At 38.5% G+C, this 60,948-nt stretch overlaps 2 protein-coding genes across 2 annotated transcripts in view; one reads left to right on the forward strand and one right to left on the reverse strand.

The window, feature by feature from the left end:
- Positions 1-921, reverse strand: part of spred2a (sprouty related EVH1 domain containing 2a) — a 21,424-nt gene extending 20,503 nt beyond the window's left edge. Inside the window, exon 1 of the mRNA XM_054605033.1 lies at positions 844-921. Within this exon, the coding sequence (XP_054461008.1) occupies positions 844-869 (26 nt within the window). The 5' untranslated portion in view covers positions 870-921. The remainder of the gene's footprint in view (positions 1-843) is intronic.
- An 11,708-nt stretch (positions 922-12,629) lies between these two features.
- On the forward strand, positions 12,630-59,771 carry meis1a (Meis homeobox 1 a). The gene is made up of 13 exons (XM_054605035.1): positions 12,630-12,946; positions 16,034-16,278; positions 19,432-19,573; positions 20,618-20,668; positions 20,778-20,828; positions 21,630-21,776; positions 25,430-25,541; positions 33,983-34,128; positions 45,771-45,847; positions 52,525-52,583; positions 56,130-56,219; positions 56,504-56,612; positions 58,870-59,771. Exons 1-12 carry the CDS (start codon positions 12,935-12,937, stop codon positions 56,554-56,556), a joined length of 1,185 nt encoding a protein of 394 aa, XP_054461010.1. The 5' UTR covers positions 12,630-12,934; the 3' UTR covers positions 56,557-56,612; positions 58,870-59,771.
- Positions 59,772-60,948: the final 1,177 nt, after the last annotated feature.

Consider the following 60,948-nt stretch of genomic DNA (forward strand, 5'->3'; position numbering starts at 1 on the left):
CAGAAAATCCTTCCTCCTTAAAATATGAAATTGCTATTAAATGTCAAACTGATGAATCTGTTGCTCCAGCTTTTTATAGTACAAGCCTACATATCTTTACTGCTGCATCAAACTCCTACTTTGCAATAAACCTGATTCCGATTCTCGAACTGGAATCGTGAATCGTATTTTATCGTCTCATCTGTACCTGGAACATTTTTCTTTTGGATAATTAATAACAACAAATAATCCCCCTTTAGTTGCACTGGTCACATGTAGCCATATGCAGCCTGATGATGAGTCACAACACACCGTGGCCTCATTTCAAGGGGTCATGAGCCAGACAGGCTGCTCCACACTGGTGGAGGAACCAGACCCCCTGGTTTTCTATCAATGAAGGACATGCTGTTCATAATAAAGACACCTCCTCTGTCTGCTCTGTCAGGTCGCCTCCTCTCTCTCTGTTATGACTGAACCACATCTGCAGGAGGCTGCGCACGTTTCTCCTTCCTGAGAAATCTCACCGACCTCAACCAACCTCTCTCCACGAGGAGGAGGAGGAGGAAGATGAGGAGGAAGATGAGGAGGAAGATGAGGAAGATGAGGAGGAGGAGGAGGAGGAGGCCCCCAGCACCCCCCTCCCTCAACACTTGAGCCCATAACAACATATCAGCACCAATCTGTATCCATGTGATCAATGCACAAGCAGCCTATCATAATCATTATATGATAATAATAATAATAATAATAATAATAATAATAATAATAATAATAATAATAATAATAATAATAATAACTCAATGTGCTGCTGTTATTATTATTATTTTTTTTAGTATTTTTTAAAATTATTTTTATTATACTCACTCGTCTGGTCGCGTCTCCTCGCTCATTTTCTTCCGTTTCACCTCCTGTAATAAGAAGCTCCCTTCATGGCTCCTCGCCCTTCAGCGGCGGCGCGCGCGGCGGCGGCGGCGGCGGCGGCGGGGCGGCGCGGCGGGAGCGGCGGCAGGAGCGGCGCGGCGCGGCGGCGCGCGCGGCGGCGGATCCGGTTCTCTGCCGCTCTCCTCTCGGTTCTTTAAATCCCGATGTGCGTTGTGTATTCTCGGATCTCCTCCTCCCCCCTCCTCCTCCTCCTCTTCCTCCTCCAACACCTCCTCCTCCTCCTCCTCCTCTTCTTCTCCTTTCACTCCTCAATTACTGGAGCGCATCCACAGAGGCGCATCAGATCTCCTCTCCCACCTCCTCCTGCTCCTACGCCTTTTCTTCTTCTTCTTCTTCGTCTTCTTCCTCCTCCTCCTCCTCCTCCTCCTCCTCCTCCTCCCCCGCCGGACCGGGCTGGAATACGGTGACCGAAAATGGTGCGCTGGTATCGGTGAGGATGGCCCCGGACGAGCCCCATCTCCTCCTTACTCCATGTTGGATTCAGTGAGCGAGGAAGAGGAGGAGGAGGAGGAGGAGGAGGAGGAGACACTGACGTCAGACCCGAAGGACTGCAGAATCACGTGCTTTTAACATATAATAATAATAATAACAATAATATTATTGATAATAATAATAATAATAATAATTGACAAATGCTACACTGTATTTGTCATATGTCAATAATAGATCTAGCAGGAACCAATACACCTTCTTCCAATGTTTGAATATATGTTTTCGCTGCACTTATTGTATTCGTATTAGTTTGTTGCACTTATTGTATTCATATTAGTTTGTTGCACTTATTGTATTCGTATTAGTTTGTTGCACTTATTGTATTCATATTAGTTTGTTGCACTTATTGTATTCATATTAGTTTGTTGCACTTATTGTATTCATATTAGTTTGTTGCACTTATTGTATTCATATTAGTTTGTTGCACTTATTGTATTCATATTAGTTTGTTACACTTATTGTATTGGTATTAGTTTGTTGCACTTATTGTATTCATATTAGTTTGTTGCACTTATTGTATTCGTATTAGTTTGTTGCACTTATTGTATTCATATTAGTTTGTTGCACTTATTGTATTCATATTAGTTTGTTGCACTTATTGTATTCATATTAGTTTGTTGCACTTATTGTATTCATATTAGTTTGTTGCACTTATTGTATTGGTATTAGTTTGTTGCACTTATTGTATTCATATTAGTTTGTTGCACTTATTGTATTCGTATTAGTCTGTTGCACTTATTGTATTCATATTAGTTTGTTGCACTTATTGTATTCGTATTAGTTTGTTACACTTATTGTATTCGTATTAGTTTGTTTATTGTATTCGTACTTATTGTATTGGTATTAGTTTGTTACACTTATTGTATTCATATTAGTTTGTTGCACTTATTGTATTCGTATTAGTTTGTTGCACTTATTGTATTCATATTAGTTTGTTGCACTTATTGTATTCATATTAGTATTAGTCTGTTGCACTTATTGTATTGGTATTAGTTTATTACACTTATTGTATTCATATTAGTTTGTTGCACTTATTGTATTCATATTAGTTTGTTGCACTTATTGTATTCATATTAGTTTGTTGCACTTATTGTATTCGTATTAGTTTGTTGCACTTATTGTATTCATATTAGTTTGTTACACTTATTGTATTGTATTAGTTTGTTACACTTATTGTATTGTTTGTTACACTTATTGTATTGTTAGTTTGTTGCACTTATTGTATTCAGGTTAGTTTGTTGCACTTATTGTATTCGCATTAGTTTGTTGCACTTATTGTATTCGTATTTGTTTGTTGCACTTATTGCATTCGTTAGTTTGTTACACTTATTGTATTCGTATTAGTTTGTTGCACTTATTGTATTCATATTAGTTTGTTACACTTATTGTATTCATATTAGTTTGTTGCACTTATTGTATTCATATTAGTTTGTTACACTTATTGTATTCGTATTAGTTTGTTGCACTTATTGTATTCATATTAGTTTGTTGCACTTATTGTATTCGTATTAGTTTGTTGCACTTATTGTATTGGTATTAGTTTATTACACTTATTGTATTCATATCAGTTTGTTACACTTATTGTATTCATTTTGTTAGTTTGTTTGTTGCACTTATTGTATTGGTATTAGTTTGTTACACTTATTGTATTCGTATTAGTTTGTTGCACTTATTGTATTCGTATTAGTTTGTTGCACTTATTGTATTCATATTAGTTTGTTGCACTTATTGTATTCAGTTTGTTACACTTATTGTATTCATTTTGTTGCACTTATTGTATTCATATTAGTTTGTTGCACTTATTGTATTCATATTAGTTTGTTACACTTATTGTATTCGTATTAGTTTGTTACACTTATTGTATTCATATTAGTTTGTTGCACTTATTGTATTCATATTAGTTTGTTGCACTTATTGTACTTATTTGTTACACTTATTGTATTTGTATTAGTTTGTTACACTTATTGTATTAGTATTAGTGTATTAGTTTGTTGCACTTATTGTATTCGTATTAGTTTGTTACACTTATTGTATTCGTATTAGTTTGTTACACTTATTGTATTCATATTAGTTTGTTGCACTTATTGTATTCATATTAGTTTGTTGCACTTATTGTATTGTATTAGTTTGTTGCACTTATTGTATTCATAGTTTGTTACACTTATTGTATTCGTATTAGTTTGTTACACTTATTGTATTCATATTAGTTTGTTGCACTTATTGTATTCATATTAGTTTGTTGCACTTATTGTATTCGTATTAGTTTGTTACACTGTATTCACACTTATTGTATTCATTATTAGTTATGTATTCTATTAGTTTGTTACACTTATTGTATTCGTATTAGTTTGTTGCACTTATTGTATTCGTATTAGTTTGTTGCACTTATTGTATTGGTATTAGTTTGTTTCTGTACTTTTGCTCTGGTTTATGCTCTTAGATGCTTGTTTAAGAAAGGAGATGCACTTATGACTTCTGGTGACTAGTAGTTCTCTTGAATACCTATGTTGTACACTTATGTAAGTCGCTTTGGATAAAAGCGTCTGCTAAATGACTGTAATGTAAATGTAATGTAATGTTTTAATTTTAATATTCTATTTTTAATAAATAGCATGTTAGCAAATATTAGTATTAAATATGAGCAATAGAAAAAAATACTAGTGGCTATGGTAGTAGCGTAGTATTATTAGCAGGCCTAGTATAGTAAACTAGTAGTACTAATAGCAAATAAGAGTCGTGGCAAAGTGGTGAAATAGAAAAAAAGTATTTTTGCCTAATTGTAATGTGAACGGTGACTGTAGCAGCAATATTAGCAGTAGTCATATGGAGTTGTGGTAGCAGCTGTAGTAGTACTGGGAGTAGTGGAGGTGGTATGAGTACCATAACATTGATAGAAGTAGTTGCAGTCATAGAGGTGGCTCTAAAAGTTGTAATAGAGGGACCAAGTGTGTACATGATAACATCCTTCTCAGGAGAAAAACATTTGGCACACTGTCTCTGAAAGGTTTTGAAAAAGTGAAATGTAATTAATGGCAAAGGAAAAATGAGATTAAAACGTTATGCAAAAGGTACTTTTTCCTTATAATATACATTGTCCCTTAGAGATGTATATTGTATTTCTTGGTTTTTGGGCCTTTAACTCATCATTAGAGATGTTCATAAAACATTTTTTACACAATATATACACTTCTTTATATATAAACTTTCTATATAAGATTGTGTCTTTACTTGTTGGGGTGTGATATATATTTACCCCCTCATAGTAAGATTTGTTTGCATAGGTCATTGGTATGGTATGTTTAGATCTATTCCCTACCACACAGACCGTTGTTTTATGATGTATAAATGAGCACAATGTGTTTTTCAGGTAATGTCATATTTATTTACAAGCCCCTGTGCAAACTATTCTCCAAAACAAGAGCCCCAGTTTCTATTCCCTTCAGTTTATCAGCTGACCATCAGTTAAACATGCCACTGCTTGTCTTCTGTGTTTAAGTGACACCTAGTGGCAGAGTCATGCTACTGCAGCTGCTCCTCACATCTGCTCAACAGCTGTTTTCTCCACAATAATCTACAGTGTTTGATGTTTATTTGGTAAAGTCATGGTAGGGGTGACTCTGTGTGTGTTTAATATTTGTTAGACCTCATTTAACTGTGTTTTTATTTATTTTTTAGTCTGACTTTATTTGTACAGTCCAGTGCAGATGCTCAACGCCCTGTCCAGTGATTCAAATGTGTCACTAATAAAATCTACTGAACTTCGGTTTATATTCAAAACTACATGTCTGCAGATTTAGAAACAGGGTCAGGGTCGAGGTCATTTCAGAAATCCTGGTGATGGCCATGTTCATGTTTATTTAGATATATTTTAAGTTTTGCACTGTGAAACTTTATATTTTCACTTTCAGCTTTCTGTGTGTGTTTTCAGGGCAGAGATTAAATTTAAAACATACATCTAAAACCTCTCATTTAATTCACATTCATAATGTCAGTTCATATCTATTAATATCTTTGTCAAAATGTAATTAAACACACAGCTCTCTGTCTCAACGTTGACTCCGGAACTTACCTAGAAAACAAGACAAGGCCTCTATTGTTGTCCTGCTGCCTCCAGATGTTAAACTGATGTGTATGTTACTTAATGCATGTCCTCAGGAACTTCACCACAATGTCTGTCTCATCATTATTAATTACTAAATCATTACTAACAATACGTTTGCATCTGTCTATGTTTAGATATATGGGATAATTTTGCTTTTTAATGAAATAAATAAATATTCCAAGAATGTAACATGATGCAATGTAAACTATCAGAAATTTAAGTCGTTGATTCTTTCAATACGGTATTAAAAAATTACCCTCAGTTACAAGTGAAACTATACATTTTATGATTATTTAATAAAAGAGAATATTGTTGTTGTTTTATGCACTATAAGCTTTATAAAAAAATATCATGTAGATCTTGAATCCTTTCTTTGTTTTGTGACGGTGAAGTTATTTTTATTTTGTATTTATGTAAAATGTTATTGTGTACTTTTATTTTGAAGTTCTGTGTAGGAGGTGCTGCATCCTTTAGAGGCGGGACTTCTGTGTGTCTACTTCTCATTGGATAATTGATAAAAAGTGGCCATCTGGTGGTCTATATAAAGACTGTGCTTCTACCTGAGCTGTAAAACCCCCGGATGTAGATCATGATGGAGAACGTGTGCTGAAAGCTGTCGGTAGAAAGAAAAGATGACAACTTAAAGCTGCCATGTTTTTCTTTCCCCGTTTGTTTTTCTTTTACTTGTTTAAGTTTTTCTGGAACTTGACTTTGTGGAGCGTCTACGAGGACGGACACGGAGGCTGAACACGCTCTGAGGAGCTGAACACCTGAGCAGGTGAGCGACCATCCATCTGCTACGAGTTCTTTATATGAAACGGTATCAAGTTGTTGTTCATCTGTTTCTATCAGACGCTCCAAAGCTTGTTCCATTCCTCTGAATCGTCTCAGGTGTATCTGCCAAGTGAAGAAAACGTTGTCACTGTTGGCTTCTTAAGAGTTTAATTTAGTTTGACAAGTTTTCTAACTTTACTTTGAAAAGTTTTTGAGAAGTTTTGTTTTGTACTTTCTCAACTCCTCTCCGTCAGAAGTCCACAAATGTAATGAAGCTAACATAGCCAATGTTAGCTGCCAGGTTTATAGCTAACATTAACTTGTAGCTAGCTATGACTAACCTTAGTGTTAGACTGCTAGCTAGCTACCTAAAGGCCACCTATTTAGGAAATAAATGTAGGTCTACTTAAACCATTTATTTTAAAGCATAATAAAGTTGATCCGCTGTTGTAATATGTTACTTATTCTGTATACAAATAGAGAATACATTTTTTGATAGTATTAAAAAAGGCCATCCTCATTTCTTTTCTTTCTCTAGATCTTTGGCACAAACCTGGTGGAAACCCTGTAACAGATAGAGGTGTAAGGGTCATACCCATACCTCGTATAACAAACGTAAGATAAAAGTCATTGAATTTGTTTTTAGAACTCTTTGTGTTGTTTATAATAAAAGTATTTATGATTTGCTTATTGGATTCTAGTCTACACATCTATCTCATTATATGTAGAGTGCATTCAGATAACACTTGTACAGGATTTATTGTAAGGAAAATTAAATGAGATACAATTAAGTGAACCGAATACAAAATAATAATGAAATCAAAGAAAAAGTCTTATTTATTAATTATTCGAAAAAATAGTACAAAATAAAATACTTTGTCGGCATTTTGGACGATGCATTTAATAATTGTTTAAATGTAACATCAGTATTAGAAACAGTTTTATTGCCAAGCAGGTTTGGACATGCAGATAATTAGTCTTGGTGATTTGGTGCATTAATAACAGTACAAATAAAATAGAAAAATATGAGTGTTTTTAAAGTTGAAGAGCTGTACAGGAATGTGTAAAAACATTGACACCGAAATGTGCAGAAGTTCACAATGTAACTTGTAGAGAATGTATGCCCTTGGTTGAAATGGTAAAGATGTGTGTTAATGTTACACATGATGTCTGTTGTGAATTATAATGATGATGAACAATAACATCTACCTTAAATGCATCACTTCTGAACTAAAGCAGTACAGATTTAATAACACTCAGACTTCTTTTACTGCACACATGAGGCTGAAACTAATAAAATCAGAGCGGCCTTTTAGTGCTTCAGTTAGTTTCACAAACCACCAGATGTCACTGTTTTCTGCATTTGAAGCCAGAAAGCAAATACTATTGAAGGAGTATTGCACATTCATAAAGTTTGGGGACATTAAAAAAATGTATTGTCAATAGAGGCAAAGATATACTGACTCTTAGTTTGATGCATGAAGCAACAAACTGAAATTGCTGAATGTTGGTTCTACAAAACTTGTCTATACTGTAATTTTACTATTTTATATTTACTTCAAAACCGTCCGATCCCTCCTCTTGCTCTTCTTCCTGAGGTTTCTTTCATTTTATTGCCTGTTAAAGGTGTTTTTGGAGGGATTTTAATTATCTGAATGGACTGGAATGAATGGTTTGAGGACAGAGGATGTCGTATGTTGTACAGATTGAAAAGCTTCTTGTGGTAAAGTTGTGATATCTGGCTTTATAAATGAAATAAACTTGACTAGAGGACACTAAGACAACAATAGATTTGCAGGTTTCTTCAGGCTGTTTTCTTTTTGTTTTGCGTAAGGATAAACCTGCACGTTACAGGATGTAAACAACCGTCCAGATACTGTTGATTATAGATTTTGTACAACAAGGGAACTCAGAGGAGAAAATGATACAGGGGTTAAAATAAGAAACTTTTATAATTAAAAGTCTGCAAGTCTTTAGCTGGCTCTTTAGATCATCAGAGAAACCCTATCAATGCACCGGTTGACTTTCTGCAACCCACAGCTTTAATAAAACATTATTCAATGATTTATAAAGTCTTAATTGAGTCATTAGTTAAAACATATTAAACCTTTTATTAAAGGGAGCCCTGTTAGAAAGTGGTACCAACCATGTTTTAAAATAATGTCTATAACAAATCACTCAACCTTATAAATAAAACAGCAGACGTCTTTACTGTTGTGTGTTTATGGTTCAAAAATCGTCTTTACAATAACTTTAACGCGCTCTTATGTTTTGAAATCGTACCTTTATACTTTAAAATCATAAAAAAAAGAAAAGGAAAACTATTCCTTTGGGACTTAAAGGGTCGTTTCACCAAAATTACAAAACAAAAAAACACTTTAAGGGTGTTGCATGTAAATAAGGTTTTATTTGAGATTATGTCTTTAAGGTTTTACATTTAATTTCTTTAACATTATTATTTTAACTTTAAGTTTCACTGTGATATTTGTAGATTTATCTGGTTACAGCTCATGTTTGGTTAATGTTTAAATTGATTTCTTGCTCAGGATCTTTTGAATTGGTTGTAGTTTTTAGCTGTTGGACGTTTCAACTCCCCTCTGATCAGACCAGCGTGTTCGTGAAACATCTTTTAATAGGATTAATAATAATAAGAGAGTTTGCTCTGGCTGGTGTTGACACGTTACAAACACTAGATGGCAGATGAGCCCAAGAGTTCAGCCGTCTGCAAACAAAGTGAATATCAGGCTTTATTTTCTTTCCCTCATTTGAACTTTGACTTTATTTCTGTGCAGTCGACACTTAATGACAGTAACAAGTTGATACATCATCATACAAGAGTAGAGAAGAAAGCCAAGTTATATTATTGTAAAACTAGAAAGAAAAGGAATAACTTATTCTAGACTTTAGGCCGTATCTCTCTACATTAATATTCCAGGGTTATTTTATCAAAAACATATCTGCCTCAATAACAACATTCTGCTGTCTATCATATAAAAAGCGTTTCAGTTCTGTAAATAATACGTGTGTTTCGTGTTTAGAGGGAGATCAAAAGTGCAAAAAGACATTTGTCGAATATGATATTATTGTTATTATTATGCATTTTGATATGTATATCATTTATTGCAGGCAGTTTATTCTACACTTTCACTCCGGGCCACATGAACCCACACACATGGGCGTTCCCTGTGTGTGGGTCCCTGTTCACCCCCATTTCTCTCCCTCATTGTTTATGCATCATGTAAAAAATATTATAAACTAAAGTTACAGAGGCCCAAAAACTAGAGTCTAACTCGTGGGGGCCCCCTTTTGCAAAACGGGGTCCTGAATGTTATGTAACACTGCAGGTGTCTCCTCTGGGCCCCTCTCATTTCAGACAGATTTAATAACACATTTGCAGTTAATCAAATAACCACAAAAACACTGCCACGTTGTAAACCAGGAGTAGTGGAGGCCCCTGAGGGTTTTTAACTTTAAAGGGGTTTTATTCTGTTGTGTTTAAACCTTGTTGCATTTTTAGGACTTTAGAAGTTCCACCTTACAAATAAAAACGACAAAACCCCAAAAATACATATTATTTTAATATACATTCCTGTAGTTTGCAATGAATTCCTGTTCTATCTTTATCTTGTTGTATAGTATGTGTATTTATTGTCTGTGTAGTTGTATAGTATGTGTATTTATTGTCTGTCTGTGTAGTTGTATAGTATGTGTATTTATTGTCTGTGTAGTTGTATAGTATGTGTATTTATTGTCTGTGTAGTTGTATAGTATGTGTATTTATTGTCTGTGTAGTTGTATAGTATGTGTATTTATTGTCTGTGTAGTTGTATAGTATGTGTATTTATTGTCTGTGTAGTTGTATAGTATGTGTATTTATTGTCTGTGTAGTTGTATAGTATGTGTATTTATTGTCTGTGTAGTTGTATAGTATGTGTATTTATTGTCTGTGTCTGTGTAGTTGAGCTATGCAGTAATTCCCCCATTGGGATCAATAAAGTGTATAATAATAATAATAATTCCTAGTTTATAAAATGTTTGTCTCCATAACAGCAACACATAGAGACACATTTGTCCTCCTCATATTTGTCCTCCTCACATTTGTCCTCACATTTGTCCTCCTCACATTTGTCCTCACATTTGTCCTCCTCACATTTGTCCTCCTCATATTTGTCTTCCTCACATTTGTCTTTTGTCTCCTCATATTTGTCCTCCTCACATTTGTCCTCATATTTGTCCTCCTCATATTTGTCCTCCTCATATTTGTCCTCACATTTGTCCTCCTCACATTTGTCCTCACATTTGTCTTCCTCACATTTGTCCCTCACATTTGTCCTCCTCACATTTGTCCTCCTCACATTTGTCCTCCTCATCCTCCTCATATTTGTCCTCCTCATATTTGTCCTCCTCATCCTCATTTGTCCTCCTCATATTTGTCCTCCTCATATTTGTCCTTATTGTCCTCACATTTGTCCTCCTCACATTTGTCCTCCTCATCCTCATTTGTCCTCCTCACATTTGTCCTCCTCATATTTGTCCTCCTCACATTTGTCCTCCTCATCCTCCTCACATTTGTCCTCCTCACATTTGTCCTCCTCATATTTGTCCTCCTCACATTTGTCTCCTCACATTTGTCCCTCACATTTGTCTTCCTCACATTTGTCCTCACATTTGTCCTCCTCATTTGTCCTCCTCATTTGTCCTCCTCACATTTGTCTTCCTCACATTTGTCCTCCTCACATTTGTCCTCACATTTGTCCTCCTCACATTTGTCCTCCTCACATTTGTCCTCCTCATATTTGTCCTCCTCACATTTGTCCTCCTCACATTTGTCCTCCTCACATTTGTCCTCCTCATTTGTCCTCCTCACATTTGTCCTCCTCACATTTGTCCTCCTCACATTTGTCCTCCTCACATTTGTCCTCATATTTGTCCTCCTCACATTTGTCCTCCTCACATTTGTCCTCCTCACATTTGTCCTCCTCACATTTTGTCCTCCTCACATTTGTCCTCCTCACATTTGTCCTCCTCACATTTGTCCTCCTCACATTTGTCCCTCATTTGTCCTCCTCATTTGTCTTCCTCACATTTGTCCCTCACATTTGTCCTCCTCACATTTGTCCTCCTCCTCCTCACATTTGTCCTCCTCACATTTGTCCTCCTCATATTTGTCCTCCTCACATTTGTCCTCCTCATATTTGTCCTCCTCATATTTGTCCTCCTCATTTTGTCCTCCTCACATTTGTCCTCACATTTGTCCTCATATTTGTCCTCCTCATATTTGTCCTCCTCACATTTGTCCTCCTCATATTTGTCCTCCTCACATTTGTCCTCCTCACATTTGTCCTCCTCACATTTGTCCTCCTCATACATTTGTCCTCCTCACATTTGTCTTCCTCACATTTGTCCCTCACATTTGTCCTCCTCATTTTGTCCTCCTCACATTTGTCCTCCTCACATTTGTCCTCCTCACATTTGTCCTCCTCACATTTGTCCTCCTCCTCCTCATATTTGTCCTCCTCATATTTGTCCTCCTCACATTTGTCCTCCTCACATTTGTCCTCCTCACATTTGTCCTCCTCACATTTGTCCTCCTCACATTTGTCCTCCTCACATTTGTCCTCCTCACATTTGTCCTCATATTTGTCCTCCTCATATTTGTCCTCCTCATATTTGTCCTCCTCACATTTGTCCTCCTCACATTTGTCCTCCTCACATTTGTCCTCCTCACATTTGTCCTCCTCATTTTGTCCTCCTCACATTTGTCCTCCTCATTTGTCCTCCTCACATTTGTCCTCCTCACATTTGTCCTCCTCACATTTGTCCTCCTCACATTTGTCCTCCTCATATTTGTCCTCCTCACATTTGTCTTCCTCACATTTGTCTTCCTCACATTTGTCCTCACATTTGTCCTCCTCATTTTGTCTTCCTCATTTGTCCTCCTCACATTTGTCCTCACATTTGTCCTCCTCACATTTGTCCTCCTCATATTTGTCCTCCTCACATTTGTCCTCCTCATATTTGTCCTCATATTTGTCCTCCTCATATTTGTCCTCCTCACATTTGTCCTCATATTTGTCCTCCTCACATTTGTCCTCCTCACATTTGTCCTCCTCACATTTGTCCTCCATCCAGTCCACTTCGCGGTGGCGCGCCTTGGCACGTCTGGTTGTATCTGCGGGGACGCGCAGGGAGTCTCTGCTCCTTTAAGTGGGGAGAAAAAAGAAACTATTCACTCCTCCATCTCTCCTCTCTCCTCCTCTCCTCACACCTCCTCCTGGCCTGCTCTGAGGGAAGAGGAAGCCTCTGCACCGGAGCTGCGATGGGGATTTGAACGCACCAGCTCAGCACGGCCCGGCTCACTTTGCCTCCCCTCCTCCTCCCACCTCCTCTCCCCAGTTTGGGATGTAACCTGATAGTCCGGCCTGCTGACTGAGCTCCTTGTGTCGGTGGTCGGTTGCTGCTCTGGAGGCCGGGAGCAGGAGAGAGTCTGCCCGGACCTGTGCGTCTGGAGACGGGTGTGTGTGTGTCTCGGTCTGCTCCTCCGGTCCACTCGGGACTAACCGGGTAACGCTCCGGTACCGGGGAGGTGGATGTGTGTTCTGACCCGCAGGAGGCACCTGGAGTCCGGGAGGGGAGACGGGGACGATGGCGCAACGGGTGCGTAAAAATAAAGTTTTATTGGAGAGATGAGGAGTGAGACAAGAGTGAGACAAGAGTGAGAGAAGAGGAGTGAGACAGGAGTGAGACAGGAGAGAGAGGAGAGAATTCGATTATCAATAAAATGAGTTTGGATTTGTGCAAAACATTGAAGCACTTTTCTTTCAAATTGACTTAAAACAACATTTAAACTATTTAATTCGTTAATAAATAACTTCTTAATTCGAAAATCTAATTGTTTTAATGAATATTAATATTGTTTATTGAAGCTAGTTTTATATTTACTGTTTTTAATTGTACAAACTAGTAGTTATTCAGACTTTAACTCGTGCGTAAAGATAATACATTTCACTTTTATTAAGTAAGACAGTTTAAAAGTGTTTGTTTCAACAGTGAGGACTGATAGAAAGAACACATTGTGTATTTGTATTAACACGTTTATTTAAAAAAAAAAAAGAAATAATAGACACTTTAATTAAATTGAAACTTTTTTTTTTAAAACAATAATAAAAGTGAAACGATAACTGAGATTTAATTAAATTAAAATCACTTTGCAGTCAGTGGAGGAGATCATTTAAACTATTAAACACTACAACATATTTTAGGGATCCGTAAGATTTTATTCCTGAGAGTTAAAGTTGAAATGATTTGTAGAAATTTTGGATTTTATGTCTCAGTTTTGATTTATGTGAAAAGTTTTCAGTTTAAGAGAAATTAACGAATAATTCTATTTCACCAACTTATAAACATTGCAAACTTTTTTTTATCATTAAACTAATATGAATGTTCTACCACATGTTGGAGGAAACATTTGACACTATATAAAGTCATATAAACACACGTTTCGTTCCTCGGTGTGTGTGTGTGTGTGTGTGTGTGTGTGTGTGTGTGTGTGTGTGTGTGTGTGTGTGTGTGTGTGTGTCGGCCGATAATTAATAAAGAAAAATAACTTTTAATTCATTTGTTTCATAGCTGATTAAATCTATTTAACTGGAGCTGATGAAGCTAAAAAAACCAGTTAAATAATAAATATTTTTTGCATGAAAACATTTCTTTTGTTCACACAGGCCGCTGTTTGTGGAGGTCAAAGTTTAAACTGTGTTTTATTGATCAGTGATCAGCTCTGATCTGATCACACAGACATGAAGACACAGTTTACTGAGCTTATGATCAACTTTTTACACGTAAAACGCTCTAAAGTGAAGTAAATATCTGAGTCATTGTGTGTCCTAACTAGTTTATGTCTCAGTGGAAACCTGTTGCTGCTCCTGTTAAACCAGGAGAATAAACTAAACTAAACTAAAGGAAACAAACTGCACCTCTAGACATGTTGTAAGCAAAGAAGATAAAATAGAAATGATGAATTCTAAATGATTTATAATAATAATATATAATATAATAATTGATTTTTGCCCTTTTGTCCTTGGACGTTAAAAGATAATAATCATGCAGTGATTTTATAAATATATCAGGTTCTTTTCAGGACTCAAACTAAAATCATGTTTTATGTTATTTATTTTTAATTAAAACACGTTTTTCTTAATATGGCTCTTTTTTTTCTTGTTGCTTTGGAGATTAATAATTTTACGTTTTTTTTTAAACTAGTGTCAATTTGCCTTTTTAAAGCATACATTTACCTTAAAAACATATAAAGACCAACTAAACTTCCTTTTTATAAGACAAAACAAAATGAGAAACTTCAGTTGCTTCTATTAAAAAGCAAACGAATTTCTGCTGTAATAAGTTTAGTTTTTTTTTTAAAGCATCTGTTAATATGTAGATTGTAGCATTAAAAAGTTTAAACTTGTTTTGATTTACTGCAAAACTAAAAAAATGTGTACATTTGTATATATACTTAATATGCATATACTGTGTTGTGGGTATAAACATTTTAGAACAAATCCTGTTTTCCTTCTGAAAGTAAAATAGATTTTTGTCCGCAAAGTCTGAGTTTATAAAGTTTTGAGAAAATCTACAAGAGGATAAACAATATGACTATAATTCAAAATGAATAACACCGGCACAGTGCAGTCTGATATTTATACGCTTTCTCATGTTTCTGTCAGAGACGTCTTGTTTTAAACTTGATGGTGTTTTTACATTCGACTGCATCATGTTTTAGTGTTCGTGTTATTTTGTCCACCCCCCTTTATAGAGAATTCCCCAGTGGAGAGAAACTGTCCTTTCAAGTGTTTTAAAGCAGAAGTTAACAGAATTTTTATGATTTTTATCTGAAAAAGTAATTTGTGTTTAAAAGTTTAAAAAACTCTTTCATAGTAAATGAACTGGAAGTGGACAAAATAATAGGAACACCTGCACAGTCCCAACTAATACAACATTCATGCATCGAATATTTCAGTTTTGCATTTCAGAGACTATTTAATTCAATTGTGCTTTTAGACGTTAATATGAATTTATCTGTATTAAATATGTGGCGATAAGTAGGATAATTCTTCAGCTTTAAGAGGTTTCAGGGTGTTTTTATTTAGAAAAGTCAACCTACTTTATTACTTACTTTTTAATTTTTATAAGGAAATAATAATCTATGAATTTAAGATTGTTACTGAATGTTTAAAAGTTCTTTATGCTTATTTTATTATTCCGAAGCATCAAACTATTTGTCACATTAGAGGAAATAAACAAGAGGGTGGACAAAATAACAGGAACACTTGGACACGTTTTGTTAGAGTGCTAGACTCTTCTCTCTGGTCTTTTTGGGGGGTTTTGTTCTACTTAATTGCATTATATTGTTCTGTTAGAAGTATTTATTCTTTTAAATACATGGAAAAAACAGTCTTAGTCTTTATTATTTTAAGGAACAAAATTGGTCAAACTAGCTTTTCTTTTTCTGAAATTAACATAGATTTTTGTGTCGGTTGATGTCAGTTTGTGACATTTTATTGTTTATTGAGATACAGATGTAAATCACACATGTTCACCCTGCATTTAAACCCTGCACACAGTTTGTTTCACCACATTGTTTGTTCAAATCTATCATGCGTTTCGACCTCTGAGGTCAGCGAACGGCTCCTACGTGACTACTCAGGAGGTCAAAGGTCACCCATCTCTTATCTCTGTGTGTTTCAGTATGAAGACCTGGCCCACTACGGGCTGGAGGGCGTGGGTGGGGTGTACGGAGACCCGCACCACCATCACCACCACCACCACGCCGCCCGCTCACTGCAGGCCGTGCACCTGGCCGCTGCCGCCGCCGCCGCTGCAGCCAGTCCATACCCTCCACACCAGTACGGCCAGTCCACCCACACCAGCAGCAGCGGCATGGGTGCCACAGCTGGGGACGCCGTCAAGAGGGACAAAGACGCCATTTATGGGTGAGATGAGTTTACTCACACTGTGGGGGGGTGATGAGGACAAAAACCAGCTCTATCAGAACAGTTTCCTTTTTTAAAAACTGTTTCTTGGTGTCGTTTCCTGTTTGATTTATCTGTTTAACTTCTCAATGTTTGGGGCCGAGCTAAACGCTGTTCCATTCCAGGCCGAGCTGAGCCAGACAAGCATTATCTGTGTGTGTGTGTGTGTGTGTGTGTGTGTGTGTGTGTGTGTGTGTGTGTGTGTGTGTGTGTGTGTGTGTGTGTGTGTGTGTGTGTTAGTGTGATGGAGTGAGGCCTGCTGCTTGTTTGAGGTCAACACAGAAACAGACGAGTGGAAAAAGTTTACTTGAGTAAAAGTAGCAGCACATTAATGTTCAGAAAACTCCACCTAAAGTAAAAGTCCTGCATTCAAAATGTTACTACGGTAAAAATACAAGTATGAGAAGCAGGAATCAAAAAGTAAAAGTTCTCATTATGCAGAAAAATGACTCCTGTCTGTAAACGAGGTGGAGCTATTTCAAATGTACGTAGACAAATCAATATGTAGAAGTGCATTTTATTATTTATGCTCATAGCAGGGCAGCCAAGGAAGCTTTATTTATAGAGCACGTTTCATTACACGTGCTTTACATTTAATAAAAGCATAAAAAACATCAGACATAGAAAAAGCAGTAGTATAACAATTAAGATAATAATGCAAAAATAAAAACACATCCAAAACCTACACACACACACACACACCCTGAGAAAACAGGGTGGTTTTGAGCTTCATTTCTAAATGGAGTTACAGTTTGTATAGATCACTGCTCATCCGAGAAATCATTCCAGAGTGCAGCACCCAGCTCCTGGTCTTATTCTGCCTTATGAACCTATTGGAGGATTTTAAAATGAATTCTTTGTTTCATGGGAAGTAAATGGAGTCATTTTAAGTAATTGAGTAATGTGTTGCTGCTTTCTTGCACCGGTAGGAACTGATTTCTATATGAGTTGAAGTCTTCCTATTGACTTTTTATGATAATCAAATTGTAGTTTTTGTAAACAATAACTTTATCTGAAAAGTTTCTCTAACCACAGTTGTTAAAGTAATGTGAGGAAGTGTGGTTAAAAAGTATATTTCCCTAAGAAATGTAGTAGAATAGAAGTACAAAGTGGCTCATGATTGAAAATGAAAGATACAAGTGCTTAAAATTGTACATAAGAGCAGTACTTGAGTAATTACTTCCTGCTGCTCAGACATCTTTCTTTGTCTTTCGAGTGCAGTAACAACAACATGCAACTCCTTTTCTGCAAACAAAATTAAACAAAAAGCCACAGCTGCTTTCTTTCTTTCCTTCATTCTTTCTGTTTAGTAACATGTATTATGTCCAACCACCTTTAAAAAGGCTGCTTAACCTTTTGAACTTTGACCCGTTCGCAATCTTTAAAATATTTGAACGGTCGATTTTGTAATTTGTGTTCTGTTGGAGCAACAGGATCCTTTCTGCTTCATCAGCAGCTACAGATGCTTCTTCTTGTTGCTGCTGGTATACAACTGCAGTGTATAAACTTTTTGAATTGACTCACCTTTAATCCGCGGATTCATTCCTCTATTAATGCATTATTGTTTTATCGATAAAATGACCGAAAATGCAGAAAAATGCTCATTTCGCATAATTCAGCATAATGTGGCATTATAAAGTTGCTCGTTGTTCTGCAAACAGTCCGTAAACCTGAAGATATTCAGTTTATTTATAATTTGAGACATTTAAGACATTTTGGTTTAAAAAATTTATGAAACACCGATAAATATTTGGTTTCATCTTTACTGGGTGTGTTTACATGGTTGCAATAATCAGTTACAAGATTAAGTCTACTCTTGCTCCCTCCATGTTTTTATTGTAGCTTGACCTCAAACCCAAACACTTTTTGGAGTTCCTCAGGGTTCGATTCTGGGGTCCTTTCATCTTGAAATATTATTAACAGTGTCATGACATCTACTTTTATTTTGATGCTAATGACAATCAACTATTCTTTTTGGATAAAATATCTTGACCTCTGCATCAACACAAGACAGGATTCATAAATCTGAATTTCAAATAACTTTATTCAGTTAAATTGAAACTGAAGTTGTAACTGCACATTTGTGAATGGGTTCCTTGTTATTTAAGGCTTAAATGAAAGAAAGTAAAATAACAAGCTTGAATTAGTTTTGACACTAAACTGCGGAAGAATTGTTTTTACCAACTCCAAAGATGTGTTTAACTAGTCTTATTTGAAAAAAAAAACAGTGAGAGTAATACATGCTTTTATTTTCCTGTTTAGATTACGCAATGGTTTTAGCTTTTAGTTTCTGCACAGACTCATATCCTATTAAACAAATGAGATTGACTTACTGGAGCCAGCGTCACGTTCTAAATGTCGAAACATACTTTTCACAGAAATATAACTAAGTCTGGTTCTTTTTAACTAATAATTGAGTTTCCTTTTTCCTGGTATTAATAAGGTAGCCACAGTAAATAATCTTTTTTTGTTTTTTACCCAAGGCGGTGTGTCTTGAGTTTTTCGGGGAATGCATTCCCTTTCTCATGGAATGTATTAAACCTGTGCATCAGCTGCACCTGCTTTTTGTTTCATTATAGATCCAAGATGTGCTTCCTCCCTGTTATAAAATATAAAAGAAAAAAATTCTCGCTTCCTGCTGGTGGTACCATGCAGATAGTTTTAGTCTAGCTGTCAAGGTTTTGAGATTTCTGCATCCACCCCAAAACAGTGTTTGTTTTCCACTGATTGGAATTACACTTTACTGAAGAAATGGTCCTCATAATGAAAAGTATGGACCTTGTGTTTTGTGGATGATGCAGAGTAAGCAAGGACACTTAAAAGAAGTACAATCAGTTTTTATGTTTTATACAAACAAAGTTCAATTCACCTCAATTGTATAGGGGTGAAGACAGAAATTGAAGGGATGGATAGCTCCAAACCTACAAACTTTCTGTACTTTAATTTTCTTTGTAATTTGCAAATCAACACACTTTAAACATCTTTAAAGATTATGATTCTGAATCTTGGTGCCGCTTGAACGTTTCTAAAAAGCTTGAGGCAGCAGGAATCTTGTGTTACAGTCTGAGCTGATCCTCCCCCTTTCTCTCTCTCTCGCTCTCTCTCTCTTTTCAGACATCCTTTATTCCCTCTGCTCGCACTGATTTTTGAAAAATGTGAATTGGCGACCTGCACGCCGAGAGAGAGCGGCGTGGCCGGAGGAGACGTCTGCTCCTCGGACTCCTTCAACGAGGACATCGCCGTCTTCTCCAAACAGGTACAGAGACACACATTTGAATCCGCGTGTCTGAGTTAATACAGAACAGATCTGCAGGATCAGGATCAGAATGAGGGGCCCAGGGCCAGATTAATCCTTGAGGGGGGCCCCGGGTCCTCAATGAGCTGTGGGCCCCCAATGACACCACTATTATTCCACTTTCTGTGCATTGTGTGTTTATTAGTCCATGATGTAAGTATTCCTTTTGGTTCACCAAACAAAAGTAGAAATATAACGGTGTCTAAATACTGCACTACAAATAAATAAACCGTCCTTTCAACTGTAAAATTCAGCAAACACTGGACAGAAATGAGAAGCAGCTTCTGTCCGAAATCAGAGACGTATTGTTTTAAAAACTGCTAAGAATTTCAAAGATAAATTTGCCACAGTTATCTCTGCTGGTTTGGGCTTAATTGACCAATTTGCAGAAAGAGTCATGGGCCCCCTAAATTGCTGCGATGCTTTGCCGTGCACCTTTTGGATTTTTGTAACCAAGTGACCTCTGAAGAAAGAAAATAACTTGTATTAAGAAGTAAAATAATGAAATATTTTCTACTGTTAATATAGCTGAGGATTTTAGAAAAATGGCTAATTTGTTTTAAAATCATTTAAAAACAAGAGATCTTAAAATAAATCAACATTTGGTTAAATATGTTGTCCAAATCAAATTGATGACAGAATGTTCAACATTTGTTTCTTTAAGATACATTTTGTGTATAAAATAGTTGACTCCTTTCTTGACGGGGTAGTAACGAGGCGATAAAGTATTACCATGGATATTTGATTTGAGTTTACAGTTGATAACAATTTCTCCTCTGCATTTAGACGTTTCATGTTTGGTCTTTGGAGTTTTTCAGATTTGACTTCTTGCTTTTTAACCGAATCTTTTTTTCGTACACCCCTTGGCGTTTCGGAGAATAGTGTGTTGAGTATAAACACCTCCGTGCTCGTAACTCGCATGAGAATAAACTGGGCTCAAGGGTCCGGGGCCACAGGGCAGTTGGCCATGTTGTAAAATTATTACAATACTTTTTCTGTGTCTAGATCCGATCAGAGAGGCCTTTATTTTCATCAAATCCAGAGCTGGATAATTTGGTGAGTTCATTTTTATTATTAAACTGTTATGAATGTTAATACTATTATGTTATAAAAGTGTGTATTTTCTATCTCCCTTGTACATTATTATCTTTGTTTTGTATGGTAGATGGTACAGTCGATACAAGTGCTGCGATTCCACCTCCTGGAGCTGGAGAAGGTCAGAATTTTCTCAGTGGCCTTTGACCTTTTATTTATCAGGCTCCAACTTTACCAACGTCTGTTGTCAAATATAAAGTTTATTCCTGAACAAAAAACACTCGTATTATAATGTTCCGATATTGTCATTTCTACCTACATGTAGTACTCAGATACTTTACTTAGGTAGAAGCAGAAATACCACCGTTCTATAATACTCTATTTGAAGTAAAAGTCCTGAATTAAGAATGTTTCTTAAGTAAAAGTACAAGTATCATCAGCAAAATATACTTCATGTATCAAAAGTAAAAGTATTCATTATGCAGAATGGCTTCTCTCAAATTGTTATGTTATTTTAAAATATTATGTTATTCTGTTTTTATTACTTATGAGTACATTTAAGAACATTGTAATCTTGTAGTTTGTCAATGTAGAGCCAATTTAAGATACTGTGTGTACAGGTAACTAAGTTTAGAATAAATGTAGTTGAGTAAAAAGTACAAATTTCGCTTTGTAATGTACTTAAGTAGAAGTATAAAGTAGCATAAATGGAAACATTAGAGTACAAGTATTTAAAAATTGTACTTAGGTACAGTACTTGTCTAAATGTACTGTCTGTTTGTGTATATTTAACATTAATTACACTATTATTATATATTATCTATACAATTTTTTTACTAATTTGGTCTCTTATGGAACTATATTTACTGATACTCCTGTAATGACGGAAAAGTGTTACTTGTCAAAATTTTACACCTATCTTTTTGAAATATACTGACTGTGTTAAGATGTTTATTCTTAGTATATGCTTTTCTTTTTCCAGGTTCATGAGCTTTGTGATAACTTCTGTCATCGATACATCAGCTGTCTGAAAGGCAAAATGCCGATCGATCTGGTTATGGACGACAAAGACGGAAACAAGTCGGACAGTGAGGACTTCATCAGGTCCTCGGGGAACAACATTGATCAGGTGAGCTCACCGTCACTTCCTGGAAACTGATCCGGTTCCTGGAATCTGATGTTTATTCCCACAGTGTTGTGTCATGATGGTATTAGATGGTAGTAAATATACACAGATGAGCAGCGGACTGCACTGTGAGCTCTAAATCAGCTCTTTATGTGTCATAGTTCAAAAGAAGTTAAAGATCACATAGATACAGATGATTTATTGTCTGGGAAAAAAAATCTACGTCAATATTTTTTTGCATTAACTTAATTGAATTCAGGATAATTAATGTTGAACATCCAGGTAAATCTAAAGCACAGTTTTTATTATTGATGTGCAGCCTTAAAAAGTTAAACAATGTAAATGTTACTATTTTATCATTACTTAAGTTTACAGAGTTTCACACATGGGTACCATAAATTCCCTGATTTTCTTTGAGGCACATGTTGAGTTCTCAAATATCACCAATAAGAACACTAAACGCTAATTTATTTTCTTCAGAAGAATAAGGATTACAAGTTGTTAGGACAGAAATATAAAGTGTGCAGCGGTGTGATCCGGTTCTGAAGAGTGAAGCCAATACAATGAAGTCTATGAGAAAATGAAACTTCCCTCTTGATTTATTCCCTCAGTAAACATTGTAAACACGAGTTCATGGTCTCAATCTCTAGTTTCAAGTCTTCTTCAATACAGCATGATGTCATTTAGTAAATGATGGATCCTTTGAGAGTAAAATAGACCACAAAGCAGGGTATGCTTTAGTGCGGGGGTACTTTGTGATTGACAGGTCGGTCCCGCGGCGTTGTCCGGCCTGGGTGTTGTTCATGTATCGTCTTACAACTTTTTCAATTCATGAGTGAAGTTAACTGTAACGTTTCTGGTCACCTAAAAAAAAGTCTTATTCAGCGTGCGGTTGTACTTAGCTCCACCCTCTCTTGTCACTTCTGGTTGCAAAAAAATAAGATGGCGACTGCCAAAAATGCCAAACTCGCTGCCTCAAAACGGTAGTCCTCAAACCAAGAGGTGACGTCACCAAGACTACGTCCACTTCTCCTATGAAGTCTATGCTGGAGCCCTGATAATTTGAGCACAACCTCCAGCCCCCTTTTTTAGATGATGGGAACCACGACCCCACTCTGTCAGGCACTGTTCCCAACCTCAACGAGACATTGAAGAGTTGTGTCAGCTAAGACGGCCCAACAATGTCCAGAACCTTCAGCATCTCAGGCCGAACCTCGTCCACCTTTTGGCATCTCGCTGCTAACGAGCTTCTTAACTTCCCCAGAGACCTCTGGGATATGGATGCCTCCTCCACGGAGGACGAGTTTGTCAGCTTTAGAGGTTCATCAAAGTCCTCTTCCTACCTCTTGATGATACCCTCAGTCCAGATCAGCGTTACTTGTCCCCGGCTGTAAACGGCCGGAGCCAAGTCCTGCTTTCCCTTCTGACTGTTTGCCAGAACTTCCTTGAATCCAAACAAAAGCCTTTCTCCGTAGTCTCCCCAAACACCTCCCACGTCCAGATTTTTGCTCTGGCGACCACCGACGCTGCAGCTCTCCTTCCATAACTAACACAGGAGTTTAATTACTCAGGTTCAGATCGGGCAGACCGTTCCCTCAAGTCAACCCCCCCTCCAGTCTTCTCCATCTTTGAGTGTTTGATGAGGAAAACTTGAGGTCAATCCTAACTTGGATGAATAAAGAATAACTCGATCAGCCTCAGTGGTCCTAAATCAAATGCATAATTAAACAACACAAATCCGTTTTGGAGACGCTGATACAATGAATACCGATTTGAAACATTTCCCAACTAAAAACACATGTCAGTGGGTGTAAGTGGGTTTGTGTCCAGTTAAAAAGGGGCATAAGAAGGCCTGTCAATCCCAGCTGCTGTTCAGTGAATACGCACAAACGAAAGTCAGAGTCTCAGCAACTAGAAGTTCTTGTTCTCCAGGAAGAACCCTAACAGCCGAGGGGCTTACACCCGCCTAGCTCCTCTCACCCTGGACCACTCAGACAGTAGAAGAGACTCCAGCACCTCTACAGGAGTTTGGTTCCAGGCCCGTTATGTATAAAAGCAAAACCCAAATAAATCTAGCTGGTACTGATCCACATTTTGCACAAGCTCTGGTTACTCTGAGAGGTGACGTTCTACACCTGTTGAGTTGAGACAATTTTGTCAAACTATATTATTACATTTTTTTGGCTGCAATCTAAGCAGCTCTGCAGGGCTTATTAAACAAAATTGAAATGTTGAAACCCCCCCCAAAAAAGGAAAATGGAATATGAGCAGTGTGTGTTCCTTTTGTCTGACCACAGATAACACACACACACATACACACACGCACATACACACACACACACACACACACACACACACACACACACACACACACACACACACACACACACATACACACACTGATATTTCTTTTTTCTTTTCTTCACGGACTCGTCAAGACTTCCACGAGAAGCGGGAATAATAGCGGTGAAAAGTCAGGTTGTGTCTGTTTTTCCGATCCAGCAGAGCAGGTTTTAAATCAGCGCCCAGCGGCCACTTGTCAGGCCTTTTAACCCTTTAATCACCCAGAAGTGTGAACTCCAGCAGCTTAGTGTCGGATGACCAGCAGCTCCCAAAGCTCTGGTTTCATTTTCAAGTGCCTCTTTTTTTTTTTATTGGTGGAATGATACACTGATCATCCTCCTGCTCTGTCTTGGTTTTGTCTTTTTAGTTTCTGTCTTTGTTACTGCAGAGAACTCATAGATGAGGTGTTTCTACATAGATCACCTGTCAATCAAACAGAGTGGGTGGGACAAAGATGCTCTTAAGTTTGTTCAGGTTAGATTTTTTTGTAGGTGGCACTGCTCTGAGTCTGAGCCCTAAAGAGATAAACAATGAGTGTTAAATATCTATTCTTCATGGTTTTGACTTACAAACTAGTTACTCGTTTTCCCTTGTTGTAATTTACCATTTTAAGTCCTGCTGTAAATGTTTCATGTTACCATCCTGCAAAACAACAAAGCTTGAAGTTTGTTCTTTTTTCCACTTTTGTCCAACAGTTTACAATCTGAAAGAGATGATAAATAATCAAACAACACAAAATTCAAATTACTGACACACTACTAATTGTATTGGGTTCGGGAGTATGGAAACCTGAGATCTGGACTTTTTGTATTTCATCCAACTTTAGGGCTTTTTGTTGATCTTATAAGTAATTATAAAAAACGAAAACCTTAAATGCTGAAAAAACACAAATTATTACTTTGTATGCTTCAAAAATGTTCTGTTAAACTGACATAAATTTGCATGCAGAAAAGGGTCATGTGACACATTTATTTTACATCTGATGTACTCATTACTTTCATGTTACTGTTCTGCACTGAACTAAAACTTTTGTGTGCAAGTCGTTTCCACAAAATGTTAAAGTTTATTGAGCAAATTGGGATTTACAGTGTTCATCCAACTTTGGGGCTTTTGGTTGATCTTATTAGTAATTATATAAACTGAAATCAAAAGGCAGTTTGTCCATAAAGAAAGCCTGTTTGTGTCCCCCGAATGGAGAAGAGTTTTTGAGTGTGTCATGCACTGGATTTATTACATGAACGGTTTGTTTTATGACATTTGAGGTCACGTATCTGATCTGTGTCTCATTGCTTGTGTCTTTTTCCTCCCTGCAGATTTCATGGAGCAGAGATCATGACGACGTGGCATCGATCCGGTCGGCCGGGACGCCGGGACCGTCCAGCGGTGGACACACGTCGTACAGCGGAGACAACAGCAGTGAACACGGTGAGATTACTGAAGCAGCTACACCTCTATGATCCATGTTTGTACATCTTTTGTACGTTTCTACAAATTTATATGAACTCTATAATGAACAGAAGTGGGAAAAATATTCACATCCTTTACTGAAGAAAAAGTACAAATACCACACTGTTAAGCTACTCCACTAAAAGTAAAAGCAGCATTTAAAACCTTACTTTAGTAAAAGTATGTAAGTATTATCAGTAAAATATACTTAAAGTATAAAAAGTAAAAGTACTCATAGTGCAGTAAAATGTTCCCTGTCAGTGTTTTACTTATATATCTATATATATATATATATATATATATATATATAGATGTTTCTGGATTAATATTACTGCTGAATTAATGTGTGTGTTACATTTTACTGCTGTAGATGTATTTATACACTGTTGGTTAGTTAATCTACATCAATGCATCATAATCTATAAAATCATCATATGTTTGTAGTGTTTCTTCCTGTGAGAACCTCGTATCTCTAAAAAGAAATACGATGCATTTTCCAAGTTTATTTATCTTTAGAAGTAGGAGGATTTATTTCTCAACACATAAAGTAACATTTCAACTTTCAGTTTATCACAAACATTCAACATCAACACATCTGGAGATGCAAAGTTTTACCCGGACAGGTGGATGAAAAACTGAAATATATATAAAGTAACTAAAGCTGTCAGAAAAATGTAGTGTAGTAAAAAGTACAATATTTACCTCTGAGATGTAGTAGAGGAGAAGTATAAAGTCCCCAAAAATAGAACCCCTAATTTGTACAGTACTTGTGTGTGTGTGTGTGTGTGTGTGTGTGTGTGTGTGTGTGTGTGTGTGTGTGTGTGTGTGTGTGTGTGTGTGTGTGTGTGTGTGTGTGTGGGGTTTATGAAGGGTGGCAGAGGTTTTCCAACATGTTGGACTTGAGTTTGAAAATAAAGGGAGACGGTAGAGAGAAAAAGGGAGTGAGAGAGTGATGAAGGCTGACAGACGATGTGAGCAACGAGCCGAGCTGGAAGAAAGAGAGCTTTATGTCCCAGAACACACACACACACACACACACACACACACACACACACACACACACACACACACACACACACACACACACACACACACACACACACACACGGGAGGAAATAGAAATAACACAGCATGCAGTGAACACACTCACACTGAAACGGGTATTAACAGAATTCATATACGTTCATATTTTACAGTGTAAATACACAGAAAGTATATTTAAACAAACAGACTCTAAAACACAAATATGCAGTACATAAAGTACACAGTGCAGTATATGAAGACATGGACACAAGACTTTCACAAAGTATGTTTTCATCTACTTTTAATTTAATTTGGTTCTTTGAAAAAATCTATATAGAAACTCAGAGATGAGAGAAAAATGCCTGAATATTCCCCAAATATCGTTATGCTCAGAAAAGAAAGTAACAGGTTTTGAAAATAACTTCTGCTGTCTTCAAAATATTCACATATATAAAGCCCACAAAGTCCTGAATGCTGGGCACACAAGATCATATCTGGGTTCTAATATTGACAATAACTGTTATGTTGTTTGTACAAGATCCACAAGTAAAAAAAAAAACCTGTATATATTCTTTCACTTTGGGTACAAAAACAAACTCATTCACATTATTTCGTCGAGTTTTCGAAAATTTGCCTAAAATTTTCACAAAATAAAGATGAAAAAATGTCTCTGTTTACATTAAAATCCAAGTGTTTGGTGGCTTGATGTGTGTGTTCATGTTAGCATGAAGCTAATGTGGTCTGTTGTTCTGTAGCTGCTGTCTGGTGTGATCGTCTGCTTAATGCTGGCAGGGAGATGTTACTGCTTTATGCTAATATGATTTAAAATGGAGCGATTTGATTGGCTGTTTGTTTGAAGTTGAGTCCATCTTTGTAGAAGGAGAACAATTTACAGACTAAATAGTGTAAAAAATAAGGACCACCATCATGTAACAAAATTATATATACAATATATATTTCTCCCTTTTGGTTCTGGATTTAGGATAAAGCTATTTAAGTTTAAATTAGAAGTGAAAAGAGTAATTGGCTCATGTGATTATTAACTGATTAGTCTGTCAAATGTAAATATTTTCTGTTTTTAAAGTCTTGGTTGGACAAAATGAGCAATTTTTAGATCTCACTTTGGCATTTCTTTTGAACTTGTTATTGTAATTTATTACTATTTTCCTGATTTTTTTTTTTTTAGAGTCCAAACAATTATTTTCTTCATTAAGCAGATTGATTAATGACAATAATAACTAGCGGCAGCCATACTTCTAATTACACGTAAACGCATACATGTACAGATAATGACATAATAACAGAAACTTACATACGTATACTTATGATAGAAATGAAGTTCCACTTAAAAACACACACACACACACACACACACACACACACACACACACACACACACACACACACACACACATATCTCTGGCTGCTGGTCTCAGTCCAGCCGGTTCTGTTAGCATGCATCTGTTAGCGGGCCAACTGAAACAGGCCCTGTGGTTTCTCTATCTGCTGCCCACATTCACAGGTTTACACCACCGTGGGGGGGCGGGGGTTCACCGGCGAGTCTGACCTTCAACAAAAAGCCTGCGTTTGATTCAATAAGAGATTTGTTAATCAAGCATTTACAATCCCAACATACATCAGCCTTCAAAGTCTAATGGACCCTGGCTCTTTTTAAGTTTTTTTTTTTTTTTTTTTTTTTTCCGGCTGGTTTCTGTTTCACAAGCTCCCTAATGTTTTTTCTCATTAAGGATTTCTTTCATCTGTCTTTCTGGAGAAATGTTCCTGTGGTTTTTCTGCTTGTTCTTTGATTAATGAGAATCTGCTGCTGTACTGGACAATAACATCTGAACGCTATTTCAAATCAAGGACTGCTGTTATTTTGTGAACTTTCAACAACTCTGTTGGGGCTTTGACCAAAAAAAAAAGCCTACGGTGCTAATGGGAGTTGTAGTTGTTAAATGATGATGTAATCATTGTTTTTTTGCCATGATGGCGGCATGGGTCCAGAGATGGAAAACTCAGTCAGTCGGTTGGTTGGTTGTTTGTCCATTTTGGTCTAGACTGGAATTTCTTGACATTCATGACCCCCAGAGGATAAATCACACTGACTTTGGTGATCCCCTCACTCTTTATTTAGCGCCACAGTAGAGTTATTTGTTTTTGTTTTGTTTTTTGGAATAGTCTTAATAACTGTTTGAAGGATTGTCAAAACATTTTGTCCAGTTATTCATGGTGCCCAGAATAAATCCTACCGACTTTGACATTTCCACTGACTTTTGTTGTTGTGCCCCCAAACTTGCCCCACCATCAGGTTGATTGATGTGTTTTTTAGGGGAATATCTCAACAACTATTGGATGGATTGCAATGAAATGTTGTTGACACGTTTATGTCAACGTGACATAAACGTGCACGTTACCGCAGTCTTGAAAAGGAAGTGGCGAGGAGAGGGGTATTCAGCTGGTTGCAAATTGCAACCACACCACTAGATCCAACTTTATCCCACACTCTGGTCTTTTAACTACATTTGAATCAATTTGAAAGTGCAAATGTTGGCCACAGAAAAGTTTTGACCAACCTATTCATTCATTCCATTTTTCCAGAGCAAATCAAGTGATTGTGTTTTTTTTTTTGGTCTGTAATGTAAGATAAGCGGGGAAATTGTAGTGCATTGTAGTTTTCAGCAGATTTTGCAGAATAACTGTATAGTAAACTGTTTACGAGTGCACAAATTTGATTTTAAAAGGCATCTGTAACAGATATCATAGTACATTAACTTTTGTGGGTTAAATAGTTTATTTCTGAGGTTTTATTCAAACCTGAATGTCTTAATGTCTTGTTGCTTGTTGGATATGAAGCTGTGGATACATGTTTTGGGGATAATCAAAACAACAGTTTGACCCAATCTGTAAAAGAACAGATTTTTCCTTTGTGTTCACTTGTCACTTATCTCCAACTGTGGGATGTTTTTTGAGTACAGACTTTAAAACTAAAGACAAACTGTGTCACAGCTCCATTTGGAAACAAATCTGCTTCATCCGACTGTTCACTCTGACGGGATGTATATCAGCATCCAGACCTCAAGCTGCTTCGGTTCTCTTTCTGTTGGCTGCTAGATATTTAAGCATCACTTACTCACAGCCAGCTCCCCGGTTGACCTCCGCGATGGAGCCAAATGTGGTTAATAAGAGATTTCTTTGACGTTGCTGCAAAAACCTCAGTTCGGCAGGACTTCAAATGACATCTGCTAACTGTAGGCTAACTCAGAAGCCCCGGCCAAACTCTCCAGCATATTTGGCCACTGCGCGGTGTTAATTTGCCATCCTGGAGAACATAAACAGAGACCCATGTCCTCAGCATTTAGGGCCATAATACTGTCACTGTGAGTCGGCGTTCTCTGTCGTTGAAGAGAGAGAGAGAAATGCACTTGGTTGCTTTCCATACATAAGATGAGAGGATTTCAATCGCATGTCTGTGTGTTAAGGAGTTAGGAAGTGGTTAGCTTAGCTTAGCATAAAAGCAGGGAGTAAACCGTTAACCAGACCAACATTCAAAGATGCACCTCTAAAGCATGTTTTTGTACTTTGGACTGAGCCAAGCTAGCTTTTTATGCTAAGCCATGCTAATCACCTTTTGGCTTCCAGCCCGATGCTTAGTGTTATGCAAATACACGACACTGATATTGTTATAACTGTACCACTTTCGTAAAGAAAATAAACTTTCCCTATCTAACGTTAGCAGTTAGCAGTCGATGGTCAGCACTGGCCTGCTTGGCTCAATAACGGAGCTAACAGCTAACGTTAACGGAGGTTGCATTCAGTTACATTAGGATGCATTTAGGCTCTATTCAGTAAAAAATTGTATTGGGTGAGGGTAAATTATAACGTTTTCATGATGTGTTCAAGTGTAATCTTGTAACGTAATATTTTTTGGCAAACTTCTTTAGGGATTAATATTAAATTTGCAAATGAAAGAATGCTAATTTATATAAAATGTACGTTGAAGTGCCTTAGGTTAATTATCATTATTTAAAACAATTTAACGTGGTATTGAATTAAGCATTGACAATCATGTAATTTCACTTGTATTGATTCAACTACTACATTTCTGGTAACGTGACATCCCTTAATTCTGTTGCCGTGCAGTTAATGGCAGGTTGATAAATTCAGCATTTTTTGATTTTAGACAAACTAAACAACTGGTGTTTTGGTCATACAATGATAAAGTGTTTTTCGTAACGGTATATATAATTTATTGTATATAATGATTACTTCTGCAGCCGCATAGGTTTCTGGATGGGTGTTATAGTGCAGTATATGATATAAAGGAGACGGTTGGCCACTAACTTAAGTGCACTTTTGGTTTGGTTCGGCTTTTCCTGGTTTGAGCTCCTCGTTCAAACAAAGGGAATTATTTTTGTTACATACTATGGTATTTTAAACAATAATGCACAGAGCCAGCTCCATAGATTTTATTTCCAAGTTTGATGTGGAAGAACTTGAACTCAACCCCACCCAACGCCTTCAGGATGAACTGGAACATCGACTGTTAGCCAGACCCGATCACTCACTTAAACATCTGGTGGAACAGCTGGAACCAGACGAGTGCAGGCTGTAATACATGGCTGCCTTGTTCCAGAGTCCGCATACTTTTGGCCATGTTGTGTAGTTAACGTTAGTCCAACCTCCTAAACGTCTTTAAATTCTCACAACCAGGATACGTTCAGATTCATCTCAGTCCGTCTCAGCGCTTTTAATCCAGGTCTGACCTCAGCAGTGAGGTCACCTTCGTTAGAGCGTTGGATTAGCCCGTAGTCATCTAACTCCTCCCACCATCGCCAGCAGAAGAGAAATGGTCCGTGGTGGAAAATAAAGACTCTCTAACTCTCCAGTGAGCGTTTCGTCCAACAGACCGCAGATAATACAATTTTGCACAAACAGTTCTTAGAGAGCGCAGCGATGGAGAGGAGGCAGGTCGGCTCAACCCGGACCGCTTCATGTGTTTGTTTGTTTCTCTTCATCTCACATGTGCAGAGCAGAAAATGATTCATCATGTTCATCAGGCGAACAGCAACAACTGTTTGAAGAACACTTAAATGCGTCTTTGGCAAACTCTTCTTCTTTTGACATGTCTTAACTGAATTCATCTAAAGTTTTGGTGGGATGAAACATAATCTTGTGGTGAAATATTTGTTGCTTTAATTCCTAAGAAGACACTCGCACATGAAGCTACAGCTACATTGTCTCTTCATGAAGTCGTTATGAGTCAGATGTTTTGCATCCTTTTGGCCGTTGCCGTCACACATCCAATCAGCAACTGTTGGCGGAGATACAGAGGACAGACTTCTCTAGAATTTGGGAGGACATTTTTACTGATTATAATGCTTCTAGAATACTTCTCCATGGTTTTAATTAGTGCCTTTGTCTCCATAGACATTATAGTTATGTTATTCCATCTCCCTGTGTTTTTCAGCACATTTTCCCAATTTTGCATCAAATAATCTGAGCAGAAACACCAGACATAAAGAAAAAAAAAAAAAAAATACAATATTTTTATTAATCTTGGCTGAGTTGGAAATGTTTTAAAGCAGAAGATGCAACAAACACTGATAGCAGGTTGACGTGTTTGTGTCCGGATGCTGCTATGAGTTTCAAGCTCCCATGTGTGAAGTTACTAGTGCTCCATTGAATGCATAATGTCATGTTTTCTTGGATATTTTCACCTTAAAATAGATGGAAAGGCAGACTTATTCACATTTCATTATGCAGGAAATTCATCAATTTGCTTAAAAGTAGGCAGCGATCAATGATCTCAGATATTCTCACACCGTCACATAAGTTTTGTCCATCTGACTCCTTCTCATCACTTCTTTGTGTCTCTGCCCGTCTTCTTTCCTCTCATGGCCGACAGTGCAGCAACTTTATAATATTTCCAGCTATAGTCACAAAATGAAGCTTTGACTGAATCTTCCTCCATCATTTTCTTCCTTTATTTTCATCCCCCACAAACTTCCTTCTCCTCTCCTTTCGGTCCACAGGTTGTTGTGAAGCCGAGTTGTCACAAACCATTAGCAGGTTTGGGTTGGACCTCTCTGTCGTTGGCTCTCTAAGGAGAGCGAGAGGGGGAGGAGGAGGAGGGTTGGAGTGTAAATCAGCCTCGGGGAGCTTTGTGGTTCACCCTAATGAGGCCGAGAGCTTGTTTATGGAGTTACGCATCATTTTTATGATTATTTCCACCTTTTCGGGCTCTGCTGCGCTGCAGAATCCCGCCTCTGTTTTCGGGGCGGATCGGAGGCCCAGGTTTAGCTGCCGACTCTGAGCAAGGCAGCAGGGCCCGGAGCTCCTCCTGCTGCAGGCTGCCGGCGACTGTCGCCCTAACCTTGGCCCGGCGCTGTTAAAAACACTGAGGAGAAAATGAGCCTCATTAAAACAGGCAGAGAAAGTGCAGTAAAAACACCGGGACCGGTTGCTTTTAGTGGGTTTCTAAAAAAAGTTGAAATGTGGTATTATTTGCCACCATCCAAAACCAAATTGGGGGGGGGGTTACGGAGCAGGGCAGGCCGACGTTACTGCAGGGTCACCAGTTTGAATCCGCTCATCAACTGGGGAAAAAAATCTGTGCAGGGAAAGTACATGAGTGAAGGCATGTGTTTGCAAGGCGCCTTTTAATGGGCAGAAAAGTGCTGAGAGGCCTCGTGTGCACTGGGTGAAATGTGCTAATGTTAGCTATCTGGCTGTGTAGCAGCACTTTGCAACCACAGGGAAATATGGTAAATATATATGAACTTAAGCCTCCCAGGAATATTCAGTGCAGGGCCAATGCGCTCATTGTTGTAAAACCCGAGTCTAAAAAAAGTTTTTGTGCATTTTAAGCGTATATTAGAGTTTATTTTTCTTTGCCTTTGTCCAGAGCAAATCAAGCGATTGTGTTTTTTTTGGTCTGTAATATAAGATAATCCTTTATTAGTCCCACAGCGGGGACATTTGCAGGATTACAGCAGCAGAGAGGATAGTGCAAACAAGAGACATAGTAAAAAAAACATCAAAACAAGTATTTTAAATAAGTAATCACACAGTAAAGAATAATACATAAGTAAAAAAACTTTAAAAATCCACAATACTCAACAAAAATATTATATAAACACAGAATAATGTTATTATATAGAGGATTGCACATCATTTTATATTGCATGTGATGGAGGTGTGTTCAAACAAAAAATTGGGTGTTGAAGCTTTTTAAAGGCTAGTTTATAACATGAGAATGAGGTCGGGATGAAGTTGTCGACGTTAATCAGATGTGTACCAACCAGCCCCGACATGTTGGGTGTGTTTGGAAACGCTGTTTTCTTGTCGTGCCTGTATAATCACGTTGTGTGTCTTATTCTCCATGTGTCGATCAGGTGACTGCATGGATAACGGCGTGGCCTCTCCCAGCACCGGGGACGACGACGACCCCGACAGAGAGAAGATGCACAACAAAAAGAGAGGCATCTTCCCCAAAGTGGCCACCAACATCCTGAGAGCCTGGCTTTTTCAACACCTGACGGTAAGTGTTCTTTTAGCCACTCAAAATGTGGTTTGGATTATCAGAAGGTGGGGCTTTTTGCCATGCAACGCTGGGTCATATGGCACTTCCACGTGTTGTCCAGTAGAAACAACTCTCTCCTCGTTCAGAGTTGTAGGAAGGCTGTTGGAGTTCATGGAAGTTACTTATAAAATCTTTGTCATCTACCATTTTTTTTTTGTAATGAGAGCAAGACGACGTCCACTTTGTTGTTTTCTCACAACTTATATCGCCATCAAATACTCACCTAAACACCTGCCATGTCGAAAATGCAACCTCACAGCTTTATTTTGAAAAGACTTGAGCATGCTGAGGATGAAGCAATGTGTTGAATGACAATAGGCTTTCATGCTATCAAAATATATTGCAACACTTAATTAAGCTTTGATAACCATATAAATACATTGTTTAGATTGACAATAGTTACTAACACAGTGTATTCTAACAAATCGGCAATGGGGTTAATCTCCACAAATAACTGAATATTTCATTAAAGCACGTCGAGTTCTTACAAAAAGCCAAATTGCATGTAAAATGTTTGTGTTTTTCATATAATTACGGTTAAGTGCATTTGTGCTGGATTCGTATGAAAAGTGATTGCGCTCAAGACATGATGAACTTGTGACATGTACTTTATTGCGTATAGATCCCAACAGTTGACTGGTTTAAAAGTTCCCAGGTGTAGAGTGCGTCTGGCTCTACAGTCTCGCTATAAACACTTAATCAGCACTTGTGGCTGTTTTTCAGAGCAGTGAACCCGTGACCTTCCACTTCTGCGCTGACATTTCTGTCCATTTGAAGTTGTGCTGAACTTCTCACCCTCCCACCTGCTCACAACCCGGGGACGTTCTCAGTGCCGGGGTTGATGACCTTTGACCTTTGCTTTGGTCCAGGTATTTTACTTGTGGGCTCTTCAGAAGCGTCCTGACAGGAAGAAAAGCAGATATGTGACCTCGTACGAGAACCAGTTTAGAATTACAGCTTGTTCCTAATATTTAAATACTTTACATTTTCCATTCTCTGTTTTGAATCCTGAAGGTGACCTTCTAGCATTTCAGTCTACATCAGCGGTTACGGATGCTTTAACACATACAGTGTTTGAAATGATGCGTACTAACCATGAGCTGATTATGAGACAAATGGCTCCTGGGCACAGATGTGCAAAAGGCCTTTGTGTCTTTGTAGTCTTGTATTTTTATAGTACTTTTGTTGTTTTTGGTTGTTTTGCCCATTTTTATATTCATTATATGTCCTTTTGTGGTAGTTTAGTGTCGTTTTGTGGTTGTTTTTCCCATTTTCATAGTGTCTGTGTCTCTTTGCAGCTGTTTTGCATATCTTTGTAGTCATTTTGTACCCATCTGTAGTAATTTTCTATCTCTTTGTGGTCATTTTGTGTCTCTTGGTAGTCATATTTATTCTTTTTGTAGTTGCTTTTCTCTCTTTGTTGTCTCTTTTTTGTGTCTTTGTGGATGTTTTGTGTCTCTTTAGTCATTTGGTCTATTTGTGGTCATTTGTTTCTCTTTGGAGTCATGTTGTGTCTCTTTGTGGTTGTTTTTTCATTGTTGTTGCGAGTTTCTTTGTCTTTCTGCAGTTGTTTTACGGTTCTCTGTAATAATTTTTTCTTTTCATAGTCATTTTGTTTCTCTTTGTGGTCGTTTTGTGCCTTTTTGTTGTTACTTTTAATCTCTTTTTAGTTGCATTTACATTTCTATCTAAAGCACTTTACAGTTTACCCATCATTCATCAGGACACACACAATAATAGCCGCAAACTGCCGTTCAAAGTTCCGGCCTAACGAATCAGGAATAACCTGGTTTCAGTGTCAAAAGGAAGAATATAAACTGAACATTTTCCTTTCCAGTATAACCAGAGTTATTTGTAAATCAATACATATTTGATGTGATCAACTGCACTCAAGATTTATGATTTTGCAGTTTGACAAAATGAAATGCATTTTATTAGAATAATGAAAAGATACTCATTACATAACATTAATCCAACTAATGAGTGAAATCTGTGACTTTTTTGGCTCAACTGACACCAAGTCCAACAGTCTCATTACCTATAAATAATAAATTATAAAGTGCAACAACTAATATTATAACTGTCAAGGTCAAAAAATACTTTATCATCATTACCAACTAAACACATCAGCAGCTGTTGTGTTAACTCTTTACAGCCCATTAATAAGGCAAACAAGCTCATTAAGCTAATTTGGATTATTATGTAACGGTGAAAGCTCAGGTTTGTCCACTCGGGTTTAGACGGGGTGGGTCCAAAGGATTAGAACAAGAGTTCCTCCCACAAAGTTTTATATTAATATCTCTGTGTTTATCAGCATAAAACATAAATCAACTTCCAATCACTCTAATAGCGAGAACACAAGAACCTCTGAAGGGAAATATTACTTTTTACGAGCGTGAAACTGGAATGAATCGTGAAAGTGGGGGGGACCGGATTAGTGCTGAAATATCCAATTCGGTGACTGACTCATAGTTTTGGCTGAGGCCGGCAAAACAACCGAACTCTCCCCCCACCTCCTCCTCCCATCTCCCCCGTCCCGCCTCCAAACATGGAGAGGCTAAATCGGTTCCTTCTCGATGGGGGTCGGGGCCGCCGCCAGGACTCCGAGCTGAACCTGGAGGACAGCGAGTCCGGCAGCAGATGGGAGGTGGAGGGAACACTGGTACCTGAGAGGGAGGGAGGGAGGGAGGAAGGGAGAAAAGGCCCTAGCTGTTGGAGGTTAAGGTTGAATGAAGGGCAATTCAGGAACCAAAACACAAAAGCTGAGAAAATAATGACACAACATGGAGGCAGGTTTGAAATGACAGATATTAAAGAGACAAACTTAACTCCTCAAAGACAAAAACTGGAAAATCTGCAGCTGTTTTTATTTATATTTTTTAATTTTTAATTTTACATGACTGAGAAACTATTTCTGCATTTACATAAGACGTCGGAGGAGAGTTCAATCTTAATAAAGGTGACTTTCCGCTCACTGCTGGTACATTTATTTATGTCAAATTTTATGATCAATAGAATTAATATTTCATCATTTGCTCATTAACATTACTTGTATATACAAAGATGTTAGATGCTGGGTAAGTTATCCATTCTGAGGACAGCAACAGGTCAATATGTCATTTTCGTCCAGGAAAAGTAGAAATTTCTTCTTTAAAAAATCTATAAAACTTTTAACTGTCGAAACGTTAGAAAAGGAGCAAAAGTAAATAATATCGCAATGATTTTGAATCATCAATTAAAAAGCACTTCAACAACAACCATAAAGAAACTTTAGACTTTCCAGAAGGAACTTAAAGTTTTTGTTAATTTTGGTGGCCCCTGTGGACAAAAGCGGTACTGTTTCCGAGCATCAGCGTTCCTTTAGAAAACGGAGATGCTTCTGCCGGGAGCAGAGCTCTCCTCCTCACGCCGGAGCTTTCCACTGCAGAGAAGCCTGATCTGGGTGTGTTTTGCAGTGGACTAGCTGCTGCTAGGGGCCCCTCTGTAGTCTGAGCTTAAAGAGTTTCTGGTGAACCTGCATAATTTCGTCTGATTTCACAAGAATCCGACCCGGTGGCACCGGAAGAATAATATAGAAATAGCCAATCTTTTCTCTGATGCTCTCATTTACTCATGAAGGTCATATCAATCATCATGTATTGAATTGAAGCGGTTTCATAACCAGTTAAAAGTTCCTCACAATAACTTTAAGTACATTTTGATGCTATTACATCTGTAGTTGAGTGAAATTAGGAAAGTCAGACTTTTTCTAGTTTTTTTTACAGTGTAGAAATGCAGTAATACTTGTTTCACTACTGTGTGCGAACACTTCTAGTAGAGCATTATAACTCTTTTGAACTGACAGCTTGTTTTTGTTAACTTCTGCAGTCGGACTCTTTATTATTGGCCCGCTTATAATCCTGATGGACCTGGTTGCCGTGGTTACGCAGGGTGGTAATGGAAAAGTTGTCCAAGCAACATGTGGAAAATGTTTGATTCAGGAGAGATCAGTTTGAAAAAAAGTATTTTTTTCTGATCCTGCTGAGTTTTTTTAAATCTTTGTGTCTCAGGACTCGCAATAGCAACACTGCTGGTGTGTGTGTGTGTGTGTGTGTGTGTGTGTGTGTGTGTGTGTGTGTGTGTGTGTGTGTGTGTGTGTGTGTGTGTGTGTGTGTGTGTGTGTGTGTGTGTGTGTGTGTGTGTGTGTGTGTGTGTGTTCTGACTTTCGTACACAACCTCCAGCAGCCTTCTCTGAGCCACACAGCTCATAAAAGCCGAGCCACAAGCCAACGTGCTGTTTACACCCCCCACACACACACACACACCCCTGCTTTTTCCACATTTTCGTTTCACGTAAAAGTGCAAAAAAAACCAACTGTAAAGCGTCCTCCCTGTTAACCTAATTAGTTTGTAATTTACCTCCCTCTCGCTCACAGATGTTGTTTGCCTCTTTAAATGACTTCTTTACAGACCCACAGCACAAACAGGTGGTGGACGCTTTGTGTACGCTGCCATTTGTTTACAGTCGCCCAACTCATTAAAAAGCTGCTTTGCCTTACACATTACACGTGCGACTCCATCAAAACAGCTGGAAAGACTTTGCACGTCCAAGTGCTTCCCAGCACGACGACGACAGAGCAGCAGAATTTGAAAAAAAAACTGTAGCGTCGGTTTGAAAAAGACGAGAGAAAACGACATCAAAGCGAGCGCCACAATTACAGAGAAAAGACTTTCGGTCCGCTCGCCTGTCGGCCGGCTGAGGAATGGGCCTCCTGAGCCGAGCGGGACAGATGAGTTAGCAGGAAGCCCACGGCGGTGACCTCGCGGACCCGCTGCCCCTCCATCCATCAGAGGTCAGAGGGCACCTCCATCCATCCATCCATCCATCCATCCATCCGTCAGCAGCTGTTTACAGCCACATAGCTGCAGATGTGGGTGATGGCGAGGCCACGGCGACCCGCAGGCACCACGTGTTCAGACGCCTGCCGCCACCCAGCGATATGAACCGTCCCCACTCTTTTGCACCAACACCACCTCACCAGAGTCATGACCGTACAGGAATCTCCCTCTAATCCACCATCACAGTCTCTGTCCGTCATCATATTCTTTTGTCGGCCGTGCTGTTCTCCATCCTATGCTCCTCAGATTTAACAAAAGGAGATCATTAAATCTGGTGGTGATTGTGTTTACGAACTCCACCTCCAAACTTAAAGACCTAAATAATTAAAATGTGATTTCTTCAAATCTACTGCAGCTTCATCTCCGTTTTAGTTTCTTTTTATTACTCAACAAATTTGGAAGTAATGATTGAATCAGCAAAAATAACAAGAATTAAAAAATCTGAATGTTTTCAGAGCTGGTTTCCCCATGTATCATTGTTACTTCAGGTCATGTTCTTTGCACGTCTTGATTGCGAATGAATGCAAGACATCTGAAAGATAACATTAAAGTATGTGATGAAATGCTGCTCATGCTGCAGCCGCTTGTTTATGCATTTGTATTTGTAAAAAGAAAATATATCACAAATGTTTAAAACTCAAAATCTTCGCCTGCATTTCACCCACACAAGGCTAGTTAGAGAGTTAGTTTTAGAGTTGGTTCAGATTATGTTCTGGATTTAGTTCTAGAGTTTAATCTAGAGTTGGTGATTGATTTAGTTTAAGATTTACTTCTAAAGTTGGTAGAGCAGTTAGTTCTGGATTTAGTTTTACAGTTGGTTTATGAGTTAATTCTTTATCTGTTCAAGGGTTGGTTCTAAATTTAGTACTAAAGTTAGTTCTAGTTTTAGTCCCGGCCCCTAAAAAGTCTTCAAGGAATGTGTTGTTCCTGATTTAGTTCCTGTGACTGATATAACTCTAGATAAGTTCTAGATTTAGTACTAAATTTAGTTCTAGAGTTGGATCTAGTGTTTGTGTTAGTGTAGTACTATATTTAGTCCCGGCCCTAATAAGTCTTCAGGGAATGTGAAGTTCCTGATTTAGTTCCTCTTTAGGCGGCAAAAGCAAAGTTTGTGTGACTAAATGGTTTCTAAATCTGATATCAATACAGATTTTTAGCGTTCAGTTTCCTGTAACCCATATTCTAATCTATTCTTGTTTAGTTTTTATTTTTACCACTTTCAGTACAAAAAATACTAATGAACTATTAAATGCAATGGGCCCTTCTTTTTCCTGTTAAAGTGGAATTACATTTCCAATTGTTCCTGGAATTTACGATCTCAGAGAGTAGAAACATACCCACAGATTTAGGAACAAAGGTCAAAGATTCAGTCTAACAAGGTCGCAGGTTGTTTCGACAAAACTGTAAAGTTTTCCGTGGATCTAATCTCCAAGTTTCTTAGTCGAGAACAAAGCGCCCAACCATCATGGCTGTAGTCGCTCTGAAACTCTCTGGATTTGGTTAAAAATAAAGGCCACTGTGAACAGACGTTCATTTCCCTGCAGAGTGAGGAGGGCTGTTCTGTGGCTCCCTCACCCTGCAGTGAAAACATCATCCATTACCTCTGTGACAGGCCCCCCGGGGACCCCAGGGCCTCGGCTCTCCGTGGGGGTCGCCTTTATTGACCTCTCACCCCCCCAACACACTCACACATACACAAAAAATGTCCAGCATGTGGTCACATACATCATGGAGCGGCCTTTCTTCCCTGACAGCGTAAATGAGCGTCCGTCAGATAATGAAGCGGGGAGGCGAGGCCAATCAGAGGACAGATGGAGGGAGAGATTTAGAGCTGTCTGAAAAGACTGATTAGGAAAGAAGACGCAGTTTAAAGTCACACAAATAAATCAAAGGCTCAATAAAACAAATGTTTCCTCCTTTATTTCCGTAAATAAATGCTTTCTGATAATTTCTTTACTTTTTAACCTTTTATTTGTAACATATCAGAGGTGGACCAGTGCTGACGTGTTTGTTGAACTCTAACTCACACACACATTAGTTGTAATCACAGCCTCTTTAACAGGTTTACTTGGACACTAAACAACAACACCTTCCCCACATCACGGCCAAAGTAGTGCCTTTAAAATGTATATAGAGTCTTGCATTGTGTGTGTGTGTGTGTGTGTGTGTGTGTTCAGGTCTGCCAGTTAGCCTCAATGTTACTAAAAATGTGCAGATGAAAGGAAAGCTGCAGACTTTATTATAAAACAGTGATAAAGACTTCTGGGCGATTATGCAAAAACCCTGGGTTATGTTCAATGAAAGTCTGCTTTGTTGCCCCTGTAACCACAACCATAAGTGATGTCACAGTGTCCTGGAGTACACCTGTACATCATTACAGCAAGATAAGACGTTTAACACGCTAGAGGTCTGCGCAAAACAAGATTGTGGTTTTGGCAAATAAATTGTGGTTACAGGCAAATTGAAAGGTTTTAAAGCTGCTGCTGGAACTTTTAGATTTTGTCTTGATTTTGTCTTGATTTTGGCGGTCCCTGTGGACAAAAGCCGTAGTGTTTCCAAAAAACAGAGTCCCTTTAGAAAACATCTCAATTGACTGCGGCAGGGTAAGTAAGTCAAATTTATTCATATAGCACTTTTCACAGAAATAGGTCACAAAGTGCTTTACAGGAACGGAAATTCAGAAAACAAGAAAACATCATTAACACAAGGTGGCTATAAAAGGGCCATCAATTTACAAGGTCAGTTTAAAAGCAGATTAAAAACACTAGCATTAAGAATAACTGTATAGAGTCATATGGAGGCATTGTGGTTAAATTAAGACTATTTCAAACCAGTTAAAAGTTCCTCACAGTAACTTTAAGTGTCATTAGTTCTGCTCAAATTAGTAATCTGTACTTTCTTAAATGTAAATGATTAGCCTCACAATGCTAAATTCATGCACATTATTAAGATAAGCTCTGCATTCACAGTGAGGCTGCTATAGTAAAACTGATTCCAGACCAGCCGCTGAGCCCCGACTGTGCTCGTCCGCTCTGCTCCCTGCTAACAGGATTATAATTTCATAACGAGCAGGTGGCTTCAGATTTAAAAACCCTGAGTGGGAACTCTGAAATTAGACTTTGGGAGGTGGACCGATCCCTGAACCGAGCACCATGTGTTTCTACTCTCGCCTCCAAGATCCTGCGGTTTTGAACATTGAAGTTTTTTGTTTTTTTTTCGTTCTGCATGTGACGGGTGTAATGAGCAATAAGAAATAAGAGCAGGATGGTTCTGACCCAGCAGTGTGTGTGTGTTGCCCAGGTTTAAACAATCTTTGGTTCATGTGACACTCTGAAGGTCCTTCACTTACTTTGTCTTGTCTTATTTTGAAATTGCTCCTCCCCAGAGGGAGCAGTGACTCTGTGGCTGAAGAGTTGATGAAACGACCTTATGATTATCGCTCTTTGTGGCAAATTACATGCAGTTTAGGCCAATTACCTGCTATCAGATCACAGGGAAAACACTGCAGTTGTGGCGGAGGGATGGTCCGGGCGGAGGAAAGAAGTCATCAAAGACTTTCCCTCCTCACCACAGAGAGACATGTGGTGAGTCTTCTGGTGTCGGCCCGAGGCTGTTTGATTGGCTGGCGATTAAAAAGAGTTTGTAGTGAAACCAGGAAGTGATGGACGGCGGAGGAAGCTTCCTGCTTTTATATGCTGCTAATATCTGCTTCCTTTCTGTCTTTCACACGTCGGCTAGGATGCAGTGAAAACACTTGGATTATTTTTCTTCACACATTTATAAACTGTGCTTCCAGTTTTTGTCAACTGAATCATTATTACGTCAGAACTGTGAAGGATGAGGTATTATAAGCCTTTTACTGAGATAAAAAGCACTTAAATGAAAATACTCACAAGTAAAAGTTCTGTCCAGTGTTATAACCAAGATTTAGCAGTAAAATGTCTCCTGTTGGATTAAGTTTAAGGTTATGTCTAATAGTGATTGTGTTGAGCTGAAATATAGCAGTTTTAAGGATTTTTTAATTTGTATTTTATGGTCGTTTCTGAACTTTTTTACAGTCATCCCGGCTATCAAATAAAAAATATATTGGGGTTAAAATATATTTTCATATTTTTATCCAAAAACATTTCGTGTTTTGAGTCAGATACACCAAACTCTGTTTACTGCACAAAGTTGTCGTAAATCACTTGTTTTAACTTGAATGCTGGCTTTTTGCGAGGAGGTGCCTTTTTTTGTAATATTTGATAATTTGTGCAATCGACAACGCAAAACTAATATATCGTACCAGACAAAGAAAACGTCACAGCACAGTGTCTTAAAGCTGCATTCTCTCTACTGTCCATCAGGGGGCGACTCCTCTGGTTGTATAGAAGTCTATGAGAAAATGACTCTACTTCTCTCTTGATTTATTCCCTCAGTAAACATTGTAAACATGAGTTTATGGTCTCAGTCTCTAGTTTCAAGTCTTCTTCAACACAGCATGATGTTCATTTAGTGAATTATGGTCCATTTAGAGTCAAATAGACCATGAAGCAGGGTATGCATTCCAAATTTGGTTACTTAAATTCATTGGCTGCCTTAATCCAAGAGGGCGACGGCGAAATTGCTGAACTCGAGGCTTCAAAACATCTGCCCACAAACCAGTGGGTGTTGTCACCATAACTACACTTCTTATATACAGTCTATGGTTCAAACCTAAGAGGACATTTAATGTGTCTTAAATAACTTGTTAGAATGATGCCAAATATTTCCATTTGAAATGTACAAAGTCTCCCAAAATGAAAAAAAAACAAAACACATCTTGGGGTTGTTCTTACGTTATCTTTTTTTTTAAAGATTTGGTCGCAACAAACTCGTATCTCCACCGTGTGGCCGGTTTAGTTTTTCGGATGCCCCGTTCTGTTTTCTGCGAAGTTGAACGAGTCTGAACTCTCTGCAGCGCTGCTTGTTACATCAGTGTGAAAAGAAACGGCCCCTAAAAGCACTGCTATCTGGGTCAGGGACGGGCAGCGACGTGCCGCGGAGGATCTGCAGCAGCTGGTTTCAGTCAGCAGATGAAGAAACTCTCACTCGCTGTCAGCTGGCTGCAGTAAAACGTTATTTATTGTTCTCAGCTTTACATGAACTTTTCTCTCCAGTCTGATACCAGTAACAAGAGGTGGATCGAATGCACGCAGATACGTTGTTTTTAAGTTGTTAATAAACCGCCATGGTCACATCAAATGTACTTTTTATTCTTCCGTCTGTCTAAATACGTCACTCTCATGGCCAGAATACATTTGTTATTGTGAAATGAGTTGATTCAACATGACTCTTCTTTGAGTTAGACAACTCTGGTGGTTTTTTTCACAAATTAAATCCTTTCATAGAATAAAAGTTCCCTCTTTTTGTATCCCTGCTGATCCATGGCGAAGAGTCACGTCCTGACAGCCACAAGTAGTTCTGTTTCTTGGGAAAAACATCAACAACAAGCCAACATATGGCTGCCAGGACGACTGGATTTAACTAAAGCTCAGACTGCTGAAGCGTTATATCGATGAGGACGCTGGATTTTGTCCTCTATTTCTCTGAGTGAAGCCACAATACGGGGCAAAAAAACGTTAAAGCCAGGGATGATTTCATTCAGTGACGAATTCTTGATTACGTTCATACAATGTCAGAAAATATCGAAAAATTGGATTTAGTTGCATCTGGTGGTGCAATGTATCCTAATACATCGAAAAGCTACTCCTCATTTTTTGTTCGTTTTCCTACAAAAGCCAGCAACACGTTTAAAGTACCGCTTGTCACATACATACAGTCATTTCAAAATAAACTTCCGCTTTAGTCATTTCAAAATAAACTTTAGGTTTATGCCGCTTTTAAAATAGATCGAAATAACTTGTTTAGGTTTATGCAACAAAACTACTGAGACGTTGTTTTTCGTCATGTAATTATCTGCTGATTCACAGACGTCACTGTACCAATGTAAGTCTATTAGGAAAAGTTATTTTTGGCCCCATGGGGTTACGTGACGACCTAGTAGTTGTAATTCCACCATTTGGCCACTATGTTATTAGCTACAAAGCCCGGGGCTCTTCCTGAGGGCTTGACTTGTGCAGCCACTCTTATTGCAAATTTTTTCTGTGCACTTGTAGGAAAACGCACGAAAACTAACAAAATAACTGTAAGATCACATGAACCCATGAATGTGGATACATTGAGTCAATACATTTAATAAATACAACCTACAGCATAACATTTGAAAGCATCATAAACAGACACACACACACACACACACACACACACACACACACACACACACACACACACACACACACTCACTCCGGGGATAGAGCTATGCAGCCTCAGGCCTGTTCTGATCCGCTAATGTTAGAGAAACAAGCCTGAACGAACCCCCAACACACACACACAGACACACACACACACACACACACACACACACACACACACACACACACACACACACACACACACACACACACACACACACACACTAATTAACAGGGCGCCCTCTCCACTTGGCTTCCCTCTCTAATTGGCTCACCATTTCTTCCCATTAATTATGCTCCATTTCATATCCCCTTAATGAGTCTAGCCCCGCCTCCCTCCTTTAACGCTTATTAGCAGCTCTGAGGCTGAAGAAGAAGAAACAACCGCATGATGTTTTTACAGTTTGTGTTGACACCCCCCCCCCCCCCGTGTTCCTTGTCCCTCTGCAGCACCCGTACCCGTCGGAGGAGCAGAAGAAGCAGCTGGCTCTGGACACCGGCCTCACCAACCTGCAGGTCAACAACTGGTGAGTCGGCGACGTTAACGATGTGACACTCTTGTTGTGTGTTTGCATCCCCCACCACCACCAACACCACCAAAGAGGAAACCTAATGATGTGTATTCATTCCTGTGGGGTTGCCTCTTCTCCAAATATCCCCCAATTACAGTTACAGAGGGGAGGAGTTTGTTAATTGGAGAGTTAATTGGAGCTCGGAGGATGGAGGTAGAGACCTGTAGGAGGTTTTCCTGGTGTGTTCTGTTTACGGAAACAGAACTGGAAAACGTCAGCAAGTTACTCTGTTGGGGATTTAACCACATGAACTTAAAGCTAGGGTTGGTAATCTTTCTCGGGGGCGGCTGTGGCGTAGTGGAGAGCAAGGTAGTTCTCCAATCAGAGGATCGGTGGTTCGATACCCGGCTTATCGATGTGTCCTTGGGCAAGACACTTAACCCCAAGTTGCTCCTGAAGGCTTGCCATCGGTGTGGACTGGATGATGAATGTTAGTTAGAGTCTGATGGTGGCACCTTGCATGGTAGCCTGTCATCAGTGTGTGAATGGGTGAATGATATGTAATATACTACTGACTGTAAGTCGCTTTGGATAAAAGCGTCTGCTAAATGACTGTAATGTAATGATTATTTTGGGGGAGGGGCTTAAGAGGGACTGTCAGTGTTGCCGACTTGGCGACTTCCTGGCTAGATTTGGTGAGTTTTGGAGCTAATGTGGCTACTTTCATTGGAAAAAAATTGTTGAGTTTTTATGATGGAGAAATTATTATATAAGATGATCAACTCAAGCTTTAAAGGACTAATGGTTCGTCAAGTTTTAGCCAATTAAAGCCATCTTAACAGCGTTTTTTTCAAGCTTTGAGATCTTTTTGTGAGCTTCTCCAGGATCAGGCTTTTTACTGAGACTGTGTTGTGTTTAGTAATTGCACATGTAGAAGAAATTAAACCACATTTGAATCAATTACCTGAAACAAAAAGAGTTCTGGAGTATTTATATTTTATATCCCTCTATATTTTGCATTAAATTATAAAGAGCAGAAGAGTGCACTCAGACAATATGAGGCTTTTTTTTATATAATGTTGCATTACAGCAGAAAACAGTTTTTTCTGAATGGAGGCGGGCCAGTTACAGACAAAACAAGAATCACATTTCAGAAACATCAGAACGGTTCTTAACAGCTGCTTTCAACTCGAGGAGAAAATCCACCAGAGATTCAGATGACAAACTTACAGCAATGCTTCGATCTCGTAACGTCATTAAATCTACTCAGATTTTTATTCTTTTTTTTTTTTTCATCTCACAGAAACAGAAATCAAATAAACTGTGAATATTTCACATAAATTCAGCCTTGGAGTGTAAAACACCTTCAGACTTGTTAAACAGTCGTGTTCTTATTTGATATATATTGGAGTCATTAGTCAGACCTGCTCCCTCTGAATATTTGGCTGTTGCTGTGGTAACGCCTCTGGAGCAGCTCGCAGTATTTTTCCCTGATTCTGCAGATTCAGAGTGAACGAGCGAGCAGAGACGAAGGCCGTAAATGAAGCTTTGATCCCACCGCTGTTTTATACCGTCGGATCACATGGATACATCTGTGTGTGTGTGTGTGTGTGTGTGTGTGTGTGTGTGTGTGTGTGTGTGTGTGTGTGTGTGCGTGTGCGTGTGCGTGTGCGTGCACTTAGTTCATTTTGACTGCTTCAGAGATGACGTCTTCTCCTTCTCATTAATTCCTTGGTTCCCTCGTTTCCTCTCCTTTCCTTGTTTTACCCTCCTTTCCCTTTATTTCCTCTCCTCTTTTCTTTCCTTTCATATTTTCCTCTTGTCTCCTCTCCCTGTTTCCTTCCCTTGCTTCCTTATATTTCCTCTCCTCTCCTTGTTTCTTTTCATATAATCTCCTTGATTACTACAATTTCCTCACCTTGCGTCACAGCCTTCTCCCTGTTTCCTTTCATTTATTTTCCTTGTTTCCTTCCATTGCTTAGCTGTATTTCGTCTCCTTCTTTCCTTCCCGTTTCCTATCATCTATTTTCCTTGTTTCCTTTGCTTGCATTCTTAAATTCCCTCTCCTTGTTTACTCTCCTTTAGTCTTCCTCCTCAACTTTTATCTGAACAAATCAGATTTTTTCTTTTCACAGCGTTTCCATAAAACCTTTTAACAAACTGAATTGTTTATTTAATTTAATAATCCTCCTATTAATATTATAGTTGTTGGTCAAACTGTCAGGTCGGATCAGTTTTTGTGTCTTTTCATTTTTTCTTCATCTTTGTATTTGTTGATTTATGACAGGGTGTGTGTGTGTGTGTGTGTGTGTGTGTATATATGTGTGTGTGTGTGTGTGTGTGTGTATATGTGTGTGTGTGTGGGGTGGAGGCAGTTGGTGTGAATGGCATTTTCATGGCAAACAGCTGGACTGGTTTATTTAAACACACCCGTTGTGGAGGGGTGAGAGGGTGAGGGGGGGAGGGGGTGGTGTACTGACCTGAGAATGACACCTAGGGTGGGCGGGGCTTAGTGACTGTTTTACAAGTGGTGTGTCAGTGTGTGTGTATGTGTTTCATGATTGTGGTTGTGTAGCAGCTTTGTTTGAAACCTCAGTAGAGGAGTTTGACTGTACAAAGAGGAGCAAACGCCTCCTCCTCCTGCAACCTGAGGGGAGGGGCTGGAGGGCCCATAGATTAACTTCTGTTTAAGTCTTTCCATGTAATAAACACAACCTCGATTTAACTCAGAGGTTAATGTAAGTTAAAATAAGACGTAAAGTCGATGTTTGCAGTGAAAGAACAACATCGTCTGCAAACAAACTTCTCAACAGTTTTAGGACCAAACAGTCCAAAGATGGTGAAACCAACAATTATTTGCTCCTTTAATAATTTAGTGCAACATTTTGATCACAGATCTATGAATGAGAACAGTTTGCTGAACCTTAGGTGAATTACACTGCTCACTCCTGAATGATACTAACTCGTGGACGTAATTAGCTGTTGGTTTACTTTTTTTTGTTTTGTTTTGTTTTATGTGAAATTTGTATGTTTAAATATTGTTATTTGTGCTTTAATGTGAGAAACCAGCCCAGTATCATGAAAGGTCTGCAGGAAATGCTGAAAAATCTGTTGGTTTTGTTTTTCAGGGACACAAATTGTCTGTTGTTTTTCCGTTTCCCTGCAAATAATGCCAATGGCACGTCAATTAGGATCCTAGCAACGGTTAGAGCAAGTGACGTGGTTTTTGAATATCCAAAAAGAGGACTTTTGTTGGGCGGGAGTTGGATGGGGTGCAACAAACAACAATCACGAGTCAGCAGCTCGACACCGCATTGTGGTTTTATGGTTGTATTTTTTATTTGCTTGAACTTATTTTAACATAATTTGTAATGTAAAAAAACAAAACAGACAACTCACGAAACCAATTGATTGCATTTCGTGACTATTTCACAAACTGCCGTGAGACTGTGTTTGAGAATCGTCTTGGCCAGAACGCCCTTAGAAAAATATATTTTAAATCTTAACAGAACCATCCAGGATAAATAAAGGTTCAATAAATAAAATATATATAAAAGAGACCTGATACAAACGGTACCTGAGCACAGTTGGGTGTCGTGTGGAAGTTTATGGGTCGTCTGGCTGCAGAAGAATAAGCCTCAGTGTTATGGAGGCCTGTGGGGGGGCAGCTGATGGTCGAGGCCTTTGTGTGTGTGTGTGTGTGTGTTGTGTGTGTGTGTGTGTGTGTGTGTGTGTGTGTGTGTGTGTGTGTGTGTGTGTGTGTGTGTGTGTGTGTGTGTGTGTGTGTGTGTGTGTGTGTGTGTTTATGGGTTGACAGCTGTAAACTCGGTCTCATGGTGTGAAGGGGTCATGAGTAGGTGAAGCTCTCGACGCTCTAAAGGAGGTTAAAAACAGACTCACATGATTCTCTTAGTTTTTCCACCTCAACTTTAGCGACTTTGAAATTGTTTCTTCTACCAAACGAATAATCCAACAAATATGAAAGAATGACATCAGAACATTCTATCATTAATTATTCACAGCTGCTGAGTTTAAATCAAAATCCCACGATGAGTTATGATTTTTATCCATGGGAGTAATAATTTAAAATACACAGAATATCCTTAAGCCTCTCATCATGGACATGAATTATGAACGGCTCAACCAGTAATTTCTCCGTCTCAAACTGTTCCATCTGGAGGATTTCTAAACGCCAAAAGAGCCTAAAGTATCCAGTATTAACATGAAAAAAACCAACATATTTAAAACATAATTTAATGTAACAGAAACATGTTTTCTTTATTTAAAGAGCCTAAAGTATCCAGTCTTAACATGAAAAAAACAACATATTTAAAACATAATTTAATGTAACAGAAACATGTTTTCTTTATTTAAAGAGCCTAAAGTATCCAGTATTAACATGAAAAAAACCAACATATTTAAAACATAATCTAATGTAACAGAAACATGTTTTCTTTATTTGTCTTCTTCTTTCTCTAATTATCTTGTGACATTGTTCCTGTCACAAAAAAAATATTTCCTTATGGAACCAGTATATCTTCTCGATTGTCCTATACGCTCTTTTTTTCCCCTTATTTCTAAGTATTTTGTGATTTTAGAAGACTGTTTTATTTCAGAAAAGTCTCTTAAACTGCATTTAAGCATTTTTTTGCGCTGAAGTTTTCCTCCGAGTCCAGAGGGAGTAAATTATTTGCACGTTGTCAGCACTTTTGGGGAGGAAACTCCATGGAGACCCGACAATGTCAAATATTTCAGTGAAAGTTATTCATCTTTCCTGTTGGAGCTGATGCAGATCCTCCTTTGCCCTCCTCTAAAAACTCCTCTGTGTTTCACCCCTCCTCCTCCTCCTCCTGTTAGCATTTTTTTTTTTTACTCCCTGAAAAGGCTGCTCTGGCTTTTGTTTTCCTGAATAGGAAACAGGGTCGTCCCCCCACTTTTTCCTTATTTTTTTGTACCCCCCTTCTCCTCCCTCTTTTTCCCTGAACAAGTTGAAATGGAACCATCCCTCCCCGGGGGTGAGGAGGTGGGGTGAGGGGGTGTGGAGTTGGTTGTAAGGGGACATAAATCAAGTGGGGAAAGCACAGAGCTTTCACTCCGGGGCGGGTCAGAAGGGGTCGACGGGCGGTTCAGAAGGCTTTAAGCTGAGGAAGACCAGAGCGACCAGGCGACAGGGGGGAGTAAAAGGAGGAGGAGGGGGAGGAGGGGGGTCACAGAAGGTGCCAGGTCATAGGTCACGCATACCAGGATGATGGCTTTCAAGAGTGTACTTAGAAGGGGACATGTATGAATGCACCGCTGCTGCAGCAGCCCCGCTGACGCCTGAAGGCATCACGGACTGGGTTTCAGTGACGTTCACACTTTTCTACCAATGTTTTTACTTGTTTTACCTGGTTAAGAAGAACTGTATAACCCCTGTATTATCTGTGGAATAATACTTTAAACACAGTAGAAAATGGACTGAAATGTGGCTAAATTGCTGGTTGGCCCGTTGTGTACATCAATAGTTTTCCAATTGGTTAGCAGATGGCCGAGCTCCAGGAAGCAAAGTGTGTAAACAGCTTCGTTGGATTTGACAAATTCATTTAAACTGCAAATAAATCAGAACTTAACTTGAACCAACCTGCTTTAGCGGCTAAATTTGACTTTTAGCTAACGGGTATCTACATTTAAGCTGCTGAATTAAACCAGCGGCTAATAAAAACAGTTTTAGCTACTAACCCGAATTTTTAGCTCACTGAAACCAGTCTGCGTTGGCTGATGAACTGGACCACCAGCCTGACAGGAACATAGTCGTAGATGTTCAACTACAGCTTCATTTTTTGTTTTCATTTTAGCTGCTAAACTGAACTGTTGGCTCAAGGAAATCAAACTGCATTAGCTAATGAATTAGAACGCAAACATCACCAAAGTTTTAGCTGTTAATCTAAAATTGTGGTTCAAAATTAGCTGCCAAGCCTGACTTTTAGCTGACGGAAAACTAAATTCAAGCTCCTGAAATGAACAACAGGATAATAATAACTTGCGATTAAAAAACCCTCTTAGTTTTTACCTGAACTCTAAACTTACTGGAACCAAACTGCATTTTAAACTAAAACTTTGGTCATGTTTCAATTTTATCTGCTAAACTAAAGCTGTTGACTAAAGGAAACAAAACTACTTTAGCTACTAAACCATTGATTTCCTTTGCTTCTTGGTGTTAATCATATCAGTACAAAATACTCTATTATCAAGGCAAGTTGAGTTATTTTTTGTCTTCATCATTGTATCTTCCCGCAAATAGTTAAAATATTCAAAAATAAATTTCCAATATAAAAATCTAGGTACGATAACATGATCTATCATATTTTGCAACGTTTTTTTTAAAACTTCAACATAATTACGTGTCAGTGCTATTTTAGCAACTAGATTTTCCTCTTTACTGATAGATCTGGAAGTTGAAGCTCCACGTGGTTGTATGAAGCCCTTTTCATCTCTATGTTGTGATTTAAACTTTTCTTTTCAGTCTCGCTCTGAAAACCAGAAAAGAAAACACACGAGACAAACTTGTGATATTCTGTGTGCAGTGAGGTGTTCAATGTCCAACAGTGAATCAGAGAGGAACTTAAGGTTTCTCTGCAGCTTTACAGACAGAACATTGAAAACTGCTGCTCCTCCTCATTTATAAACTGTCTCTCTCCTCTTCTGTTTCTCAGGTTCATCAACGCGAGGCGGCGGATCGTTCAGCCGATGATCGACCAGTCCAACAGATCAGGCAAGCTTTATACATTTTTATATTTATCCTCCGATCCTGATCTGCATTCAGATTTGATCATATATCAACATCTGGACCTGATGTTAATAATGTGTAGTTTTGACACTTTGCTTTTGATGATAAAATCGATGCTTAAACAAAGAGAACATTTAATTTCCCTCCATTTTTTGGCCTTCTGTTCAAGCTGTTTTTGTTCATCAAAGCTTTATTTGGTCACATGGTAATGCATGATAATGTTGGGGGGTTAGGGGTTGGTTGGAAGGTCTGACATTTGAGATTTGACAGTTTGTATCTGAAATCCAAATCAAACCCAGAAGGTAAACAACGATAGATGCTGTGATTTTTGAAAGCTTCTTGTGTCGATAAAGTTGCCGATTGGCAGAAAACTCTTGAGTCGGAATCTCAAGGTTCGCAAGATTCAAATGCATCCCACATGGCCTGATGATAAACTACATTGTAGAACTGCTGGTGTTTCTTTTTATTCGTAGCACCTCTGACTCACCTGATTGATGAGCTATGCTTCAATGATACTGTAACACGGTTGCATTCTTAAATGTACAGCCTTACCTTTATCCGTTATTTTTACGTCCAAAATGATTTCAAGTGTTACTTCTCAGATGGTTTGGAGTCCTTGTCAAATCCGAAAGGGTCAATAGCTTCAGAACTACTGTCTAGTTAACTGACACGGCAACAGGACAACAAGTAGATCCGAGTCAAGTTGTGAAAGTCGACATGAGTCCGTCAAGTAGGCTTGCCAAATTTTTGCCAATATTCTGATTTTGGATACTCAATAGCGAAGAGAAAAATTCCTCCATGATGGAACTATTTGAAGGTTTTTTTTCAGGCTCATGTGATCAAACATTTCCAAAACTGTGTCTTAACTTAAGTCCAAAAGAAAAACATTTACTGATAAAAGATTTCCAAAATTCCCAAACAAAGGGAGGCAGACACTGACGAGTTATATTCAGTAAAAAAAGTTGATTTAATAGAAAACACTTAACTCATTTAATCTAATTTAGTATCTACTTCACTTCTCTGCTGTTCAAATATGGTAACTTCACTGGTTGCAAAAAAGAGCCGACGACCAAAACGCCTCATCCGAGGATTCAAAACAGCAATCCACAAACCAATAAATGACATCACGATGACGACGCCCTACTTCTTATAAACAGTCTATGGTCGAGAACATGACACAGTTATCACAAACCTGGATAAGGGCTTCACATGTCACTGTATTCTGGTTTCTAGTGGATAAATTCAGAGGGCACACACAAACATGGAAAAAGGGATTTATCCAAATTTGTGAAAACAGAATGTGATGTCTTCATGTGCAAACACCTGATCATATTTGGAATACTAAGTGCATGTAAAAACACAGCCTGAATTTTGAGCAGTAAGACGAACCAAAAAAAGCCTCACTGTTGAACCCCCCCCCAGCTCCATGCTCTCTGTGTCTTTTGCTCTCTTGGCTCTTCGGTGTGTTAAAGCGAAACAGAGAAGCTTAAACTCCAGGATTGAATGGCCTCTAAACCCCAGCAGGATTAGCTCCAGACAAAGACGCTAATCGCTTTGACTGACCACTCCATTGAACATTTTAACCTGGGATTAAAACAAATAGGAGCCCAGCTAAAGCGGGGCTAAAGTACCGTTAGCCTTTTGGCCCCTAAGCTTTGTTAGCTTTTACCCCGCAGCTGACTTCCACACAAAAGCATCGATGCACTGCTGAATGAGGGCGATGAGAAACTGTTAAAGACCTGGATCCTGGGAATGTGACTATGTAGATTGAAGGGAAAAAAAAAAAAAAAAAAAACTTCCCTCACTTCCCCTGAGGATGAAACTTTATGGAGCTAATTTCCCCCGCGAGGATGAATACATTTCATTTTAAGTCGTCTCATCATTGATTAATGACCGTCACCCTCCTCCTCCTCCTCCTCCTCCTCCTCCTCTTCTCCTCCCTCCAAAGATCAGATGCAAGGAAAATAAATGACAGCATAAACAAGTTTAGCAAAATGGAAGAGATTTTATTTGGATTTTATGCTGAGATTTGTCATTTGGGTTCATTTTAACCAAAACAAAACCAATAAATTACATGTTAGTCCCTCTCTCAATACTTTGACTTCGTGTCTGTGGCCCAGATGTAAATATTTAAAAACACAAATATATGGTTTCTTTTTTTAAGTGTCAGTAATTTCTTAAAACAGCTGGTCACTGTAGTTTTTTATCAAACAAACAAGAGGAAATGGTGCATTTGTTAGGGACTATTTTCAGTGGCGGAGGAATCCATATTTGGTGCTCTAGTGAGTATTTGTGGCAGCAGGACGGTGTGTGTGTGTGTGTGATTGAGCCAAAACAAAATACAGTGTGTGTGTTCATGGTGATGAAGGAACAACAGTGAGGCTCATTAATGTGCTTTTAATGGAGGTCAATGGAGCAGAAGAAGACTATACATCAGGCTTTGATACAAACACAATACTTGTTAGTTAATACATTCACTGTTGGTTTTGCTCTTTTCATGGGATTTGATGACAATAAGAAAAGCCTCACCAGACTTTACACTTCCTGTAGTTTCTTGCCTTCTCCATCCTTTCTTTCATTCTTGCCCTGTTGCTAACAGTAGGGTCTGCGGAGCGGGTCAAAAGGTCAGAGATCATAGATTAGTTGTGTAAAACCCTCTTGACTTGCTTAGACAAAAGGCTGCAGCATAATATTCATCTGCAGAAGAGTGAAGTCAGGCTTTAATTAAAGCACCAAGTCTAAAGTCATGCTATAGTGCCCCTAGAGGCTGGAGTACACAAAGATATATGTAATATATATGGATTTGAAGTGTTGCAAAAATACTATCAGTCAGTATTTTCCATGTAAAATTTGTCCTAAAGGTTGGGGCTAGAGGAGAACTCAGTCTCTAGTTTCAAGTCTTCTTCAATACAGCATGATGTTCATTTAGTAAATGATGCTCCATTTAGAGTCAAATAGACCATAAAGCAGGGTATGCTTTAGGGCGGGGCTACACAGTGATTGACAGCGCACTACCATGGCGTTGCCCGGTCTGGGAGTTCTGCCTTTTTTCTTTTTACAAATTGAACCTTTTCACAATGTGTTTTGACGTCACCAAAAATTCGGTTGTAGTTCGCTCCACCCTCTCGTGTCACTTCTTGTTGCAAAAAGACTAGATGGTGACGGCCAAATGATGAACTTGAGGCTTCAAAACGGCAGTGAACAAACCAATTGGTGACTTTACAGCGACTACGTCCATTTCTTATATAAAGTCTATAGGTCAGGAGTCAACAAAGTCATTGTTGTTCATCCTCTGGGGAGCAGGAATAGAGAGTAGTAGATAGTAGAGTTTAAGTAATTTCTTTCTCTAAACCAAAGTGTCTTAACGCCAACGAGAGGCGGATCTCTCTCCATGAGGGAGAAGTCGTGTGATAGACAGCAGCTGTCAGACCGTCCTTAGCCTCACAGTGTGAGTGAGAGTGATGTCATCACTGTGGGACAGCAGGAGTGAGATAATTAAAAAGAGTAATCCCCCCTCCTCCTCGTCCACAGTGGGCCATGCAGGACCGTACGGCCCAGATGGTCAACCAATGGGAAGCTTCATTATGGACGGACAGACACACATGGGAATCAGACCACCTGGTAAACACACGCACACGCACACACACACACACACACACACACACACACACACACACACACACACACACACACACACACACACACACACACACTTATGTTGTTGTGAACTGTGGAGATGCAGTTCTAAATTGTGTGCATTTTAATAAATCTGAATTTCAAATATATTTAACTGAATTATTGAAATACTGCATTACATCAACATTGACAGAAACAAGTTTAAGGCTGCACTAACAAACATGGTTGTTCATGGTTGAACTGATGTGGTCCTTGTGTTTGTCCTTCAGGTCCTTTAGGTGGAGTGGGGATGGGGGTGGAGGGACAGTGGCACTACATGTAGCACCACCACCTCCACGCTGCAGCCAGAGGACACGCCCATTGACCCGGGAAACCACCGTGAGTAACGCGAGTCAAGTGATTAAAGGGACAGGTCAACCACATGACATTTTTTTAGTTTTGGTTGATTCACTTTCTTCTTTAGATATTTAGCGGTCCAGATTTTGATTTGTCCCTTTTTTGGCAAATGAATTACGCTGTATAGTCGGTAAATATGAATTTAAGAGTTGCTTGATTTAACACGATAATGACGTGTGTATTCTATAGTGGCAATCTTTAAGATTTAAGTCCTGGTTGTTTTTTCCAATTTGTATTTTAATGAAAGCAAAGGAGTTGTGTGTGTTGTTTTAGTTAATTCGTCAGGTTTTCAGAGTCGTGTGCATAGGTTAATTTTGCATGTATTAAATAGGAAAAAAAAACTGTAATACAGCGTTTTAAATGTCGCCACGGACACCCAGTTTGTAATACTGCAAATATTTAAATATTGCAATACTTTTATCAGTGGGTCGTTGGCTAACCTCATTTGGGGAAAGATAGTGACTTAACAGACATTCATTTAAATTAAAATTTTCAAGATTGTCACTTTAATAACATAATGTCAGTATTAAATTTGTTTAATATCAATGCTATCGTCAATCATCATGACACCACTATATTCACAAATGTCCATAAATCAACTCATACAAATCATAGAAAGAAGCATCTTTAAACATAAATTCAGCCATTTTTTTGTAATTGTTATCTGTCTCCATTGTAGAAAAGTCAGTGAGACATTTATGGCGCAAGTTCACCAAAATGTTAAGAAATATAGAGATAAAGTGGGGCTCCCATTTTAATCACTTCCTCCATAGCAGCATATTTCCTTTAGCAAAACACATTTCTATCACAAGACCCTTTAGTGGCAGTTCTGGAGCTTTCATTCACATCATCTGTCATAGTCAAATGTTCATTTTTCTATTTATTTTATGACTTCTCGTCCATGTTTTCTTAAAGAAACACTAGACTTAGAGGCAAAAAAAGAAAAGAAACGAGACGTCAAAACATCTCTCTCATCCTCTGCGGTCCTTTACGGCTCCTCCTCGCTAATTAAAGCCGTTTCCATCTGATTTAAAGGTCAATTAATCCTCTGAGATCCTCTCCACATTCGCTCTAACGAACTGATCATTAGCGGGAGACGCAGAAAGCTCTCATCTCTTTATTTGATTACACGGAGTCCAATTACTCCGTAAGCAATTTTCATTATTAAGCTGGAGTCGAGGAGGGAGGAGGGAGGGGGAGGGGGGGAGGGAGTGAAGGGAGGGGAGATTAAGAGGATGTTAATGTGTAGAGAGGAAGTGTAGAGGAGTTAGAGATGGGAGGAGGAGGGGGAGGTGGAGGAGGGGTTTCCCTAAAATGTGGTCAGTCAGACGGCAACTTCACTCAGAACGAAGACAATTAAAGAGTCTTCAGAAGAAGCGTTTTCTTTTCTCCCCTCTGACATTATTGAGCTTATGGCTGCCGGGAAACAATACACCTGTCAGCTGGGATCTGATGCAGCCATGCATGCAGGAGACACACACACACACACACACACACACACACACACACACACACACACACACACACACACACACACACACACACACAGATTTATATATACACGAGGAAATGACCACTTCACATCCATTTGGCCTTTTTTTCCCTCCTCATTTGCTTCTTCTATAAAATTACTCCTAAACTTTGGCCCCTTTGAACATATTTAAAACAGCAAAGAGTTCAACTTTGGACGAAGTGGAAGTTTGCACCGAGGTGGAAGAAACACTCGGATACAACAACAACAACAACAACAAGCATCAGTAAAAAACAAAACAAGTATAATAAATGATTAATAAACTAGTAAAGATATGATCAAAAAAGTAAGCTGTAAAACTAACAAAAACTAAATGTAATGGTGTAAACTCGGACATACATTTCTAATTGAACCCAGTTAGATCCTTACTGTTAACCTGTTCGTTGTCTTTACATACATTTTGGATTAACACCTTATGATATCTTTTAATATTTGCACTATTTCCCACTTTATGTTGCAGCTGCTGCACATCTGTTTTCTCTCAGGATATAAAAAAGCTCTATCTTATCTTATTCTGTTACAACATGCAGATGAATGTTTCTGTTCTTGTCCCAGAATGGACCTGGACCTTACGGTGACTTGCATCGATTAAGAAGTTGTTATTATTCCCACTGACAAAAAGAATATAAATATGACAAGATCGTTGTTTTGATTTTAATTGACTTCCTGTTGACACTCCGCCATCTGTTTTTTTTTTATTCTCTGCAGGACTCCCATCAGCCGGTCTGCAGACCTCCTCGGAAAAGGGATCTCTGAGCAGGACCCCGTCCTCCTCTAAGCCCCTCCCCCTCTGGGCGTCTACCTGGCCTCCATAAGGAAAAAAACACCTGATTTCCGCCGTTACCATGGAGACGCCATGTGGCTTACAATCCAACACAAAAACAAAGAGACCCTGGGGACAGACGGAGAACCTGGAAAGGAATAATAATAAACAGCTGTGTTTCCTCACTGACGACACTTTGGGAGGACTTTTTTTTTTTTCTGAATCAGGATCTGGATTTGGTCGTTTCCTGTGATGTCATCAGCCCAGATTGTCCTCCAACAGATCTGACCTCCTCTCTCCTCTCTGGACTACAACTACAGAAGCCTCAAGTGGACATTTTGACACCAGCAGAGCTTCACCTCCACCTCCTCTCCAGCAGTTGTGAACTCATATCGACGTGAAGCTGATGTCTGTATTTTCTCCCCGAGGCGTTCTTCTTTTTTTTTTTTAAACGTGTCAGCAAACCGTTCTTTCAAGAAGCCGAAGCTCTTTAAAGATGGACGGCAGAGGTCACATGACCGAGCGCTGTTTACCGAGAGAGAGACAAGTCGTTACAAGTGCTCTGCTGCTGCCCTTTTTTTTTTTTTTTTCTTTGCATAATATAGTGTTTTAAAGGAAAGGACTTGTGCTGTTTCACGTTTCACACTGTGTGTGTTTGTCTCTTTTTTTTTCATAGACTTCTATCTTCCCTCGAGTCCCACAAAACCCTTTTGAGTTCCAAAATAAAATAAAAAAAAGTGAAGTGAAATTTGTTCCCCGGTTTGTGGAAGTATTTCATTATTGACGCCTGGAGGTGTTGGCTCCTCGTAGTGCTGTCAGAAGGAGTTTGTTGTGTAAAACATGTGACAGCAGGAGAAATAAATAATTTACTACTTTACAGGTTCGTTCTTTACCTGTTTATTTCCAGGTTTCCTTCTCTACATTTCAGGGGTTTGACAGCTGGAGTGACTAGATACTTAGGGGACTTATATTTTATATTAAAAACATTATCCAATAATCACCTTTTAGAAACTCTTTATTTAACTCTTTAAGTCTTTTACTTTTCTACTAATTTCCTTTAAATTTTCAAAATAATTTCCCATAAATATGCTGCTATGTTACTATTAAATATAGCAGAATTTCCTGGAAAGTATCAAATGATTTAATAATTTAATTATAAGGGAAATGTGGAGAGTGTGTGGTCAGTACTGTAGGTAAACACTTGATCTTAACATGCTTATATTTAGTTCACTACCAGAAAATGCATGACAACGGCAGATTGTACTTGTGCACACTGAATGTTGTTCTGCAGCCTTTTGAGCATTTGAAGCTGAAGTGAACTCTCACCGACAAAGATCTAAAAGAATAATTTATGCATTAAGGTTTTCAGGTTGGAGGGTGAACTTTCCAATCTTTGGACACAGTTTATAGATATTTTTGGCTGCTTATAAAAACCACCAAACGCTTCTGTTCAACCTATAAACACTTTGTCCATTTCCAGATTCATTAGTGCCAAAATATAAACTGCAGCCTGCTTCAATGTCCTAAGAAATGTCAACATAAAGCGAAACGTCTTTACTTCTTTAATTCCTTCTTTCTACTTTTCTGTATCCTCCTTTCTGTCCGTCCATTATTTTATTCAAATGCCTTCCTCCCTTCTTTTCTTTAACCTTTTTCTTTGATCTGAACATTTGTAAAGAAATCTGAGAACAGAGCTGAACTCTTCTCCTTTTCACATTACAAAAGTACTGAGGATATTTGAGTATATTTTGTTGCTAATACTCATTTACTTTACTTAGTTTTTACTTCTAAATTAGTACTTTTTCACGTGGTGCTACTTTAAACACAATATATTCTTCCAGGGTTCAGACAAAAGTAGAAAACTAACTTTTAAACTATGAATATGAAACTATTAGTCACCATTTTATTTATTTTCCATTTCTGCAGTGCCGACATGGCAACTCCGTTAAATTCACCTCAAATCAACACACTGGAGGGGTAAAGGCCAAAACAACCTTCAGCAGAACTGAGGGGGAAACTAAAGT

The sequence above is a fragment of the Anoplopoma fimbria genome, chromosome 9, assembly GCF_027596085.1.
Source record: "Anoplopoma fimbria isolate UVic2021 breed Golden Eagle Sablefish chromosome 9, Afim_UVic_2022, whole genome shotgun sequence".
In the NCBI taxonomy this organism is placed as follows: domain Eukaryota; kingdom Metazoa; phylum Chordata; class Actinopteri; order Perciformes; family Anoplopomatidae; genus Anoplopoma; species Anoplopoma fimbria.

What these genes read in the sequence shown, in the direction of transcription:
- meis1a (XM_054605035.1), top strand. An exon ending in ATCCAGAGCTGGATAATTTG is followed by an intron (nt 20,669 to 20,777) that starts GTGAGTTCATTT and finishes TTTGTATGGTAG; the next exon opens with ATGGTACAGTCGATACAAGT. An exon ending in ACCTCCTGGAGCTGGAGAAG is followed by an intron (nt 20,829 to 21,629) that starts GTCAGAATTTTC and finishes TTCTTTTTCCAG; the next exon opens with GTTCATGAGCTTTGTGATAA.